This window comes from Carica papaya, chromosome 7, assembly GCF_054855325.1.
Source record: "Carica papaya isolate Zhongbai chromosome 7, ASM5485532v1, whole genome shotgun sequence".
In the NCBI taxonomy this organism is placed as follows: domain Eukaryota; kingdom Viridiplantae; phylum Streptophyta; class Magnoliopsida; order Brassicales; family Caricaceae; genus Carica; species Carica papaya.
The window spans coordinates 21,345,234-21,417,322 of NC_142315.1; the positions used below are offsets into that span (position 1 = coordinate 21,345,234).

At 36.5% G+C, this 72,089-nt stretch overlaps 4 protein-coding genes across 11 annotated transcripts; 3 read left to right on the top strand and 1 right to left on the bottom strand.

The window, feature by feature from the left end:
- The first annotated feature begins 489 nt into the window (after positions 1-489).
- Positions 490-2,461, top strand: LOC110824809 (peroxiredoxin-2). Its single transcript, XM_088208030.1, has 3 exons — positions 490-734; positions 941-1,020; positions 1,920-2,461. Exons 1-3 carry the CDS (start codon positions 580-582, stop codon positions 2,171-2,173), a joined length of 489 nt encoding a protein of 162 aa, XP_088064156.1. The 5' UTR covers positions 490-579; the 3' UTR covers positions 2,174-2,461.
- A 12,836-nt stretch (positions 2,462-15,297) lies between these two features.
- On the top strand, positions 15,298-18,552 carry ROP9 (RHO-related protein from plants 9). Its single transcript, XM_022047587.2, has 8 exons — positions 15,298-15,779; positions 16,092-16,179; positions 16,296-16,405; positions 16,725-16,788; positions 16,893-16,951; positions 17,052-17,117; positions 17,231-17,334; positions 18,222-18,552. Exons 1-8 carry the CDS (start codon positions 15,681-15,683, stop codon positions 18,250-18,252), a joined length of 621 nt encoding a protein of 206 aa, XP_021903279.2. The 5' UTR covers positions 15,298-15,680; the 3' UTR covers positions 18,253-18,552.
- Positions 18,553-26,828: 8,276 nt separating this feature from the next.
- On the top strand, positions 26,829-42,907 carry CAK1AT (CDK-activating kinase 1AT). Of its 5 annotated transcripts, none has more exons than XM_022047571.2 (4): positions 26,829-28,287; positions 28,482-28,624; positions 38,975-39,637; positions 41,873-42,907. In XM_022047571.2, exons 3-4 carry the CDS (start codon positions 39,155-39,157, stop codon positions 42,803-42,805), a joined length of 1,416 nt encoding a protein of 471 aa, XP_021903263.1. In that variant the 5' UTR covers positions 26,829-28,287; positions 28,482-28,624; positions 38,975-39,154; the 3' UTR covers positions 42,806-42,907. The 5 variants fall into 5 exon arrangements, with proteins under 5 accessions (XP_021903263.1, XP_021903264.1, XP_021903265.1 ...); XM_022047572.2 differs by having other exon boundaries at positions 28,485-28,624; XM_022047573.2 differs by having other exon boundaries at positions 26,829-28,219.
- A 170-nt stretch (positions 42,908-43,077) lies between these two features.
- LOC110818632 (Major facilitator superfamily protein) lies at positions 43,078-48,813 on the bottom strand. Of its 4 annotated transcripts, XM_022047568.2 has the most exons (15): positions 48,562-48,811; positions 47,758-47,890; positions 47,274-47,385; positions 47,097-47,164; positions 46,872-47,004; positions 46,133-46,232; positions 45,919-46,031; positions 45,679-45,772; positions 45,089-45,242; positions 44,783-44,926; positions 44,629-44,702; positions 44,344-44,432; positions 43,913-44,027; positions 43,518-43,702; positions 43,113-43,404 (listed from the first exon to the last, which is right to left on the bottom strand). In XM_022047568.2, the coding sequence occupies exons 2-14, from the start codon at positions 47,846-47,848 to the stop codon at positions 43,520-43,522; spliced, it is 1,470 nt and encodes a 489-aa protein (XP_021903260.1). In that variant the 5' UTR covers positions 47,849-47,890; positions 48,562-48,811; the 3' UTR covers positions 43,113-43,404; positions 43,518-43,519. The 4 variants fall into 4 exon arrangements, 3 of the variants coding, with proteins under 3 accessions (XP_021903259.1, XP_021903261.1, XP_021903260.1); XM_022047567.2 differs by having other exon boundaries at positions 43,078-43,702; XR_015813430.1 differs by having other exon boundaries at positions 43,113-43,702; positions 44,344-44,428; positions 48,562-48,813.
- Positions 48,814-72,089: the final 23,276 nt, after the last annotated feature.

The window sequence follows — 72,089 nt, forward strand, 5'->3', positions numbered from 1 at the left end:
GACTCATCCAAATTAAGATAATTGGCACGTCATATGCAAATAATATTTAATGTAGCATTTTAACTTATATTCAAAATAATTAAAGTGTATCTTATATCAATAAATTAAATAAATAGCAATTAAGTTAATATTATTAATTTTTATTGATTAAATGAATTTTTTTAAAAAAAATATATAAAAATTAATTTAACTAACAATAAAATAAAAGATTAACTTGAAAAATAAATAATACGTGAGTTAATTCATTATTTTAGCCAATTATTATCCCCCATTGTCGGAAGAGTTAAGTCGAACAAACACCAGTTTCGCCCAATAGCAAGACCAAAACCCTTCAGATACTTTCATGGCAAGATTCTATTGGTTGAATTATAAAAAAAAAAATAATAAAAGTAAATTGGAAGTTTTATTTGTTGTCTTCTCCTCCCGAATTTCAGCCGGACCCCGAGTGACTATTAAATCCAGCTAATAAATAAGCGAAAACCCCTTTAAAAAACCGCAGTGTCGAACTTACACTCACATTTCAACCCAGTCCTCAAAGTCTGATCAAATCCGGTCTCCTCATAACAGTCTTTTATTTCCATGGCTCCCATTGCAGTTGGCGACTTATTACCGGAGGGCACACTCGCCCTCTTCGACGAACAAGATCAGCTTCAGCAGGTGTCCATTCATTCCCTCGCCACCGGTAAAAAGATCATCCTCTTTGGAGTGCCCGGTGCTTTTACCCCCACTTGCAGGTGCGTAACTGAACTGTATTTCACCCTAATCTTTCGCCCGATGCATCCAGTCATGGGGCTTGGTCATCGTTATGTTGTTCCATAAATTAAAAAAGGTTTTGATCACCACTATCCGGTGTTTTGTTCCCTGAAACCTATGCTTGCGGTACTTCTGATTGGATTTCGGGGTAGATTTTGGTTTTTATGTTTCGTTCATTGTGATGTAGCTTGAAGCACGTCCCTGGTTTCATCGAGAAGGCGGAGGAGTTCAAATTGAAGGGAGTGGATGAGATTATATGCATCAGCGGTAAAATTCAGCTTTATTCCTCGATTCTAACTATTTAGAGCAAGCATGATTATTTCCTGCATCGTGCATTCTAGATCCGTTGATCTCCTTAGATTTGTTGATTGAGACTCTCATTTTTTCACCTGGAAAGAACAATTCATATTAATAACATGGACTTCAATGCGTAATAGTTGAGCCCCAATTGTGAATCTGTGATTCCTTGTCATAAAATAAGTGAGGTAGGTTTGGTTCGAGTGCTAGAATTTTAAAAAGAATACTGTGTAAAATATTTTTGAAATAAAAAGTATATTATGTACCAAGAATATTGCGTAAAATATGACTAAGAACATACTAGATATGTGATAATGCTAAAACAAGCGAAGTGTTTTATTTGGCGTAATGATAACTGTGAATGGAGATGGGTGTCTTAGTAGTATTTTCCCCTTTTTTAAGTTTCAAGTCAATATTGGTTTTCAATCTTGTCCCTTCTTGTACAAAAGGTTTCTCGTGGATGGAATTGGGAGATTTTTCATTTATTAAAATTTGAGTTCATGCCCTCAGTAAGTTACTTAACTAGATAATGCCCATCCGAGTTACATAAACTCTAGCGACATTATTGCCATTCTGTAACTTGGTTGTTGATAGCTTGCCACAGTCTAGAAATTTCCTTTTTTCTGTCTAATATTGTTTCATCTGCAAGGCTTCAACGTAAAGGATATTTTTTTGTTGTGTAACTTGGCTGGTGTAAGAACGAAAAAGGCGTAAACTACAACTATTCTCCAGCCAGGAATTTGAATAGGATGCAAACTGTTTTTCTTGTTCTTTTCTTTTCCTTATGGACAGCATTGTTTTGCCTACAAAGTTTTTGATGCGAATGATATGTTTTGATGTCTAACTTGGTTGTTGAATTGTCATCATAGTCAACGACCCATTTGTGATGAAGGCATGGGCAAAAACATACCCTGAGAACAAGCATGTCAAGTTCCTAGCTGATGGCTCTGCAACCTACACGCATGCTCTTGGCCTGGAGCTTGACCTCAAAGAGAGAGGCCTTGGCACTCGTTCAAGGAGGTTTGCTCTTCTGATTGACGACCTCAAGGTGGTAGCTGCAAATGTTGAATCTGGGGGAGAATTCACCGTGTCCAGTGCTGATGATATGCTTGCGGTTCTCTAGAAAAGAAAATTAGCAGCAGCAGCTATCCTTTTATTTTATCACTGTGGACAGAACACATCCTATCTTATCTCAATCTAGTGAGTTAAAAAATGTTAGATCATTTTGTTGATCTAAATGTGAACTCATATTTGAAAGAGTGTGAATAAGTTGTAGAATAATTTAAGTCATCTCATATTCATCTGTCGTTGAGTTGTCTTAAGTTGCAGTTATTGGTTAGGGAATGACCGTGATACAATCCATTTCATTCCAAGAATGGACTCCTATATTAAACCGTCTTTTAGTTTTTAATTTCATGGTCGGTTTGCTTATTTTTCCACCAAATTCTTAAGACGATCAGCTTCCTGGGATGATTTAGTGTCGTTGAATAATTTTCTGTTTTTTGTGATTTCAAAATCACAAAATGAGATCTAGAAATGTTGAGTGAATTGTGGTTTGATTCTTGCCTTCCAGAATTAGTGGAGAGAAATGCACCAGATGGGTGCTAATAATAGTGATAGAACTAGTAGCCACACATGAATAATCTCAAATATTTAGGCATTTGTTAACAAAAATCAGATCGTGTCAACTCATTCCACTATTTCTAATTCTAAATTGAATGTAACAAGGCAGGGATTCATATGTATTCACTTCAATGATGTTCCGTCCAAGACATGGCCAAGAAGATACTTGTAACACCCAAAATTTATATTTTTATTTTTTAATTTATTTTAAATTTTATTAGAATTTTTTTGTTTAATTTTATTCTATTTTAATATTTAATTTGTAAGATTTTAATTTAATTTAATTTAATTTAATAGAAATAAAAATAAAAATAATAATAAAATATAGTAAAATTATTTTTGGGATTTAATTGAAATTGATTTTAAGAAAAATGGGTGAAAATTTAGATTCTAGGGGTGTTTTTGAAAAGAAAATCGAAAATCGAGAGTCAAAACGCAATTTAAAAAAGTTGTGTCACGTCAGAAACCACGTCAACAACCCAGTCAGCAGCCCCGGCCAACCAGAACACGCCGCGTGGCAAAGACGTTGATGCGGGAGGCCACGCGGGACGGAACCACGTGGGCGATCCGCGTGCACGCGATCGAACGGTCCAGATCTTACGCGTACGGACGACCCAGATCTCACGCACACGAACAGCTCAGATCTCAAGCGTGCGGACGGCCCAGATTGAATCACGCACGGACGGCCTAGATCGCATCGCGATGGAAGACCCAGATTTATTCTTATTTTAATCGCGATCGGACAGCCCAGATTAAATCGTGATGGATGGCTGAGATTAAAAAGAGAAGGTTATAAATAACCTCACCCACATCCAACCCCAAACCCTACCCGCTAGTACCCTCACCGGAGAAGAAGAACCAGTCATCGGAGGAGCCGGCCGCCATCACCCGCCGCCGCATCGGAGGATTTTTCGACCACCAAACGATGTAAATTTTCTCCCATTGGCTCGTTTTTCGATGCTGAATCCGCCTATAGCTAAATTGAAGCTAAACCACCAGCCAATCGGCCAGAAAACACCGCTGAAGTCTAGTGGCGCCGCCGCGGCTTCCCTCGATTTTTGCCTCCGATGAAGCCCTTCCCGGTTCCCGTTCGATGCAATTTTTACACCACTGTGATCACCGTCCTTTTTTCTACAGGTTGACCGGAGCAAAACATCAAATCGCGACTCGTGCTGGAGAAGCCGCCGCACCCGAGAGCTCTGCCGCCGGTAAGTCTCGGTTTTTCGTAATTTTTTGGCCCACCGATGGCCCTAGGGTTGTTTTATCGCAAGAACCAATGTAAGTTTGGCCGAAAACGGCCAACCCGAGGCGGATCGCCGCCGCGGGCGGTGGTGCCATTGCCGGAGCATGGCGGAGCCGCCGTGCCAGAATTCTGATATTGGCTTAAAAGGGCCCTGGGTCTGATTTGGGGTTTTTTGGGATATGTGCAAGTACCGGAAGTGTGTTTCAGTTTCTCAGAAAAAATTCAGGGAATTTAGGGACAGCCCATAGGCGCAGTGAGAACCCAATTTCAGACCCCAAAACAAGTAAGGATTTCTCACCCTATTTTTCTATCACAGTATTAAAGCTCAATAAATGATAAAACGGTATTTCATGAATTGTGTATAATTATTAATTAAGGTTGCTAATGGAGCCCGAATCTGATGTATTTTTCTGTCAGTTGTTGTTTGATCTATTTTACAGTTTTATATGCAGTATGGCATCTGATGTGTTTATTTTATGGTTTCGTGTGCATGAATCACGGTTTCGTTTATTATGGTTTGAATTATTGTGAATCTGTTGTTGTCTTGTTTAGTGTTCATTACTGGTGGTTTACGTGTTTATGTTCGATTAGATAATTGAGACCAAGAAAAATGAAAAAAAGTATGTGAATTGATAAATGGATGATGTTGACAGCCTAACTAGATATCTTGGGAGATGGTGGACGGACCGGGTCCGTAGAAAACCCTACCGGGAACGGGGTCTCTCATATCGGATGGGGTATGGAGACCTTATGTGTTTTGGCGCCCATACCGGACGGGGTATGGGGACGGTCCGTTTCACCCTCATACTGGACGGAGTATTGAGGTTTATGGTTTTGGCGCCCCTACCGGACAGGGTATGGGGACGACCCTGAATCAAGTTATTAATGTAAATGGTTCACGTGTAGCGGGGACCCCTATGGATCCCCATGGATACTAGTAGGGTGATAAAAGAGAAAAATCTGTTGTCTGATGATTGAAATGCAAATGTATGATATGTGTTATGTTATAAAGTGTGTATGATCTCATGATATTATAACGTTATTGTTTTCTTATGTTGTTTTCATGAAGTTCACTGAGGTAAGTGGACAGTAAAAGGTTTTATTATTGAAAAATGAATTTATCATGAATTATGCTCCATTAGTCGTTTTTTTTGTTTTCTACCAACCTTTACTTCTGTGACAGTGAGATATTGTGATGTCCTTACTGGGCTAGTGTAGCTCATTCCTTATTTAACCATTTCAGATCAGGAGGATTTGGTTCCTGAGCCCGTCCCGCAGGAAGACGGCGAGTAGATGTCTAAAGATTTCATAGTTTTATTTATAGCATTAATTACTAGTATTTACCTTAGTTAATTTATTCTTTCATACGTTGAATACGTTATTGGTTATTGTGTAAGGGATGTTAATCAAAATTTTTATTTCGCTTCCGCACTTAGAATTTTTAATACATATATTTTCTTTTAAATTTCCGGGGCCGTTACAGTTGGTATCAGAGCCGCGTTCCTCGGACTCATCCCTTACACAATAATGCTTAGAGAAATACCCACCGATAAATCGTTACTCAACTCTTCCTTGTGAAATGCAGGTGCAGAGAAATAAGGAGAGAAAGACCCCCACTAAACCGAGCAGCCCGGGATGATTCGCTTCGGGAAGATGTGGACAGAATATTTGAGATACTAGAAAGGATCATGGCTGCCCAGCAATGTCGAGAGGAGAGAAGGGAGTTACCCGAACCTCCCCCACTACCACAGGTTGAGCCACCGCTACAGCAAGTGGATCCCGAGCCACCCCGACACAAGCCTGCTCCACCACAGTACCACCCGGCACCACCGCCGCAGTGTGAACCGGTCCCCCAGCCACCGTACCTGGCACCGCCACAGTACAATCCGGTGCCCCCACTATATCATCAGGTGCCACCACAGGGCCCCCCAGTCTATCCCCAGCCGGGCTCAGTCCCTCTTCCACAGGACCCAGCTCATTCCTTGATTGACCCAGGCTACATAGAGAGGTACAAGAGACTGAACCCTTCCACTTTTGCAGGGGGATCCTCTTTCGAAGATGCCCAGTACTGGTTAGCGGAGACTGAGAGAGCTTTCAAGACTTTGGGAGTGGTTCCCGAGCAGAGAGCTACCCTTGCTTCCTACATGCTGGTAGGGGAAGCAGGTATTTGGTGGGAGCTCAAGCAGACCACCCTGCCTACACCAGCCACTTGGGAACAGTTCTTAGCGACCTTCCATGCGGAGTATCTCCCTGAGCACATCCGACACCCGAAGGAGATAGAGTTTGTTCAGCTAGTCCAGGGAAACATGACGATATCGGAATATGCTAGTAAGTTGCTAGAGCTGGGTCGATACTCCTCGGAGACATTGATGGATAAGGGCAGGAAGGCCAGGAGATTCCAGTGGGGCCTCCGCCCAGAGATCAAGCAACACTTATTAGTACTGGAGCTTAAGACATACTCAGCCGTTCTAGCAAAAGCACAGATTGTGAAAAGGAGTTTCAACACCCGTCCTCAGTTAGCAGGGAGTCACCGACCCTCAGCTCCACCCCTCAGACCAGCGCATATTGCGCCGGTCCAACCAAATAAGAGGCCCAAACCAGTGATCCAGGCCCCTCCTTAGGCTCCAGGGGCAGTACGTGGAAAGATCTTCCAGCACTATGGCAGAGATCACAGGGACCGACCATGCTACCGCCTCAACAACACCTGCCGCATATGTGGTAGTGCCCAGCACTATGCGAGAGAGTGCCCGAGGAACCAGAACCAAGGAAGACCTCATTTTTAGGGCAGGGTTTACAACCTCACCCAACAGGATGCCGATGCCGACCCGGACGTGGTACAGGGTATGTACACTTTCTGTGACCATATTGCTTATGTTTTATTTGACACTGGTGCATCGCATTCATTTATTTCACATGTTTTTGCATCTAAACTTAATGTATTATCTGATAAACTTGATTCAATGTTGTTTGTGTCTACTGCTGGGAGTGAAACATTATTAGGAAAAGTTGTTTATAGGGCTTGTGCCGTAGAGATAGCAAATAGAAAACTGAGTGTAGACCTGATAGGGTTAGACACGGGATTTTGATGTAATCTTAGGAATGGATTGGCTAGCGGCGCAACACGCCACCATAGATTGCTTTAACAAGAAGGTTGTATTTAATCCTCCTAATAAGGAGCCATTTACAAATTAATAAAATCATTTAGTACTTATTCCTTGATGGCAAGTTTCCTTAATTTTTTAGTACCTTAATCTTGCTATTTTCTCTAACTAGGTAAGCCCAAAAAGGAAATTTGTATCTAAGAGATTCCGGTAGTCCGAGACTTTCCAGATGTATTTCCGGACAAACTACCCGGACTGCTAGTGGACAAGAAAATCGAATTCACTATAGACCTACAGCCAGGCACCCAGCCCATTTCGGTTGCTCCTTACCGCATGAGCCGCATTGAGATGGAAGAGCTGAGGAAATAGATCACTGAATTGCAAGACAGTGTGTCCCCTTGAGGTGCCGAAGTCACTTTTGCCAGGAAGGGAGATGGAACATTGAGACTGTGTATTGATTACAGAGGATTGAATAAGGTTACAATTAAGAACAAATATCCCCTTCCCAGGATTGATGACCTCTTCGATCAGCTGCAAGGTGCACAGGTCTTCTCTAAAATAGACCTACGATCAGGTTACCATCAGGTAAAGATAAGAACAGAAGAACATGCTCACCATCTTGCCCAAGCTTTGCAGGTCCTCAGAAAAAAAAAGTTACATGCAAAGCAGACCGCCTTCCTAGAACACATCATATCGAAGGAAGGAATATCAGTGAATCCCGAAAAGGTTGAAGTGGTACTTAGCTAGGAGAAGTTGACATCAGTTAAGAAAATTCGGAGCTTCCTAGGGATGGTAGGTTATTACCGCAAGTTCGTTGAAGGATTCTCCAGCCTAGTAGCTCCTCTAACCCGACTCACAAAGAAGAATACCAAGTTTGAGTGGAATGAGGAATGCGAAAGAAGTTTTTTAGAAAGAAGTGGTTGACTACTGCACCTGTACTGGCTTTACCGAGTGGATCGGGGGGATATACAGTTTATAGTGATGCATCCTTCTAGGCCTGGGTTGTGTCCTGATGCAGTATAGGAATGTCATAGCATATGGGTTCAGACAGTTAAAGAATCATGAGAAGAATTATCTCACCCATGACTTGGAGCTTGTCGCAATCATACACGCCTTGAAAATCTGGCACCACTACTTATACGGAGAGACCTTTCAGATCTATACCGATCATAAGAGTTTGAAACACATATTTACTCAGAAGGATCTCAACATGCATTAGAGAAGGTGGATGGAACTCTTTAAAGACTATGATTGTAATATCTTATACCATCTGGGTAAGGGCAACGTGGTAGCAGACGCTCTCAGCAGAAAAAGTGCAGGTATCTTAGCCTATTTGATGGTTTCAGAATGCAGGCAAATTGGGGCCACACAACAGGTTCGACTTCAGGACCTAAGGAGAGTCACATGTTTGGGCTATCTGACAGTCCAGCCCCAGTTAATCCAGAGAATAAGGGAAGTCTAGTCAGTCGACCCCGCCCTGGTAGCCCGCAAGAAGGATATAGAACAGGAAGTGAGCTCAGAATTCCGAATCTATGCCGATGGGTTACTCCATTTTCAAGACAGGGTGTGTGTCCCAGACGACAGTGAGTTAAAAAGAGACATCATGACAGAGTTCCATAGCTCGAAGTTTGCCATGCATCTCGGAAGCACCAAAATGTACCAAAGCATGCGACCCAGGTTTTGGTGGAATAGGATGAAGAGAGACATAGCTGACTTTGTATCTAAATACTTGGTATGTTAGCAGGTCAAGGCAGAGCATCAGCGACCAGGTGGACTACTTCAGTCTTTACCGATTACAGAGTGAAAGTGGGAACACATCACCATGGACTTCGTAACGGGATTGCCCAAGGCACATTCAGGACTTGACGCCATCTGGATAATCGTTGACCAGCTTATCAAATCTTCCCACTTCTTGGCCATCAGGATGACCGACCCCTTGGACAAGTTGGCAAGAATGTATATCCAGGAAATAGTCAGATTGAACGGAGTTCCAGTGACAGTGGTATCCGACAGGGACCCCAGGTTCACTTCTCGGTTTTGGAGTAGTTTTCAGCAAGACATGGGAACAAAGCTGTCTCTCAGTACTGCCTTCCATCCTCAGACTGATGGACAATCAGAAAGGACAATTCGTACACTTAAGGATATGCTCCGAGCATGTGTCATTGACTCCGGGGGCCATTGGGACGACCATCTACCCCTGATAGAGTTTGCCTACAATAACAGCTACCAAGCAAGCATCGGCATGGCTCCATATGAGGCGTTATATGGGCGCCCATGCAGATCACCAATTTGTTGGGAAGAAGTGGGCGATAGAAGATTGTTCAGTCCGGAGTTGGTAGAGGAGACCACGTCTAAAATAGTTAAAATCAGAAAGAACATTCAGACAGCTCAGAGCAGGCATAAGAGTTATGCGGACACCCGAAGGAGATATCTAGCGTTTAAGAAAGGCGACCGGGTGTTCCTTAAGGTCACTCATTTCAAGGGAATTAGTAGGTTTGACAGGAGGAGAAAACTGAACCCCCGATTTATTGGACCTTTTGAAATCTTAGACAGGATTGGTACTGCTGCCTACAGACTAGCACTGCCTCCAGAGCTCTCCAAGGTCCACAATGTGTTCCATGTATCCATGCTACGTAAGTACAACCCGAACCCTTCTCATGTCTTGGCTAATAAACTGCTCCCACTCCAAGGGGACTTATCTTATGAGGAAGTCCCAGTCGGTATCATGGACCGAAAGAGCAGAATACTTCGCAACCGAAAAATATCATTTGTAAAGGTAGTGTGGCAGAACCACTCGCCAATGGAGGCTACCTGGGAGCTAGAATCAGATTTTAGAGCCCAGTATCCCCATTTGTTCGATCAAGAGTAAGAGACAAATTTGGGGGACCAAATTTCTTTAAGGGGGAGAGTTGTAACACCCAAAATTTGTATTTTTATTTTTTAATTTATTTTAAATTTTATTAGAATTTTTTTGTTTTATTTTATTCTATTTTAATATTTAATTTATAAATTTTTAATTTAATTTAATTTAATAGAAATAAAAATAATAATAATAATAAAATAGGGTAAAATTATTTTTGGAATTTAATTGAAATTGATTTTGGGAAAAAGGGATGAAAATTTGGATTCTATGAGTATTTTTGAAAAAAAAAATCGAAATTTGGGGGTCAAAACGTAATTTAAAAAAATTGTGCCACGTCAGCAACCCAGTAAGCAGCCCCGCCCAACCAGAACACACCGCGTGGCAAGGACGCTGACGCAGGAGGCCACGCGGGACAGAGCCACGTGGGCGATCTGCCTGCACGCGATCGAACGGTCCAAATCTCATGTGTACGGACGTGCCAGATCTCACGCGCACAGACGGCTCAGATATCCCGCGTGAGGACGGTCCAGATTGAATCACGCACGGACAGACCAGATCGCATCGCGATGGATGACCCAGATTTATTCCCATTTTAATCGCGATAGGACGGCCCAGATTAAATCGTGCTGGACGGCTGAGATTAAAAGGGGAATGTTATAAATAACCTCACCCACACCCAACCCCAAACCCTACCCGCCAGTACCTTCGCCGGAGAAGAAGAACCAGTCACCGGAGGAGCCGGCCACCGCCATTCGCCGCCGCACCAGAGGATTTTCTTACCGCCAAACGATGTAAATTTTCTCACCTTGGCTCGTTTTTCGATGCTGAATCCGTCTATGGCCAAATCGGAGCCAAACCATCAGCCAATCGGCCGAAAAACACCGCCGAAGTCCAACGGTGCTACCGCGGCTTCCCTCGGTTTTTGCCTCCGATGAGGCCCTTCCCGTTTCTCGCTTGATGAAATTTTTACACCACTGTGATCACCGTCCTTTTCTCTACAAGTTGACCGGAGTAAAACATCAAATCGCGACTCGCGCCGGAGAAGCCGCCGCACCCGAGAGCTCCGCCGCCGGTAAATCTCGGTTTTTCGTGATTTTTTGGCCCACCGAGGGCCCTAGGGTTGTTTTATCGTAAGAACCAATGCAAGTTTGGCCGAATTCAGCCGAAAACGGCCAACCCGAGGCGGATTACCGCCGCGGGCGGTGGTGCCGTCGCAGAGCACGGTGGAGCCGCCGTGCCAGAATTTTGATATTTGCCGAAAAGGGCCCTGGGTCTTATTTGAGGTTTTTTGGGATACGTGCAAGTAGCGGAAGTGTGTTTCAGTTTTTCAAAAAAAAATTAGGAAATTTAGGGACAACCCGTTGGCGCAGTGAGAACCTAATTTCAGATCCCGAAACAAGTAAGGATTTCTCACCCTATTTTTCTATCACGGTATTAAAGCTCAATAAATGATAAAACGGTATTTTATGAATTGTGTATAATTAATTAAAGTTGCTAATGGAGCCCGAATCTGATGTATTTTTCGGTCATTTGTTATTTGATCTATTTTACAGTTTTATATGCAATATGACATCTGATGTGTTTATTTTATGGTTTCGTGTGCATGAATCACGGTTTCATTTATTATGGTTTGAATTATTATGAACCCGTTGTTGTCTTGTTTGGTGTTCATTACTGGTTTATGTGTTTATGTTCGATTGCATAATTGAGACCAAGAAAAATGGAAGAATGTATGAGAATTGATAAATGGATGATGTTGACAGCCTAACTAGATATCCTGAGAGATGGTGGACGGACCGGATCCGTAGAGAATTCTACCGGGAACGTGGTCTCTCATATCGGACGGGGTATGGAGACCTTATGTGTTTTGACGCCCATACTGGACGAGGTATGGGGACGACTCGTTTCACCCTCATACCGGACGGGGTATTAAGGTTTATGGTTTTGGCGCCCATATCGGACAGGGTATGAGAACGGCCCTAAATCAAGTTATCAATGTGAATGGTTCACATGTAGCGGGGACCCCTATGGATCCCCATGAATACTAGTAGGTTGATAAAAGAGGAAAATATGTTGTCTGATGATTGAAATACAAAGGTGTGATGTGTTATGTTATAAAGTATCTCATGATATTATAATGTTATTGTTTTCTTATGTTGTTTTCATGAAGTTCACTGAAGTAAGTGGATAGTAAAAGGTTTTATTATTGAAAAATGAATTTATCATGAATTATGCTCCATTGGTCGTTTTTTTTTATATTTTCTACCAACCTTTACTTCTGTGATAGTGAGATAGTGTGATGTCTTTGCTGGGCTAGTGTAGCTCATTCCTTATTTAACCATTTCAGATCAGGAGGATTTGGTTCCCGAACCCGTCTCGCAGGAAGGCGGCGAGTAGATATCTAAAGATTTTATAGTTTTATTTATAGCATTAATTACTAGTATTTACCTTAGTTTGTTTATTCTTTCATACATTGAATACGTTATTGGTTATTGTGTTAGAGATGTTAATCAAAATTTTTATTTCGCTTCCGCACTTAGAAGTTTTAATAGATATATTTTTTAAAAAATTTTCGGGGCCGTTACAATACCTACCTTCCTCTTCAGGAACATTTGCCCTGGCAGATGATTTTGCCAATTGAGCTACAAAATTGCTCTTTATGTCTTCAATAAATAGTTCTGGTTAATGGGCCAGTCCTGCTCAGACTTTGAGTCACCTTTCTGTTTCATCTTCTTCAATAAGCTCTTTCTTTGATTTCCTTTTTTAAAAAAAAGAAAACCTGTTTGCCATAATTACTATTTTTATTTGATTTTGCCAGAGCATTAATTTTCAGCTACACTATTAAGTTTCTTAAAAAAAAAGAAAAAAGAAATTGCTAATGTACTTTTTTTCTTTCTTTTTTTAATTATAAAAATATTAATTAATTTTTTTTAAAAAAATATATAATAAATTTATTGAGATTTAACTCAGTTTAACATTACAATTTACCATTGCAATAATAAGTTAAATTTCTGATTCTCCCAAATCAAACATTATAATTAGAGTATCATGAACTCATAATATTCCTACAAAATAAATAGTTTATATTCTTAATAAAATTTAAACTCATAATTTTTAAAAATAATAATAAAATTTTAACTATTAAATTATTATATTATTTATAATATATTCTTTTCTTATACATAGCGAAATAATTTTTATATTTTAAAATCATGATCATATCAAAATAAAAAATTATATTATATCTTTCCACAAGATTCTAAATGGCACGAAATTAAAACTTACCTACCCAATAAATTTCATGTCTTTTTATAAGGTATTCGTCTTTTTTGTTTTTTAACCCAAATCACAAATTATGAGTAAGGAAAAAAAAAAACACCTTATTACTAGTAGAGACTAACCAAATTCATTTGTATATGAAAATATGGTTTAGTTTAGTTATAAAAAATTTTCTACAGTCATACTCAAAGTTGCAAAATTACTGGAATGTCCATGTATTTTCGCATAATTATGGCCAAATTCATTAGTTTAAATATTTGTGTTTGGAACAAACATAAAGTTCAGTCTAATAAACTATTAAATTAAAATATAATTTTTTTTTTAAATAACATACAAAAATTTCTTATAGAAAAGCAAACACATGAGAAAAAAATTATATTTTGTTCATATATTATTTTGAGAAAACAAAATATTAACAGAGATTTTAGTATTCCATTAAATTGAATTGTTGTAAGTATTTAAAAGATAAAAATTTAATTATACTCTATTAAATTCCAAAGAATCCCCGTAATTTACTCTAATTAATTATAACATAAAAATATTAATTTTTCTAAGGATTTGGTGTTTTCTGTAAACATAAAATTAATGGTAATAATAATTAAGAAAACAAAAATATAACAAGACTCGGTGGTTTTTTTATGTTAATTATAATTTACAGATGGTGGAAAAGAGAAGGCCTTCAAAGTCACAAAAAGCATAGTCCCATGTAACCAGGCTATGACCCAACTTATTTTTCCTTTTCAATAATACATTTAAAAATCATTGATTCATTAATTTATAATTAATTAAAATTATTTTTTTTTTGGAATTTTCTTTAAATCACTCAAGTAAATTTTTGGAATTAATAAAAAAATATTGATTAAATTATAGAAAATATTATATAATAAATGCCAAATTTAAGAATTAATATGATAATTTGCGGAAAAAAATTATATATCCTCATATGGCTGTATTTTGGGCAAAACCCATGAAATAAGGGGACCAAAATTTTTAAATGTGAGAGTGAGAATGCAGCTCTAGCATTTATGGCCCAGATGACATTGAGCTTCTTCTTCTTCTTCTTCCATGTCCGTCATATGTTGCTTCACACAATGTCAGAACATTTAATTACAGTAGGTATAAACATAAATGATATCATTCAATGCACACATGAGAAGAGAAAACCCATTTATGGTGTCTGCAAACTTCCCATCTTCTTCACATTCATTTCATGTCTTCTTCCACTGGGGAACCTGTACCTTCACTGCATTCACAAAATCATTTTTCTAAACACAGTTTTTCTTTCATATTTTCACTTAATTTCAAATATCTGTCTCTTTATATCACTCTCTCTTTCAATTTGATCTGAATTGGACTACCAAAATATAAATAAACATATAGCCGTTTATGAATCTAAATTTTGGAAAGACGTAAAAAATTTGGAGATATGTGAGAATTAGATTTGAGGGGTGACAGGTGTAAGAATATGCACAATGGGTTGTTCGTTACTGATGATAGCTTACAATCTAACGGTTACATTTAATTTCAAATTATTCCACACTCTTTAATGTTTTTGGGTTCTCGAGCTTTGTTTTTATTTCGTTTTTTCTTCTTTCATAAGTACTCTTTATTATTCAATTAATCCTTTTTATGTTAATCTCATTAAACACCGAAAGTAACTTAATTATCTTTATTTTAATAATATAGAAATATATAGCATAGTTCATCAGCTTAGAATTAGTTCCCAGTAACTAGTTTATGATTATGAATGCATAGTTGATAATTAGGTTTTTTAATGAACATATTTGTACAATTATTTTTTTACTGCAAAAATTGCCAGTTAAATATGAAAAATGATTTTCACAAAAAAAAAAAAAAACCAATACATTATTACAAAATAACAACGAGTTATAATTTAAAATAAAAACTCTTAGTTAAAGTAAAATTATATTATTACAAGATTATGTGATCTTGTTGATCAAGCCAGCCAAAAATAGTGTCTTTCACTGTAGCTTAAGCCTAGAAGCCTGCAACAAGCTGGAAGCCAACAAAATCAAGGGTGCCATACACATATAGTCCATGTATAGGTAGCTGCCCGTTCGAGAGAGGGACCCATTTCTTTCTTTCAAAATATGTTTGTGTTGGGTTTTTTCAAATTCATTGAGAGGGACGATAAAGTGCAGAGAGAGAGAGAGAGAGAGAGAGAGAGACGCTCTTTGAGGCTTTGACTTCAAACAACCATCTTCTCTCTCTATTTGGTCTATTTTTAATTGATTTATTTCTTGTTTATTATGAGATAATTCATTTATTTCTTGAAACTATAACAGCGGTCTCTATATTATATACTTACCTTTGAGCATATCCAGACACTGTTCTGTCTTCTTCTTCTTTATTCTTCTTCGTCTTCTCTGCTTCTTCTCCCTTTTTTGTTTTGCCCGCTTCTGTTTGAGGCAACTCGTTATAGCTATAGTTGTGAACTTTTAAGTAAGTTTTAAATAGATACCTAGCGCTGCAGCTAACAGCTTGTTGGGGTTTAAGAGAAATGAGTGCTTCAAAGTTCATTAAATGTGTTACAGTTGGAGATGGAGCTGTGGGCAAGACCTGTATGCTTATTTGTTATACAAGCAACAAGTTCCCCACTGTAAGTTTCTTAATCCAAGACCCACCATACACGAGGCAGAGGAAATACATTTCTTTCTTTCTTTCTTTTTCTCTTTTCTTTTAATGCAGTGTCCTTGTTTTTGCAACATTTATTATTATGGCCTCTTTTTTGGTATTTCTATTTGGGTTTTTCATCAATCGAAATTGGTTCTCCAAAATAATTTGTTTTCTTGTTTGTTTTTTATTCTTTGGTTTCTAATTTTGAACCATATTGGGATAATGCATTTTGAAGATTCGTTATCTTCTGCCGTGCTTTACTGTCAATGATGTTATGTGCCTCTTTGTTTTGCAGGATTACATACCAACGGTGTTCGATAATTTCAGTGCAAATGTGGCTGTTGATGGAAGCATTGTGAATTTGGGATTATGGGACACTGCTGGTATTTTGGGTTTTGATGTGTTCTTTGTTTCCTGTTGGTGATACATCTATTTGTTGATAATTGTTAGAGCTTCCTTTGTAATTTGGTATCCCTTTTTGTACCTTTAAATTCAAAAGGTCAGGAGGATTATAGCAGGTTGAGGCCACTAAGTTACAGAGGTGCTGACATCTTTGTCTTGGCTTTTTCACTAATTAGTAGGGCAAGCTATGAAAATGTCCTCAAGAAGGTATCCTTTAATAATCTTAGTGCTGATATCTTTTTGTTTTTAATTTTTTTATCCTGCATTTTTTTAATACTTTTTCTTATTTTCTCTTTGCCTATACTGTTCATATTTTTAGATCATGTCTGAAAAAAGTGGGTCATTATCTTTTCAATTCAAAGGAATATATGGTTAACTGCTTCGCATTTGTTCAGGCATAGTAGTAATTTTATCTGGTCCTGAAGTTGGAAAATTGGGTCTTTCATCAACCAAAGAGCACTTGGTATTAGAGTTCAAATTCTGCAACATCAATACCTATAAATTTTTTGTTTCATTCTGTTCTCAGTGGATGCCTGAACTTCGTCGATTTGCACCCAATGTTCCAATTGTTCTTGTTGGAACAAAGTTAGGTAAGTTTCGAGAATCCACACTGTGATGATGCATACTGTCTGCATCCATGCGGTGGACAAAAGTTTTATGACTTAAATGGGGTATGTTCCTATTATCTAATCAGATCTTCGCGAAGAAAGAGGATTTCTAGTAGATGATGCTAACATCATAACATCCGCTCAGGTATGTCATGAGTTTGTTACATGGTTAATGTTTAGATGGTGCTTGGTTTTTGGTCAAATTACATTGTGGCCAGCTGATTAATTGGCTTTATAATGAACAGGGAGAGGAATTGAGGAAGCAAATTGGTGCAGCAGCTTATATTGAGTGCAGTTCTAAAACTCAGCAGGTAGCTAGTTTTGATACTTTAAGAATGACCAGAGTTAGCTTTGTGATACTGCACTTAAACATTATTCATTTCTTCTTTTATTTGATGAATGAACTTTCTGTTTAATTGCTTAGAATGTCAAAGCTGTTTTTGATACTGCAATCAAAGTTGTTCTTCAACCTCCAAGAAGAAAGGACGTGACAAGGAAGAAAAGACGCAGGTCTGCCTGCTCTGTGGTGTAAGTGCTTCATTGTTTTGCTGCTAGTGTTCTTTGGCTTGGACTTTACGTCTGGATATGCTTTCCAGGAGCTAAATTATATGCATTAGGCTTATTAAAAATGGGGATATTTTTTCATATCGGTAAAGATAAACTAATGGGGGAAGTATGAAAGAAGTTCCAACTCTTTCCACGGGGCAGTTTTATTGGGTCTTGCTTGAAAGAGTTAGTCCGTGATAAATGGAATAGCCTTTGACAAATTCATGTAAAGGACCGTAAAAGCAGTGTATGCAAGACCTTATGGAAAAAGCAATTGTGTCAGCAAGAAAAGCATTTGGATTATTACAAAAATGAGTCAGAAGCATTTAGGTGGGAAAAGTAAGCTGAATTTAGAAAAGGTGGACATAGCAGTGTGCTGCTGGTGATTGAAGTGAAAAAAAAAATATAATGAAAAATTTGTCTTATAGAGGATAATTATAAGATCATGTCAGTTAAACAAAAATTTGCCTCCTGGTATTAGAAATAATCTCCAAAAGAACAAGGTCCACTAATAAAAATATGAAAGCAAATCTCTCTTGTAGTTCATTGTTTTACAGTAGCAGTGTATTCTCATACCGAACGAACACTGGTACGTTTAATGTGAACCAAAATCAGTAAAGAGCTCATGGATTGATATATATTCAGTAATGGTGAGTCTATGGGTCCAATTCCATGATTGAATCATTTGAAAACTATTAGAGTGTCATTTATCATGATATGCTCATGTCTAGTTATGACGTCGGCATATCTTTTCTCTTTTTCTTTTTGAGAAAAGGAACAGGCAGATTCCAGAACTGATAATTTGCACCTACATGTAATGACATATGGTTTTCATCGTAGTAATAGACATGTAATTTTGTCCAATGCAGGGGTATCATATGTGGAGGTTGTGTTGCATAGGGTGTGTGTGCGATGACAGATGGCTTGTAGCTCCTTACTTTGATAAGGAGTAGCTTCTTGTAATATGGTTTTGAAGTAGACCGCTCTCGTTACTTTTTTCCTGGTGATATCCTTCGATGTGCATTTGTAGCTACATTGACATAATCTGGACCAGAAATAGTTATCTTCATCTTACCAACTTGGTGGAAGAATATGATTGGAGGGAATTCTTCATTCTCTCAATTATGGTTCTACTTAAATTGTGTTTGAATTTGTCAGATTTTTGTTGAATTACACTTGCTTGCTGGAGCCTTTACGGTCCTTTGCTTGCTGCATTTTTTTTTGTATCCATATAGTAGTTTTAATGTCGATTGGAAATTTGCAGAATGACCCATCTACCTAACAAGAGATGAACACAAATTATCAAGAAAAGTTTGATTGCCATGCAACATGAACTTGTTGAATAACAACATGAAATTATTTATATTCATATAAATGGTATGATGGAGCTTTGACTTAGAGTTGCATGTTTGCTTGTATCAAGATATTCGGTTTTAAGTCAAGGTTGGAAATTTGCAGACCGACCCATCTACCCAACAAGATCCGGATACAAAATTGTCAAGAAAAACTAATGTTGGAAAAAATTAATTTCTAAAACATGTACAATCACACCAAAATAAAAGCAAAAAAAAAAAAAAATACAAGTATTTTACATAGTTTGGTAATGTGCCTATATTCACGGCAAGATTGGTAAGAAAGAATTTCATTATGTAATGTGAGAGTACATCATTAATAGATTAATAAACTTATTTATAGAGAAATTAGCAGAATTTTTCATAAATAAAAACTCTATAGGATATATATTAAATATTTTTTAAAATAAATATGAAGAAAATTTAAATAAATTATCTCCAAAATATAGATAAATATTGTCAAAATTCAAGATACATCAATAAATCTTCCTATTGGCTTGAATTTCCTCTATCATCAAAGCAGCTAACCATTTTGTCGCACTGTCTTGCCAACATGCCCTCATTAGGGCGCTATTGAGTATCATATACTCCAATCAAGTTTAAGCCGCACCTAAACTTGCTATTTAATCCCTGAACATAATGACATCTGCCATCAAGTTCTTCACACACAACACCGATCATTTGATCAACATTTGAACTACCTGGTTCCTACAAATCAATTGGTCCTGCAACTGACAAGTTATATGCAACCAGATTCTGATACTTCTGTGGTCGTCTGATCTGTCTTCTCTCCCTGCCTGTTGCAATACTATATGGTTATTGTTGATCAGGTCACAATCACTTTCTTGATTAAGATCATGCGCTTCATTCTCAAGACTATTGGACTGAACTTCTAATTCTGCTTGTTCTTTGACATCGTGATATGATTCTACTATTGTTTTCTCCTTCTGAATGTCTAATGAAGTAGACTCATTAAATGTCACATCTTTGCTGATAATTAACCCTCGAGATTTGGGATCATTACATTACAACCTATAACCTTTCACTCAAGATGCATATCCCAGAAATATGTATTTTTTTGCCATCGGCTCAAGCTTACTATCCCTAATATGAGCATAAGTAGGACAACCAAACATTCTCAACTAAGAGTAATCAGCATGTGACCCAGACCGTATCTCAAAATGAGTCTTACTCTCAATAGTTGTGGATGGAGATCTATTAACCAAGAAATTAGCAGTATTCACAGCTTCAGCCCAAAATTCTTGTCTCATACCTAAATGAGACAACATACTTCGTGTCCTATCACAAAACATCTTATTTATGCATTCGGTAATACAGTTATGTTGTGGTATCCCAACACAAGTGCGGTATCTCACTATACTTTCCGTATTGCAAAAGTCATCAAACTCATGATTGTAAAATTTTAACACATTGTCAGTCCTAAGACATTTGATCTTCCTTTCTGTATGCTTCTCAATTATGGTCTTCTATATAAAAAATGTTGAAAATGTCTCTTTCTTAGATTTCATAAAATACACTAATACCTTCCTAAAATAATCATCAATCAATGTCATAAAGTGTCTAACACCACTCTTGGAGGAAACTCTGTATTGACCCCATAAGTCTGAATGAACATAATCCAACTTACCTCTGGTTTTGTACACTGCCTTTTTGTTGAACTTCACTCTGGTCTATTTGCCAAACACACAGTATTCACATAAACCCAAAGCTACTTCTTTATACTCATTCAATAAACTTTGCCTGCTCAAAACAGATAACTTCTTATCACTCATATGACCCAAATATAAATGTCACAATTGATTCTGATTACTGTTCCCTGATGCTACAACAGCTTCCCCTAAAATTACATTTTCCTAAAAAACATACAATTTAGATTCTAAACTGCTTTTCATGAGTACCTCGAGTCTTTACACATTTTAAGAGTACCATTTCTCTGCATGATATTTGTAGTCTGAGTCACCAATGTAGAAAGAGAAATTAGATTCTTCTTCATCTGAGGAACATGGCAACACTTAATAGTTCTTATGATACCATCAAACATTCTTAATATGATATTACCAATCCCAGCTACATATAACGAACTGTCATTTCTCATATACACAGTACCATTTATCTGCTTGTAAGTAGCAAACTAATGCATATGTGGATACATGTGGAATGTAGCACCATAATCAAGAATCTAAGTGTTCTTTTTATGATTTGAATTCACAGATAGAACTACTCTAACATTGTTGTTATCATTATCATTAGAATTATCCCTGTTGACTATATTAACAGAACTCTCCTGCTTTTTTTCTCTCTTCAACATGAGACAATCTCTCCTAAAGTGATCATTCTCCCCCCACTCAAAACAATTTTCCTTTTTACCTCTAGATTTTGATTTGCTCATTTTCTGTGTCCTTCCCCTGCTTATTAAACCTTCTCCTTCTGTTCTATACTCAATAAAGTTCTTTTGTAACTATTTTGATTTTAGTGCATTGCTAACATCCTCTAGTGAAATACTAGATTTCTCATACAGTAGAGTATCAACAAAAGTCTCATAAGAATATGGTAATGAATAAAAAATAATTAATATCTAATTTTTATTTTCAATCTTAATATCTATGTTATTCAGATCTATAATTAAAGAATTAAACTCATCAAAGTGTTGTTTAATATGCGTACCTTCACTCATTCTGAAATTATACATCATTTTCTTCAGATAAAGGCAGTTCGTAAGCAATTTAACAGAGTACAAATCTTCTAGTTTCTTCCACGCAGTTGAAGCTAAAATTTCTTTAGCAATCTTTCGCAGAACATTGTCATTGACACTCATAAAAATTGCACATAAGGCTCTATCCTACATACTTGCATTTTCTGACTTTCTCATATCCTCAGGGTATCTTTTTTTAATTGTCCCCCACAAACCTTATAGTACTAGGGACGATCTCATTCTAATTTTTTACAGACTAAAATTCGTACTACCATCAAACTTTTCTATCTTATACTTTGTAGATGTCATCTTGAATCTATAAATTATGCACCAAAAAATCAAACAGAGAGAAAAATCATTGTCAAAAAGCAAACAGGGAGTTATCATTGCACAAAAAACAGCCAAACACAACACGTGCCTCCACGCCCCTTCACGCGCTGTCACAGGCGCGACCGCCGAAGATGTCACACGCGCGACCGCCGAAGATGTCACACGCGGTTTTCGGCCGCCTCTTACCACCGCCGAAAACACTAAAAAATCACATAAATGTGCGGCTCAATGAATCCAGCACAGATCTAGTGAAAATGTGCTGAAAACATGCCAGAAACCCTGCAATCAGGCCTTGCGTGAACTGGGTGCCACCACGCTGGTTTATTTTCTCCGGTGCACATTCTCCTTCTCTGGCTCTAGTTTCACACACAGACGGGGCCGGACGTTGTGGATCCACCTTTGGTTTCTCTTCTCTAGCCCTCCTCTTCGAGCAAGTTGGTTTCCTTCATGTGAGTCGCCACACGTCCGAGCTTCTCCGTTTCAGGTCTGATTTTGCCGGTCGCCGCTCGCACAATCTAGCTTTCTCCCTGGTTGATCTAGTCGAACGGATATGAGAACGAACCGTTTAGTCCATTCAAGTCGTGTCGTTCGCCGTTTTGGCCTCTTTGCATGGTTCACCTTCTTCAAGTAACCAGAAAAAAACCATATTTAATTTAATTTTTTTTTTCATTGACTGATATGTTTTTTCTCTCTAACCCAGCTGAAACTAGAGCTCTGATACCACTTATTGGGAAAAATTAATCTTTAAAGCATGCACAATCATATTAAAGTAAAAGTAGAAAGAAAAGAACACAAGTATTTTATGTGGTTCGGTAGTATATCTACATTCACGGGCAAGACCAGCAAAAACAAATTCCACTATGTAATATGAGAGTACATCACAAATAGGTCGGCAAACCTATTTATAGAGAAACTAACAGAGTTCTTCACAAATAAAAACTCTATAGAATATATATTAAATATTTTTCAGGATAAATACAAAGAAAATTCAAATAAATTATTCTCAAAATATAGATAAATATCACCAAAATTTAAGACAAATCAGTAATTTAGTTACCATACAACATGAACTTGTTGAATGAAAAAACAAAATTATTTATTTCAAAAACAAGTTACTTTAATATTTTAAAATAAACCAGAGTATGGACTCTTTACAAAAAGAAAACGTATTTTAAACAGAATTAATCTTTTCAAAGATGTTGACTTGTTAGAGTTTGAATTTTATTTGAAACAAAATTATAATACAAATTATTTTAAAAACAAAAAATTCTAATATTGGTTTAAATTTTTTAAAATTTTATTTTTAGTATCTTTTGTAATATCCACCTAAGAGAAATAAATAAATAAATAAAATTAGAGTTTGGATGTAAATGAAAAGAATTTTTAAAATTTGGAGCTTTTAATTAATTTCAAGGATCTAAATAAAAGTGGTTATAAAAGAGGAAGAGATTAGGTTTTTTTTTTTCATTTTGAGAGAAAAAGCTGAATATAGGAAGGGAGAAAGAGAGAGAGAGGCGAACATGAAGAAGCTGAGAGAGAGAAAAGAGAGAGGAAAGAAGAGAGAGGCCGGAAAGAGGAAGGGAAAGGAGAGAAAAAGAAGGAAGGAGAAAAAAAGAGAGGAGTAGCCGAACAAAAAATATAAGGGGAGCCAAAGAGTGGCCGCCGCGAGAGAGAAAGAAAAGAAAAGAGGGGCGGAGGCAGGAGAGGGTGGAAGCTGAACCGAGACATCGTGGGAAAGTGGAGATCGATGTAAGCAAAGGTAAGTTGCGTCCTTTTTTTTTTCGTTCTTCTCTTCCTACTTCATTAGATTCTTTTATTTTGCTTAATAATTGGTCTGTACGTTTGACAAATCACCATCCAAATCTCAAACCAGCTAAAGAGTTGTGGGGTGACTGAAAGGAGACCACCAAGAGCCAAGCCGAGGCCGAACTACTCGTACTGAAGGTAAAATCGTTTATTTCAATGTTTTGGGTGATGGTTTAGACGGTGGTGGAATGGGGCTGGTGTCGGGCTGGCCGCACGAGCTCGGTCAGGCCACCCACCTGCGCAGGAACCGAGGAAGTTTCCTCAGGAATGGGAAAAGCTGACCCATGCAGGAAGCCTGAAGGGTCTTTCTTGAGCATGGAAACCCGATCCACCATTTTGGGGTTTCGATTCATCGTTCGAAAAGCTGAAAAGTCTTACTCAAAAAACAAGAATCTGGTTTGTTGTCCAGAAAGCTGAAAAGTTTTTCTCGAAAAATAGAAATCTGATTCCCCGAATGGGGAGCCGAAAGATTTTTTGGATACAGATCCTGATAATTTCAGGGATTTCGTTAGGTGGTCATTGGAACCCCGTAATTTGATTCAATTAATTTTTAGATTTTGAAGTATTTTAATTAATTATGTCGTGTGTACAGAAAAATTTGGACATTCAAGCGGATTTGGAAGACGCGTAGGAGAGTAAGTATTTCTAAATCTCAACCGAGTTGGAATTTCGAAAAGTGCATTCATTTTATAAAAATTATGAATTTTAAAATTTGAACAGACATTGGCCCAATTTCGATGGAAAAACAGAACCCAAATTATGATAAATAAACCTAACCAATTGGAACCCTATGAGGAGACGAAACCAGAAAACAGACTCAATGGACTGAGAGTTATTTGGACTAATGAAATATAAAATTGAAAAGAAAAATTCTCAGTTAAAGAAAAATTGAAAAAAAAGAAATAAAATAAAAATGTAAAAATAAAAAGGAAAATAAATAATTGAGGTTAAGAAATAATCATTTAAACAAATAAAGAATTTTGGAATGAGAGAGTAGGAGTGAATAGGATAGGGCCCTGAATACCTTCTCGTTTAGTTTGAATCGAGGATGAGAGTGTGTGCGTATGATTGAAGTTCAGCAGGTATGGTGAACCTGCACATGGATAGAGTCTGAAACCTAATCCAAACGTGGATAGGCTTTATATGAGTGTGGGTCACCTAGCAAACGTACCTGATGTGGCCATTGTATGATTTGTGTGTATGTTATCCATGCGATGGGAGGATCCATTTTGCATTTTTTCGATGATGACATAAACGACATCGCGTGATAAAACCTTATAAATAACCTTTCGAGTGTATCTATGATATTTTATGTGTGTGTTTATGTTTTGAAATGACAATTGATATTCAAGTGCATTTATTACTTTCAAGAGTATGAGAATATATATTTGAGGTTTGTATATGATATTTGAGAGAATTCATCATATCGATTAAAAACATGTGAAAGAATGAAAATAAGAATATGAATTTTGCACTGAAATATTTTTAATTGCTTTTATTTTTTATTATGTTTTTTGCATGAAATTTTATCTGTGTTGAGAGAACGAAAATACTTATTGAGTTGGTGAAGCTCATTAAATTTTACCCTGATATTTTTCAAAAGAGAATGAAGAGTCAACACCGCTGCTAGACGAATAGAACTTGTAAAAAGGTTCTTGTTTTTGAATATTTTGTGCATATTCAAAAAGTTATATTTTATTATGTTAGACTCTAAATTTCGATATCATGTTTTGTATATATAGTTACTGTATATGTCACATGGGATGCTAGGTTGTATTATATTTTTTTTACCTACGTATGTATATATTTTATGGGTCCACTGCATGAAATAGCATAAGCAGGAATTGCACCTCACATCGAGTATCGGGGTGTGACATCTTTTTCTTAAAATGAATATTTTTTATTTTACTATTTCAAGTTGAGTATTTTAATGAAAATAAAAATTCTTATTTTTTTAATTCAACAACTATATATATCTAATGGTGAACCTAAATAGGAAAGAGATTGGCCCCACTACGCCCCATTAATGATTATGGCGTCCATTCATTATCTCTTTATTTTTTCATTCGGTGTGTAGAGGGTTTATCCTCTTTATTTAAAAAGGTGGAAGCAACTGATGTAATTCATGGGGTGAATATTTGTAGGTGGACTCCTACTATTTACCACATCTTGTTTGTTAGGATCCGAAGATCTTAACGGGTATCCACAAGGAACTCAAAGTATTTGGATTGAAGCACGTGCAGCCGTCAGTTCCTTTATCCCTACAGAACCGATCAACAATATCCCCTACTTAGCTGAAGAACCGCGCCACCAACAGCCACTCTGTAGCAACAGCTCTCCACAACTAGAGTATCCCTTATCCTTTATTTGAATTTCATGTTCGTAAAAGTATGAATTTATCCTTATCTTGTAGTTCATTTTTATGTATTTAAATACATTCGAAGATTGAAAAAGGCAATAAATAAAAATTTTAACTTTTTAGTTTTCTTTTTTCACCTCAAATAGAAAAACTATCTCTTAATTCTTGTTTTGATTGAGACCTAACAATGGTATCAGAGCAGGTTTCTATGTGGACCAACAAGGAGCGAATCGAAAATTTGGAGATGAGCCTCGGCGGAGTACAAGACCATCTTAGCCGTATGGAAATTAGAATGGCCAACCGATTTCGAATGGTTGAAGAGTCCCTTCAATGACTCACCGACGCCATCGCCTTGGGCAAAGAAGGCTTCAATAGCCATCATCCTCCTCGACCCAGCCTACCACCCACAATCCGCCACGAAACCCTGTAACCCGAAGACAACGATCGAGCCCCATTCTATTCCAAACTCGCCAAGCTAGAGTTTTTGGTTTTTACCAGAGGAGACCCTACCGAGTGATTGTGTTGAGTTGGTCACTTCTTCTCTTACCAAGGGATCGCCAAGCCATACAAGGTATCCCTTGCATCCTACCATATGGAATGGGAGGCCAACCAGTGGTGCAGTGGTTGAGCCAGAACTACAGAGAAGAAGAAAAAGAACTCACCTGAAACAGGTTTGAAGCTGAGTTGTGGGCTCGTTTCAGGCCAAAGATTTTAAAGATTTTGACGAGGCCCTAGCCCACATCAAACAAATCGGCCCACTTCGCGAGTACTAGAGAGAATTTGAATGACTAGGCAATTAGGTCCAGAGGTGGCCCCAACAGGCCCTGGTGGGGGCCTTCATCGGTGGGCTTAAGCTTGAAATCATCGATGGTATACATATGTTCAAGCCTAGAACACTGAGAGATGCCATAGGCTTAGCCTGCATAAGGGAAGAGCAGGTGGATCGACAAAACAGGTTGAGTTGGCCTGTGAGGATCCAACTCGTCCAACAATCTTCATCCTTACCCAGTCCACTTCCTCGAACCCTAGTCAATCCACAACCGCACCAAATAGGCTAAACTGGGAAGAAATATTTTGAAGAAAAGCTCAAGGACTATGCTTTAACTGCGACGAACGCTTCACGGCCAGCCACTGATATCGCAAACCTCAGCTCTTGTTACTTGAAGGGGGTGGTGAAGAAGATGAAGAAACAGAGGGTCCCAAACCAAAAATATCCTTACATTCCCTTACAGGTTGGACCCTAGCTCGCCCCATGCAAGTCACTGTCACCATTGGACACTAGGAGGTCGTCGCCCTCATCAACAACGACTCCACACACAACTTAGTCAATGAAAAAGTGGTAAGCTGATTGTAACTCACAGTCGTGCTAACAACCCCTTCTCTATGAAAGTGGCGGACGACAAAGCTATGAAATGCTAAGGTTAATTCGACAAAATGCCTCTGCAAATCCAAGGTACCTTTTTCTCACTCACACTTTTTTCATTACTACTGATGGGGTTGGATGTTGTTTTGGGTGTCTAGTGGCTAGAAGGCCTCGACACCATAACGTCGACTGAAAGAATCTCACCATGACCTTCAAGTGGCACAATCAAACTCAGCACCTGCGCGGCCTCGACACCCCACCGATTCAAGCTGCATCACTGGAGGAAATCAGTAGGAAAACTTACCGTCGGTCGTCCCTATATGTCGTCTGCTTATTCACTATCAAACCAACTGGCACCACAACCTCCAAACCAGAATTACAGAAGCTGCTGGATGAGTTTTCGGGTCTCTTTGAGGAGCCCGATCGGCTACCCCCAGTAAGAAAAATTGAACACCGCATCAAACTTAATAAGTGAAAAAGTGGCAAGCCGATTGCAACTCACAATCGTGCCAACATCCCCTTTCTCTGTGAAAGTGGCGGACGACAAAGCTATTAAATGCCAAGGTTGATTCGACAAAGTGCCTCTACAAATTCAAGGTACCTCTTTCTCACTCACACTCTTTTCATTACCACTAATGGGGTTGGATGTTGTTTTAGGCGTCCAGTGCTTAGAAGGCCACAACACCGTAACATGCGACTGAAAGAATCTCACCATGACCTTCCAGTGGCACAACCAAGCGTAACACCTACGCGGCCTCGATGCCCCACAGATTCAGGTCACATTACTAGAGGAAATCAGTAGGGAAACCTACCATCGGTCATCCCTATATGTCGTCTGCTTGTTCACTATCAAACCAGCCGGCACCACAGCCCCCAACCTAGAATTACAGAAGCTGCCAGATGAGTTTTCGAGTCTCTTTGAGGAGCCTGATCGGCTATCCCCTGTAAGAAAAATTAAACACCGCATCAAACTCAATGAGGGGAGTGAACTGGTCAATGTTTAGCCTTATAGGTATGCATAATTCTAAAAAGCAGAATTTAAAAAGCAGGTTGATGCATGATCACTTCAGGGCTCATCCGCCCAAATACTAGTCCTTTTTCTTCCCCTGTTCTATTAGTCAAAAAGAAAGACAACCCTTAGTACTTTTGCACAGACTTTCGAGCACTCAATACAGTCACCATCAATGACTTTTTCCATTTCGACAGTAGACGAAATGCTCGATGAATTGTACGGTGCCACGTACTTTACCAAGTTTGATCTCACCTTCGAGTACCATCAGATAAGAGTCCATCCGGAGGATGTCCATAAGACAACATTTTGAACTCACAACGGCTGCTATGAATATCTGGTAATGCCCTTTGGACTATGTAATGCTCCTTCTACATTCCAAGCTATAATGAATATCATATTCTGGCCATACCTGCACAAATATGTGTTAGTCTTTTTTGATGATATTCTAGTGTACAGCCCCGATTAGCTATCCCATTTGATGAATGTCCAGTAAATGTTTGAAGTTCTAAAATAGCACAAATTCTTTGTCAAACTCAAGAAGTGTGTATTTGGGCAACAAGAACTAGAATATTTGGACCGCATAATCACACCACAAGGGGTCCAAATTGATCAAAATAAGATTCAGACAATGTTAGACTAGCCAAGACCTACCACTGTTACAGAACTCCGGCCATTGACACACATCCTCAAGAAAGGTTAATTCGAATGGAATGAAGATGTGGAAAAGGCTTTTAAGAGTTTGAAGTAAGTCATGACTTCCACCCCAACCTTAGCTCTAACTAACTTCAGTGAGCCATTTACCATTGAGATTGATGCATCTAGGGGTGAAATAGGAGTAGTTTTCACCCAACAAGGAAAATTAGTGGCCTACTTAAGTTGGGCTTTGGGGGTCTCGAAGCATTCCTGTTCCAGCTATGCCAAAGAGATGTTGGCAGTTGTCATTGCAGTATAGACTTGGAGACTGTATCTAATCAGACAAAAGTTTTTTATCCAGACATATCAACGCAGCCTCAAACACTTATTATAACAAAGAATTACCACCCCAGAACAACAGAAATAGATATCCTAATTGTTCGGATACGACTATGAGATCACTCACAAACCAGGAAAAAAAAATGTAGTAGCAGATGCTTTCTCCAGGCAAGCTACAAGTCCCTCTTTGGAAGCTTTATTCATCCAACAACATCAGATATGGGAAGAGATCTGGCAAAAAACAGAACAACATCCCTACATTAAGAAACTCAACATTGTGGCAAAGGAAAAAAATGGTGGGCCATATGCATAGAAAAATAGATTGATTTATTACAAGAACTTAGTGGTCATACCCTTGGATCTCACTTGATCCCACAACTCCTACAAGCCTACTATGATTCACCATTAGGAGGGTATTTAGGAATCCTGCAAACTTACAAGTGACTGATACAACAATTCTATTGGCTGAGCATGAAAAAAATTAATACAGAAATGTGTCCGCTTGTGAAGTATGCCAAAAAGCCAAGACAGAAATCCTAGCACCAACAGGCCTTCTATAACCCTTGTCTATTCCCTGTCAAGTTTGGGATGACATCAAAGGGTTACCCCCCTCCGGTGACAAGAACACCATTCTGGTAGTAGTTGATCAGCTCAACAAGTCTGCACACTTCCTAGCTCTGAGCCACCCTTACACAGCAAAACTTGTAGCAAAATAATTTGTAGAAGGAGTAGTAAAACTACATGGAATGCCTCGCACCATAGTTAGCGACCGAGACCCAATCTTTGTAAGTCATTTCTGGAGTGAATTTTTTAAAATATTAGGTACTCAACTTAAGATGAATTCAGCTTACTACCCACAAACAGATGGTCAGTTTGAGGTAGTCAACCGATGTCTCGAACAATATCTAAGGTATTTAGGACATCAACGGTAAAATAAATGGAGTTCTATGCTTTCGTTGGCTGAATTCTGGTACAACATTACCTATCACTCCTCCATCAAAATGACTCCATTATAGGCTTTATACATGAGACCTCCACCCACCATTCTATACTATCATTCAGGTATGACTCTTGTCAATGAAGTGGATCAACAATTGATTAGGCACAATGAATTAAAACAGCAATGTAAAGCCAACCTCCAGGCCACCAATAATAGTATGCAGTAATATGCCAACACCAAGAGATGCCACGTGGATTTCCAAGGAGGTGACTGGGTTTTTCTCAAGTTAGAACGCTACCGTCGGCAGACTCTCTTCCAACGAACCCTTCAAAAATTAGCTTATCGATTCTATGGTCCCTACCAGATTGAGCAACGCATTAGCCCAGTCGCCTATAAACTCAAGCTACTTGCAGAAGCTCATATTCATCCAGTCTTCCATGTTTTCTTGCTCAAAAAAAAAATGGGCAACTCCGTCTTCACCACCAAAGACCTTCCCACTACCATCAATGAGGGAAATGTTCTACTCCAACCACATCAGATTCTGGACACATATTGGCTTAGAAAAGGAGGTAAACTTGTGGAACAAAGCCTAGTGCAATGGAAGAATATGCCAGCCGAAGACGCCACTTGGGAAAATATGGCCGACCTCATTACTCAATTTCCCAACCTTGAGGACAAGATTGCTCAAAAAAGGGGGGAGTGATGTTAGGATCCGAAGATCCTAACGGGTACCCACAAGGAATCCAAAGTATCTGAATTGAAGCACGTACAGCCTTCAGTTCATTCATCCCTACAGAACCAGTCAACAATATCCCCTACTTAATTGAAAAATCACGCCAACAATAGCCACTCTACAATAGCAGCTCTCCACAACCGAAGTATCCCTTATCCTTTATTTGAATTTCATGTTCGTAGAAATATAAATGTATCCTTATCTTATAGTTCATTTTCAGTTATTTAAAGACCTTCGAAGATTGAAGAAGGTAGTGAATAAAAAACTCAATTTTCTAATTTTCTTTTCTCACCTCTAGTAGAAAAGCTAATTCTTAATCTTTGCTTTGATTGGGACCTAATATTGTTTGCTGATGATTCTTTCTTCTTCTTTCGTGCAAACGCTGATAAGTGTGTCTAAGTGAAACAGATCCTTCAAAGCTACAAAGTGTCATCGAGATAAGCAATTAACTTCTAAAAGTATAGGACTTTTTTAGTGCAAATATGCCTACAAACCTAAAGAATTATATGAATAATTTAATGCGGATACGCAACGTGATTGACCACGGTTGTTACTTAAGGTTATCGTCTCTAGTAGGTCGATCCAAGCAGGAAATATTTACATTCTTACGATAATCTCTCTTCAAAAAACTGAACGGATGGAACCAAAAATTCCTTTCACAGGTGGTAAGGGAAGTGCTTTAAAAATCAGTCGCCCAAGCATTACTTGCATTTTATATGAGTGTTTTCCAACTTCCCTTATCTTTATGTGATGAGCTACAGAAAATGATGAATAGATTTTGGTGGGGTTCAAAAAGAGATAACACGAGTGTGCACTGGATATCTTGGGAGAGCTTATGTAAAAGGAAGGAGAAGAGTGAAATGGGCTTTCGGAACCTCCATGATTTTAATCTAGCTATGTTGGGTAAGTAATTATGGCGAATGCTAAACTCATTGAATGCACTAGTAAAGAGAGTATTCAAAGAAAAATATTTCCCTCAAGAGGATATCTCTACATCAAGTTTAGGTTCATCTCAATTTTTATTGATGAAGTATTTTTGCAGCAAAAGACTTTGGTTTTACTGTCTTGATTAAGATGGGTCATAGGCACGGGGAGAAAGGTTCGTGTCTGGAGTGACCTGTGGCTGCCGAAAGAGAGGAATTTTATGGTACGCAGTTTTTGAACACTGGATTGTGAAAATATGGAGGTTGACAATCTCATGAAAAAGATAAGCTAACTTGGAATACAGACATTATGAGGGGCTTATTTGCAGAAAGAAAAAGCGGAAGTTATTCTCAACATTCCATTAAGCTTGAGACACAGAGAAGACAAGCTCATTTAGATCCCCTTAAAACAGGGACAGTATGTCGTAAAATTTACTTATGGGTTTATAAGAGGAGAGAATGGTGATCATATGGGGGATGAGTCGACTGTATGAAAGCAAATGTGGAAAGTGGAGGTCCCCTAAAAGTCAAGCAATTTATGTGGCGTTTATTGAATAATACTTTGTCTGTTCGTGTCAAACTACAAGAAGGAGGTATGGATATTCGGACCCAATGTCCCAAATGTGATAAAAAAGAGACTTTGTATCATGTTTTCTTCTAATGTGAAAAGGTCATAGGATGTTGGGGGATTCTGAAAGGTAATTATTTGCGGATGGTGGGTCAAGGTGTTATCAGTTAGGTTAAATAACTTGACAATAGTTCAAACAAGAAAGAGATGGTTGAGGTCCTCTATTGTCTGTGACGAATTTGGTATGAAAGGAATGAACTTTTGTGGAATGGTCGAGTGTTTGCACACCAAACATCAATATATCTTATGCAAAAATTCCTCTGTGATTGGAGGAGGGCCAAAGAAGTTCAACAAAAGGGAATGGTGCAGAAACTGCATCGCACTACAACCCTGCACAGAAGCCAGAGCTCGGATAAGGAACTCTAGAAATGTAACTTAGATCATACTGTGTCCATCTTAGATAAGGAGACCGGGTATGGGGCAATAATCATAAACTCTGATGGAACCGTCATGAGCATTTTTTCAGGGAGGATTCCTGGGTACACCTCACCTTACCTCGTAGAACTTTTAGGCTGCTGGAGTGCTTTGCAATACAAGTTGAAAGGGTTCAAGGACCGGGAGTGGTGGTAACAGATATGCTACTAGTTTACAAAGTGCTGACTTCTACTAACAACAACAGTTCAATGTTCAGATACATCGTGGATGACTCTAGAGCTTTGTTAAGAACGAGATAAAATATATCTACTTAGTGTGTTAAAAGATAGGAAAACAAAATGGCTCATCTAATTGCTCGAGCCTCCTGTTTTCATCCTCATTTTTATGTATGGGAGTCTATGCCTACTGATGTTTTTATATTGTTTTAAACTGGAATGACAAATGGCTATTTTTATTAAACTTACTGCACAAATTAAATTGATAATCAAAGAAAAGGTTTTGTAGATTATCAATATTTGTAAGAAAGATAAAAGGAAATCAGAAGTCTTTAGGAAAGAAGAGAGCACGAAGAAAAAAATGAAAAAAATGACTACTTCAGTTATGATAAATAGTACATGTACATAAAGATTAACTTATGCTCAATTATAAATATAACCCTATAATTACACAAAATTACACAAAATAAATATAACAATTATTCTAACAGCCCTCCTCAAGCTGGAGTATATAAATTTTTAATACCCAGCTTGACAATAGTATCTTGAAACTGGGTTGCAGCGAGGGGTTTTGTAAAGCAGTCGGCAAGCTGATGGGAAGAAGAAACTGACATTAACCAAATTAATCCTTTAGAAATCCGTTGTCATACTACATGATAGTCTATTTTAATATGTTTCGTGCGCTCGTGAAATACTAGATTTTCAGCAACCTTGATAGATGAAAGATTGTCACAGTACAACACAAGTGACGAAACCTGCAAGTCATTAAGTAAATAAGAAATCCATTGCAATTCACAAGTTGTCATAGCAAGAGCCCTGCATTCAGCTTCAGAGGAAGACTGAGAAACTATTTGTCGTTTCTTGGTCTTCCAAGATATTAAAGTATCTCCAAGAAAAATGCAAAATCTAGTAAAAAATTTACGGGATTCACTATAAACTGCCCAATCTGAGTCACTAAAAGCTTTGAGATGAAGAGTATTCTAAACCGGGTAAAAAAAGCCTTGCCCTGGTGTTCCTTTTAGATACTGTAAAACCTGATGTGCAGCTTGCAAATGTTCTTGAGTAGGAGTATCCAAAAATTGAGACAAATTTTGAACATAATAAGAAATATCTAGTCGTGTGTTTGTCAAAGTAAAGCAGTCTACCAATAAGCTATTTATACACAGTAGGATCTTAAGAGAAACACTAGTATGTTTTGTTAACTTTATAGAAGGAACCATAGGTGTGAAACTCAGTTTATAGCCCAGAAAACTAGAGTCTCGAAGTAAATCCAGAGTATATTTACGTTGACATAAATTAATACCAACAGATGACCTTAATATTTCCAACCCCAAAAAATATTTAGCCTTACCAAGGACTTTAATCTTGAAAGCATCATGAAGAAAATTCTTAACAGTTTGAATTTGATTCAAGTCATTGCTAGCAATAAGAACATCATCAACATACACTAGAACAACTAAAAAAAAAAGAATTAGAATGCTTGAAGAAAAGTGAAGAATTCGAATAAGCCTGCACAAACCCATGATTTTTTAAGGCTTCAGTCAGCTTGAAATTCCATTACCGGTTAGCTTGTTTAAGACCATATAAGCTCTTTTTTAGTTTATAAACTTGATTAGACTGTGTGCTTTGAATTCCTGGTGGAAGACTCATATACACCTCCTCATTTAAATCACCATGTAAAAAAAACATTATTGATATCTAGTTGATGAAGATACCAAACTTTGGTAGTAACTACGGCTAAAGGAGTTCGAATAGTAGTGAGCTTAACAACCGAGGAGAATGTATCTAGGAAATCAATTCCGGACTATTGGGTATATCCTTTAGCAACCAACCTGACTTTGTATCTTTCAATAGAGCCATTTGCTCATCTCTTGATCTTATATACCCATTTACAACCAATGCGATGCTTACTAGAGGGGAGAGTAACAAAATCCCAAGTTTGTTTGCTTCTAGTGCCTTAATTTCAGTGTCCATTGCCTCTTTACAACATGGAATTTTAACAGCCTGGCTATAGGTGTATGGTTCAATATCTTGTGAAAGAGTAAGAACAAAAGGTTTGTGTACTAGCAATATTATCATAAGAAAGAACAGTAGATATGCAGTGCCGAGTGGATACATAATTAACATAAGGCTTCAAACCATATAAGTAGTAATCTTGTAAATGAGATGGACACTTTGTGGATCTAGTAGATTTTTTAAGGGGAAGTAGAATAAATGAAGAATCAAGTTCTATATGAGAATTATTAGAATTATTTTCAGTATCACTTCTGGGTAGAGAATGAGAAGAATTATCTTATGATAAAGAAATAGATGTATTACCATAATAATTTGAATCAGCAGAGATGAGAGAATCTACATTACCTTGATGCTGTAGAGATTGTTGCACAATGTTGTAATATGTGATTAAATCATTAATGTAAGGAAGAACAAATTTATTTAATATTGTATGGGACAAAGAAGGAATAACAGAAAAAGGAAAAATATGTTCAACAAATTGAACATCCTGAGAGACAAAAATTTTGTGAGATTGGATGTTGTACCGTCTATACCCCTTAACATGAGAGTGAAATCCAAGAAAAAAACATTTAATGACCCTAAAATCAAACTTAGATTGACCAGAAATAAAATTGGAGGCATAACATAAGCAGCCAAAGACTTTTAAATGCTAATATTGAGGAATTTTATTGAATAACAACTCAAAATGAGCATTATTGTTGATGACTGGAGAAGGCAAAATACTTATCAAATAGGTTGCATGCAGCACACAATCGACCCAGAATTTTATTGGGAGATTGGCCTGGAATTTCAACGATCTTACCACATTCATTATGTGTTGATATTTCCTTTCAACCACACCATTTTGTTGCAGTGTGTATAGGCAAGCATATAGATGAATTGCCCCTTTCTTTGCATAAAATTCTGACATTTTGAACTCCTATCCATTATCAGACCGAACACATTTAATTTTTGTCTTAAACTGAGTTTTTACAAAAGCAAAGAAAGTGACTACAATTCTTCTTGCCTTTGTTTTAGTTTTCATGGGTTAGAACCAAGTGTATCTTCTTTTGTCATCAACAATAGTAAGAAAATAATGATGACCATAAAGAGAAGCAACATTTATAGGACCCCAAATATCAACATGAATAAGATCAAAATAGTTATTGCTAATTAAATGACTGATAGGAAATGTAGACTTTTTTTGTTTAGCAAGATGACATATATCACAAGAAGAATAACTAGGAATAATAGATTTATTTATTTGATGAAGAGTTTGAAGTCTCGGGGTTGAAGGATGACCCAAACGAAAATGCCAAAGATTTTCATTAGTAACAGTATGAGTACGAGTATAATCAGAGTAATTTTTGTTTACAAAAGAACAACTAACATAATATGATTTAACAACAGAATTTCCAGCACTTGGATTCTTCAAATCTACTGCTTCAAGATAATACAATCCTTGTCATTCTCTAGCTAAATCAATCTTTTTCTAGTTTTCCTGAATGATACAACAATCATTATGAAATGTTAGGGAATAACAAGAATGTTTTAATAAATAATTGATAGATATCAAATTGAGTGAAAGCTAAGTGCATATAAGACATGATGTAAAACAAGTGAAGGTGTCACATGTACAAGTCCTATATGAGTAACTGGAGAAGTAGTCCTTTGGGTTTAGATTCTCTGGCCTTCCTTCCCCTAATCCCAAGAAAATCAGTGAGTTGCCCCCACTCTTACTATTGAGTTTCCTTCACTATGGTATTTGAGTTCCACTACACTAAGACGAGATAAGTCCAGATTTTTGGCATCCTTCCTTTTTCGTGAGTTCGTATGAAACTGGTGACTAAGCCTTTTCCTTCTGCCTTTGCAGAACTACCGACAAGTTATTTCCTTCTAAAGAATTTCATCCTTAAGTTAGATAGTCTTTAAGCTTTCTTAGTTAAGAGTAATCCCCTTTTGCCTTTGAGAGCTGTCCAATACCAGTTGATTTATTAGCAATGGTAGTAGGAATAAATCCATTATGCTTTTAGCCAATTATGAATTCTTTCTTTAAGGCTTTTTGTTGGGTAAGATGCTAAGAGAGGAATCACTGCTTATCCACCGGAGTGTGACTAAACTATATAGTTTACGAGTTTGGCAATCGTATGAATAAATTATCCACAAGTCTAGACATAATAAACATTTCAATGGAACTAACTATGTGGTCTGTAGCTCCGGAATCTATGATCCACTCATTATTAGTAGTGTGAAATGGTAGAGTTAAAGTAGTACTTCGCAAGGATGCAAATTGAAGGTTACCAGGGTTACTAGACAATGTATTAATGAGGCAATGTGTTTGTATGGGCTGCAGGACCTGAAGGTTATAGTATGACTAAGAGTTTCTGATATTGATATCTAGTGAGTGAAAAAGGCAATTCCTCTAAAATATTGCATTGAGAATTAAGCCTCACCTGGGTTTCTATTATATCTGAATATGCCTCTGTAGCCTGAATACTTGTTTGATTAATACTTGAGACATTTCTTTGCCTTGGCATATCACCTAGAAAATAACCATATTTTTTGTAGCATTTGTCAATAGTATGGCCAACAAACCCACAATCTGTACAGGTTGGCCTTTTACTATTTCCTCCAAAATTCCTTATATTATGTCCAGGAGTATACATATTTGTAGTTTTCTGCTGTTGCCCAGTAGTCTTATTTGCATATAAGACATTGGTTTCATACTGTGTTCCCAGAGCTCCAACACTAATGCTCTTTTCATGTTGCAAAATCAATGCAAACACATTGTTTAAAGGAGGTAGAAGATCTAATATAAGAATCTGATATTTCACAACATTAAAAGAGTCATTCAATTTTTTCAAAAATTTGATAATATGGTCCTCTTCCTGATATTTTCTATGTATAATACCAACATGACATGTGCACTTAACTGGACATTAACAACTAGGTGCTGGTCTTAGGTTCGCGAATTCATCCCATAAGATCTTTATTTGAGTGAAATATTCTGTAACTGATAAAGTTTCTTGCTTCAAAGAAGAAATCTCATCATATAAGTTTAAAACTCTAACCAAACCACACTGTGCAAACCTATCATGGAGATCCTTCTAGAAATCCTTTGCATAATCAATCCATATTGCACTCTGAGCAATGGATGGTGATAACGATCGCATAATCCATGAGACAACTATAGTGTTACACCTTTCTCATGACATATATAAGATCATCTTTGTTCAGAATCGGGATAGAATCGTCCACGAACTTCAATTTATTTTTGGATATTAAGGTCAATCTCATGGAATGGGACCAGAAATAAAAATTATTACCTGTAGCAACCGATGAGGTAAGCATGAGTGACGGACTCTCGTTTGGGTGAAGGTAGAAAGGATTTGTTGTGACTTTCTCATTCTTTGAAGAATTCTGAATCATTTGAGTCTCCATAACAGATTTACTGAGAAATCGTCAACATTTTGATCAGAAAGAAGACTAAAGGTTTCTGTGAAAAAATTGAGCGATTAACAAAGCAACAAAATCAATTTAGTAGTGCTCTGATACCATATTAAACTTACTGCACAAATTGAACTGATAATAAAAAAAAAGGTTTGTAGATTATCAATATTTGTAAGAAAGATGAAGGAAAATCAAAAGCCTTTAGAAAAGAAGAGAGCACGAAGAGAAGACTGAAAAAAAGAAATGCTTCAGTTATGATAAATAGTGCATGTGTAGATATTTATATACAAAGATTAACTTATGCTCAATTACAGAAATAACCCTATAATTACACAAAATTACGTAAAACAAATATAACAACTATTTTAACAATTTTTTAAAAAATAATATATTCCAAATTTTAAACTCATTATTTATTAATTTACGACATCATCAACTAACTATTAATTTAAAAAGATCGTAAGGAAACGAGCAAAGAAAGCGTGGGTATTTTGGTCAAATCAACCAGAAACTAGGGCTCTCCTGTTCCTCGCAACAAACCTCCCGGAAGTAGGAACGAGGAAACCAGTCGAACATCGTCGTACAAAATCAAGTCGAGCCTCGAAACATCAAAGATCAAGAGGAAAAAGAAAAACAATGGAGAACCCACCAGCCAAGAGCTGGAGCATCCATACCCGACCCGAGATCATTGCCAAGTACGAGATCCTGGAGCGTGTGGGATCAGGCGCCTACGCAGATGTGTACCGTGGGCGTCGGTTATCGGACAACTTGGTGGTGGCGCTGAAGGAGGTTCATGACTACCAGTCCGCGTTTCGCGAGATCGAGGCGCTGCATATCCTCCAGGGCTCACCAAACGTTGTCTTCCTTCACGAGTACTTTTGGCGGGAGGACGAGGACGCCGTGCTGGTGCTCGAGTTCTTGAGGACGGACCTCGCCGCTGTGATCAAAGAGGCCAAGAAAAATACTGGGCTCTCGGTTGGGCAGATTAAGAGATGGATGCTCCAGATTCTTTGCGGGCTCGATGCTTGCCACAGGAATATGATCGTGCATCGGGATTTGAAACCTGGGAACCTGTTGGTTTCCGATGATGGTCTGCTTAAGTTGGCTGATTTTGGCCAGGTACATGATCTCTTCTCTGTTTTGTAAGATAAATCTTTTTATTCTTGTAGGTTCATTACTTAATGTCGAGGATTTTGGTTAAGGAGTAGGAATTAAAATTTTTTCTGATGTGGATTATGACTAGAAATTTGTTTTCTATGCACCGCATGCTTGTTCTTGTGATGGTGAATAACAATTGATTTTGGATGTTGATAGCAGTTATGCTCAATTTCGTCATGGGCTAGTAGTGTCAGAACTTGATTTACCGGAACCCGCAGGTTAAACGAGTTGCTGGGACGCGAAAGGGATCTGCGAATGTTGTATATGTATGCATGTATATAACATTCTTTAGGGTTAAAAAGGGAAAGATGCTGTGTATATAATGTGTACTTGTACCATTTTTCTTAGGTATATAGACTCGCTTTCCAATTGTAAGAAGCATAGAGAAATCAAAAGAGAAAATAACTTTATTAGGGTTTCTCAAACTCGTTGTCTCTCACTTGCTTTTTATTGTGGATGATTTTAGTAGATGTACATAGGTTTATCTATTCAGATCAAAATCTGAGGCTGGTTTAAGTCTGCAAAGCTTCTGTACTATTGTAGAAACACAATTTAGCACCGAGTCAAAATTATCCACAATGATAATGAGAGAGCATTTGAAATGAGAGACTTCTACCTAAACAAAGGAATTATTCATTAAAAGAGTTGTATGGAGACGTGTGAATAGAATGGGAATGTAGAAAGGAAACATCAACAAACATTCAACATTGTTAGAGCTCTCAAATTTCAAAGTGGTCTTGAGTTGAAGTACTAGAGTGATTTTGTTCTTACAGCTGTATATCTAATTAACAGGACACCCTTGTCTGCCATTGATCACAAAGCTTCTTTTGAACATTCTAGACCAGACCAACTTACACGCATTTAGAGTCTTTGGATGCTTGCCCTTTGCCTCAACCCCAATTGATTATATACATAAATTTGATCTCAGAGCTAGAAAATGGGTTTTTCTGTGGTACCCTTTTGGCATTAAAGGATACAAGCTTCTTGATGTGGAAACAAGCAAAATCATTATCTCAAGAAATGTGGTGTTTTATGAGAATATATTTCCTTATAGGATTGGTAGTAATAATCTCTGCAGTGCTAATGCCCCAAGTCTAGAACACCTTCAACCAAAAAACATTCAGAACAAACTCTACAGAGAATGTGGGTATAAGACTTGATCTTGAAGACACAGATGCAGACACTTGGTGTCACCGCCTAAGTGAAATAGAATTTTTGAGTTCCTCATCTCCAGTACCTCAATCTGAGGAAGAGGAAGTTGTTGAAGCTTCCGTGGAAGAGAGATGTGGCATTGATAATCCTTGCCTGTGAGAAGATCAACCAGAACTAGAAAACCACCTTCCTATCTAAAGGACTTTGTGCTCTTACATGCGCCGCAACTGCCTGAAGAAGACAATTCAGTGGTAGATAAGCCCATTCCCGTAGCTTCTACTGTTTCATATAATGCAATAAGTGAGAAATATAGAGGAGAGGATATGTTTGCTGTAAATTCACAAAGTGAACCTAGCTCATTTCAGGAGGCTTGTTAGAATATTTTTTTTGAGATAAAAAGTGTGAAGTATATTATTTCCAAGGTACCAAGGGAGTACTACCTATTTACAAGGAGGCTTGTCAGAATATTGACTGGGTGAAGGCAATGGAAGATGAAATTGATGCACTGGAATAGAACAAGACAGAGATGATTACACATAGATCACTATATCATTTATCTTTTAATGGGCTCCTTGACACATAGATCTCCTGTGCTAAGAATGAACTATATTAGACCTAATATATCTTGTATTAGTTTTACTTTTCAATAAAAACCGGACTGCAAGACTTGAACTTGTATCCCCCTATTTTGATACATGTGAAATAATGAAGTTGAATTAATTATTATCCTAAAGTTCAGTCATCTGTAAGGACCCAACTTTATTATTTATTTTCTAATAATCATGATAAGCTACGCAACTAACTAGGACATCAGGTGTGTATAATCTGTGGCACAAATCTACAAAACTAAGAAATGGCGTAGGGCTCTAGAGAATACTTATTAGAGTAAGCTTACCAGGTAAATTATTCTGTGTTAGTGCTTAACTAAATCTCTTAGTCACAACATCTCTACATGTTCTTGCTTCAGTTTGATGTTGCATTCTGTAGGAACTCTTTTACTCATGTTCTTCAGGGAGTAATTTATTTGTTTATTGCTTGCTTTAGGCAAGGATACTCATGGAGCCGGGATTTGTTGCTGCGGATGACAACTCACAGCCATTTATGCTGAATTTGCTTGATAAGGAAAATAACATTCTGCCATCTGAGAGTTTTCCTGACACAGACAAGCCAGGATATGCTTATCAAAAGCAAGAAGCTATGGAGAAAGAAGAGTATCTTAGACAGTTGGATGAGCTTAAGGCTAAACACTCCTCCAAGGATGATATTGACGGGGAATCAAATATGCATGATGGTGGTACATCTTGTCTTGCAACATGCACAACAAGTGATATTGAAGATGATCTCCTTAAGAGTTCCTTTTCATATGAGGGTGAGGATGGCGGAGACAATAGACCTGGTTTCTTAACATCTTGTGTAGGAACTCGCTGGTTTCGGGCCCCAGAGCTACTCTATGGTTCGGTAAATTATGGCCTGGAGGTTGATCTATGGTCATTAGGCTGCATTTTTGCTGAGCTTCTTACCCTTGACCCACTATTTCCAGGAACTTCTGATATTGATCAGCTTAGCAGAATATTTAGTGTACTGGGCAACCTAACAGAAGAAGTCTGGGCAGGTTGCACCAACCTTCCTGATTACAGAACAATATCATTTGCAAAGGTAGAAAATCCAACCGGTTTAGAGGCCTGCCTGCGTGATTGTTCCCCAGATGAAGTATCGTTGGTCAAGAAACTTGTTTGTTATCATCCAGCTGCTAGAGCTACTGCAATGGAATTGATAAATGAAAAGTATTTTAATCAAGAGCCTTTTCCAGTTCCCATATCTGAGCTGTGGGTACCTGAGAGCAGAAGTGGACAAGATGAGGATTTCCCGGGTGAGTGGGATGATTATAATGGCATGGGTTCAGATTCAGATTTTGATGATTTTGGTCCTGTAAACTTCAGAAGAACAAGTGCTGGCTTTTCCATGCAATTCCTCTGACCTTGAGAAGCATTTACGTAGTATATGAATTGTTTAAAAGGTATATTTATGTTGCTGTGGTTCCCGGTGAATTTTCAAAGGAATGCATTAACGGTTGTGGTAGAGTTCTCTTTTTCAATGTTTTAGCCATTTTTGGAGGGTCTCCTTCCACTCTCCCTGTTGGTGATGACATCTTAGGTGAATTGCAACCATCCCTCTCGAAGGTTAGCAGTTCACTGATTAACCAGATTGAACTGGATCCTTCAACATTCTTGATTGAATTCATTAGGGACTAAAGTGGAAACTGTGAGTATATGATCATTAGATCTGAAACAATGAAATGGAAATACAATTTAAAATATATTTCTGGTCTATTCTGCCATTGCAAATGTAAATGCCTCAATTCAAACTCTGAAACGAACTTAATAAAGTTTTCAGGCTATTTCTTTCATTGGGTGGAGCCTAGTTTATCATACATATACACACGCTGACGTTTTCCTTAGAGAGCACAAACTTGTACTCACTGCAAAATCTTGACAACTGTATGGCTCTTTTTTCTTGGACAAAAACCACGAGTTCTCTTCTCAGTCTTGTCTCTCCCTGTAAATAAACAAGCTTCCCTGGAGATAGGTGCTCGAAGCATTTCCAGGATCAGTTTCTTACATGGCAGGTCGCAAGAAAAAAACCACAAGCTTACATAGACTTCCCACCCTATATTCAAATGGGGGAATACCTCTAGTTCTGTGGAAGCAGCGCAATCTCAATTTCTTGGAGCGACTTTCCTTTGGTCTCCATTACATTTCTCTTCACAAAAACAACTGCCAATAAGCAAAAGGTCGCAAACATTGAGTACAAGAGCTGTGAGCCAAGTTGCTCCAGCAAGCGCAAGAACAGCAATCCCACAAAGAAATTTATCACCTGTCAACAGCAGTTCTGGGAATGAGATAAAATAAAACTGAGCTAAAGTCATTAGTCCCCTAAAAAACACAGTTGACATTTTAAATTAAGTAGAAAGTAAGATTCCAAGTTCTGTTCAAGTTTAAATGAAACGGGTAAAAGAAACAAAAAAAAAAAGAAAAAAGAAAAAAGAAAAAGAAACAACAACATAGTAAAGCTCAAGAAAGTTACCCAGTGCACTGACATACAGACAGCCATGGCTTTGGCCCTAATTCGACTGGGGAAGATTTCTGGAAGGAGAAGACCAGGTACTGGTCCAGCTCCTACTGCAAATGTTAGAACAAACCTACACAAAGTCTTCACAATTAGTAGCTGCATCCAGTTATCGCTATACCAGAAACTGAAAAATGCTATGCAGTTATCAGGATTTAGGTAAGAACTGGGTTGGTGATTAAATGGTAAAACTTGCCATTTTTATCTCGCAAACAACACAGAAAATTACATGCAATATTGATTAATTCCACTTTTCTATATACATCACTCTATCTGGGATTTAGATAGAAAGCAACCTACAGCCAGTTCAGCACCAGATAGGCATGCCCAACATAATTGGTATACAAGAATGAAGTAAGAGAAGCAGAATTTCTAGAGATAGGACTCACATCAGCATGCCACCAACTGATAGGCACACAGCTCCAGAGTGCGATAAGGACGGACTTGCAGCAGCAACTTGGAGGAACATCGACACTGCCTAAAGGCTTCAGATATTATAGACTGATTTTACATTTAAACAACTCAGGAGAAGTTACTATTAACTTCTATTACCATTTCAGAGGTAGTTATATTAATATCTATTTAAGAAATCTATTTAAAGTGCAAATCAAGCAACTCTATAATCATAATCACTGGAAAGGCTTCAATGAACGTTGATTTGTATTAGAATGTACCATGCCCAAGAAGCTCCATAAAAGAAGCACCTTCCTGCCTAGTTTATCCATCAAAATCATCGCAACAATAGATCCTGAGAATAAGATTTCTCACATTAAGAGTCAATCAAGAAACCCAGCAGGTGCAAGAAAGCTACTGGATGAAAAGGTATACCTGAAAAATTTGCAATTCCTACAAAGACATTTGCAAGGTCCGAAGGTACTCCAGCACTTTTAAATACAGCAGAAGAGAAATAAAATACAGCATTTATACCAGATAGCTGTTGTAAAGCAAATAGGGTTGACCCAATAAAAACAACTGCAAAAGGAACGCGTGAATAACAGAGCCAAAAAGAAAATAGCATAGAGAGAGCCAAAGATGATAGCAATTAAGCACAATAGTTTCAGCAGCAGTAAAAATAAAAAGGACAGATTTACTCATAAAGCACATGAAAATGTACCAAAAACAAACCATATCTACCTCTAAAATGCCGACCATAAAATAATTCTGAGAGCTTAACAGCATCTGCGTCATCCCCCCTATCTAATTTGTACAGTTCCACCATTGCAGTTTTGACATGTGACCCTCCTAAAAGCCTCTCGTATTCAGCTTCAGCTTCAGCACTTCTTCCTCTCTTTATGAAACAAAGACACTGTTAGTGATAGTCTTATACCAAACCACCGCAAGAAAGGCTGAGTCACTTAATGGGATTAAACTCATCCAATAATAAATGGGCCACTTTAGCATAACTTTCTCTTAAGGGAAAAATGGAACTTTTAAGACAGAAAGAACACGTGAACTATGTGACAGGCAAAAATTCAAATAATAAAAAATCAGATAGAGCCACATGAAGCAGAAAACAATGTGTCAGACAGAAGATGCACAATTGTCACACCGACACAAAATCACTCATGTAGACTACACAAATACTGATAAGAACAAATAATAACATCATGCAAGCATCGAAAACACCTGATACATTTTTTACCAATCATCAACTGATCAGTATATGAAACTTAAGATTTCAGTCATGCAGCCCAAAGCAAAGAATTATTTGAAGTTGAAAGAACCTTGTACAGCCAATGAGGAGACTCTGCACAAAACATCATTCCAAGGGCAAGTATCACAGCAGGAATTGTAGATACCAAGAAACAAATGCGCCACCTGAACATTTTTAAATTAGAAAAGCATTGTTGATACACTCTTAAAGATGCAGATAAAATGATAATGAGTGCTCCTTAAGTTGGGAAAAGTGTGTTTGAAAGATTCATATTAACATACGATCAAGCTATTACAAATGCACATCTTACCAGCCAGAGATTTCTTGGACAGGGATACCAATTAACAAAGCCCCCATTAGTCCAAGACATGTTGCAATTTGGATGAAACTTCCATAAGTTCCCCTCACGAAAGCAGGAGAAACCTACTCAAATAAAAAATAAAATTTCAGTTACAGAAAGAAACTTCCTACATTGATGAACAAAACAATACCCGAAAAGCAATTCAGAAATATGTGTTACGCACCTCTGTCACATAAAGGGCTGCAACAGGGGGCCCAAGACCCATTCCACTCCCAACTAATAGCCTTCCTAAAAGCATTCCCTCAAGATTTTTAGCTGTTGCACTGAAAAATGATGAATGTTTTCTTGATCAGGATTTCAAGAGAGACCAGAAAGGCAGTAACTTACAGTTAAGAGTGTTAAACACTCTCTAGACATGAACAGGGAAAAATAAACTGTCTTCAGATAGAAAGAGGTTATAAGATAGTAGCTATTCACTTTTTTTTGTTCTCAAGAAGAGCTATTCATGACTTTTGACTATGGCATGACTTAACACACAACTAATAATCACTGACAATGTAAAACTATAAAACTGTCATGAGCCAAACCAAAGGTAATATAACTTCCTAATATCAGATTATTATCTCAACTTTGTATTACTTTAAAATCAAGAGATAGTAAATGTTTTCTTTCGGGATGTAATAAGATAAAGTTGTCATGCATTGAGTCTGACTTTCCAATTGCTTTTTACATTACCCAGGTATGGAAATAAGTTATGCTTCAAGCTATGTAATATACAACCAGAAACCTGAGTTAGAATTATCAACTAATGTCGAAAAACTCAGTGGGACGTCAATGACATCAAAATTGCAGATCAAAGCTGGAGGCATTCATTAATAAAAACAAAGGAAAACAGGGTGACGTGTATGTCTTAATGTTGCATGCTATAGCTATGTTCATTGCCATGATAACAAAAAGGTCACCTGATCAAGGCCCCAATGATCATAGGCAAAGCACATAACTGAAAAGCCATACGGCGTCCAACTCCATCAGCTATCCAGCCACTAAAGAGAGATCCAACAAAAGCACCGCCCAAACATGTACTCACCACCAGACCTTCATTAACATAAAGCCATATAATGAATCAAATTAGAGACAGTAATGGAAGTCATAGTGTAGCAGAAAAAGGAATATCAACTGTACAATACCTTCTGCCAGGGTATTCCCGTTGAAGCCAAGATCCAGAGAGATGCTTTCGAGTGGTTCATTGACTACTCTGGTAGAAGATTCAATAGGCTTACGTAAAATGCCTGATATTGAGTTCTAATAGGAATAGGACAATGAAGATGAAAGGCCAAATGCTAAGTTGAAGACAATGCACAAACCCTAAATGGTAGCCAAATAAGAACGAAGATATGGTTGCCACCAGAACATGTATGAATGAACGTTGCCAAGGAGGATTTGTAGTTTCCACACCCATATCATTCTGTAAAGGAGCTAAAACAAAAAAAGAGAATTAAACCAAAGTGTTATTGCAGATGGCTAAATTTCGGTTGTCAAGATTTTAAAAAAACCAACAATTCATCTTGTCTAGTGATTATACTCCACAAAGAATCTATATTTTATTATATGAATTTCCCACTTAAATTTTTGTATTTGTTCCCTTATCTATTCTTCCTCAATCCAATATCACAGAAGTATAGCAAATTCCCTAGAGACTGCCAAAGTGCCAATGCTCTAGAGCATATCGACGCACTAAACGCCTCATATTCAAACTGGAAAAATGCGCTGAATCTATCAAATTCAACAAAAGGCCAATGTTAAGAGTAGGATTAAGCAAAATAACTCAGTAGGCAATGGATACATTACCCGAGTTATCTTCTACATCAGTTACTGGTGAATAATCTCTTGATGACATTCTTTTGTACATTGATGTTGCCTCGCGCTGATGTCCCCACATGCCAAACTCCAAATCACCTGATTCAGAGAGTTTTTGAATACTCTGCAATACCAGATCATGACATCAACTTCCCATTTCAGGTCAACACGGATTCCATATATCAGTAATAGTATCAGCAAAAACATTGCATTTCCACTTCAACTGAAATGCATTTGTCAATTTTTCTCAAGTAAAACAACATGGGATATCGGAAGCCTGTCCGTTCCTTTATTTTCCCGTCGTGCTTAACAACGAAACAGAAGCCAGCCTGATATAAAAGATCCGTCTGATCTGACATTCTCATCTATTTACTTAAACCTTTGTAAAACCTAAGGCGAAGAAAAGACAAACAAGAAAAGAAGGCCTATAGAAGAAGCTAAATCAATATTCTGCATGACCAATGAAGCCAGGATTACCGAATGCGGAAGTAATCATGTAATATTCAGTGCTTATAACATTCTTTTTCCCTCGATTTATCACCAGACAAATGGAAGCGAGAAAAAAAAAAAAGCAGAGAACATCCAAAATAAACATGACATCTTGAATTAACAAAAAAAGAATCATTACGATAAATACATCCAGCAAGCAAAATCAAACCAATTCCGAAATGATTAGAGAAGTGGTAGAATTAATCAAATGAAGCATCAATCAACTTAAAAAATCAACAAAACTTAACGAAAAACTAACTCCGATTCCCAAAACTTGTTAACACAAGAAAATACACAGCTGATTACCGGATTCTTCCCCGATCATTAAACGATGAAGACGAGATCTAAACAGAAATGAGCTGAGAACTTTCAGGTGAAACTCGCATGACAATCAAACAAAAGAAGTTATAAGACAATTCGAGAGAGACTTTATATAGAAGGAGAAGCAAAGCAGGGTCAGGGCTATCGTGCGCCGGACGCGGAGGCTTAAGGAGTGAGAAAGGTAGGTTTCTTAAATACGGAGAACGAAACAGAGCAACTACCATAATTTTTTGGGGTGTACAGAGAAAAGTTGTAAAGGAAGCAGGGAAAGCGACAAAGAACACTGTTGAAAATTAATTAAGTTAATCAAAAACAACTTTAAATCCCAATTAATCTAATTATTATTGCGATCTTTTCGGTGGTTAGCGTACGAGGAGATTCGGCGCTCGGACAGGTGTCTGCTATATGACGGTGACAGTTGGACTTGCTTAACTTAATTATTAAAATATTAGTGGAGGGATTTTAGTAAGGGCATTTTAGACATTTTAACTGTTTTGCTGAACTTAATTATTAAAATATTATTGGTAGCCTTTCGTAAGGTCATTTAGGACATTTTATGCATTAATTTGCGGTTCCAGTTACGACAATTGGCAAATGCCGACAGTGTACAGAAAGCAATATTTTCTTTTCATTTTAATATTTTCAGATAACCCTCTGAAGCTCCCCTCTATAGGCAATTACCATATGGGTCTACAACATGGTCACGGGAAAATGTCAACTTCTATGACAAATTACCCTTTTTTTTTTAAGACAATTTTTAAGATATCACAAATTATACAATTTTTTTTTTAACTTTTACAATTTCGACAGTCATGCTATTCTTAAATTATTGTACAGAGATCTTCTAATTGTAATTTAAAATGTTGAAGTAATAATTCATGCCAAAACCAACCAACCCAAATTTAGGTCGGATTCAGCTCGATTCAATCCAAAAAAAATAGGTCATATAGAACAACATTGACCAAAAGTAATAAGGACAAGTGACTTGACAAACTCAAAAAATAAAAATAAAAACATGAAGAAAATAGAGAAAGGAAGGTTCGTGCGCGATGCGAAAATCTTTACACGATCTACTTCCACTTTTAAATTTCACGTAGTTGCCGATTTCTTGCTAATTTATCTTCATTGTGCTCATAGAATTAGGAAAAACCATTATCTTTTTTTTGTATTTAAGCAATTCATAACATCAATAAAAAATATATTAAAATTTTTCAGAAAAACACAATCTTGTTTCTCACTATAAGCATAAACGAAACTCATCAGGTTTGGTTCTTCTCCAATTGGAACCTATCAGTTGGTATAAGAACATGTTTAGCATGGCATCTAGCAAATAAAGGATTGAAAACTTGGAGGTCAGTGTCGATAGTCTGCAGGATAGTATGTCTAGAATGGGGGTCGGCATGGTTGACAAATTTTGCCAGATTGAGGAAACGCTGAAGCAACTCACAAAAACTTTGGTGATGAATCGATAATGCTCCAGCAATAATACTACGAGCTAAGCTGGCCAAATGCGACTTAACAGAGATGACGACACCGAGAGAACATACAAAGGCCGATATATGTTCTGCTCCAAACTAGCGAAGCTTGAGTTTATCACTTATTCTAGCGATAACCCAACTAAATGATTCAAGCAGGTCGAGCAATTCTTCAAGCACCAGAATACCACCAAAGCTCACAAAGTTTCCCTGGCTTCCTTCCACCTCAAAAGAGAAGCCAACCTGTTGTGGCAATGGATGCGGCAAACATACAGGAAAGAAGGAAGAGAGGTCACCTAAGTTGCATTCATGGACGAGCTCTGAGTCTATTTTGGGCCGACGAAATGTGAAGATTTTGATGGACCTAGAAGGCTTTGGTGAAAACTTTTACTGGTGGGCTTAAGCTTGAAATAGCATATGAAGTCAAGATGTTTCGGCCCAAGTTCTTGAAGGAAGTGATTAATCTAGCCCCCATGAGAGAAGATCAATTGAATCGGCTACGCTGATCTCACCAGTTCGAGCAAGTTGGGACCACTCAATCGTCCCAAGTGCTAGCAGCTCCATTATCACAAACCATAACTATTTCACCCCCCGCCACCAACAAATCTCTTAAGATCAATGCAGAGGCAACAAACAAAAGGGTTGTACTTCAACTGTGATGAGCGACTAATGACCTAATTGTGCACTCAAACTAGTCAACAAAAATGATATTTGTGCACTTTATTAAATCCCCCACACTTATCTTATGTTTTCCCCCAAGCACCACACAATACAAATCAGCAACTCTAAACTCTTCACTTTCAACCCATCTCTTCCTAAAAATTATATCATAACTCGATCTGTTACGTATAACTTTAAATTGAAAAAAAAACAACCATCAACTAATAGTTTATATGATAGAGTTTCATAAAACCACACAAATGAATAGTCACTTTAACTAATATCCAAACATGAAATGGAAGAGTCTTGCAATTTTAGCATATATTTATTTTCATTGAGAAAAGCAGTCAATACATAGTGGAACAACCACCAACCTGACCAGATATGAATATTTCATGCATTTAGTTCATGCTAAAACTATAAAATTTATTTGTAGCTAACTTGAGCATTTTTCTTGATTGTTTAAAATGTTACTAACCTTTTAATGCAAGTACAAACATTTGTGATTAGTACTCAGTTACTCAGCTGGACATAATTTTAAGTGGTTACACTACTCATAGTTATTTGACTAGTAGAGTATATTATTATTTGTGCTCTTTTTTTTCAATCACAATTCTAAATATGAACCATAAAATTCCAAACACACAAATCATATTAAGTTGCAGTAAAGTTCTTTCGAAGAATTGGCAGTCACTCAATGATAAGAGAAAATCAATTTTAATAGACAAACCTCAAACAAGTCATGTTTAAGGCAACAAAAAATAACTATTCATTGTGTGAAAAGATGAAAAACAAGCTATAATTCTTAGAATATAGTTGTAATTACAATTCAATAATCGAATATGACGTCTAAGTCATTTTAAGAATGACTGGAATAGTTGTGAAAATTTGAACTGAAAATTGTTGAATGTATATTTGTGGTTGACAAAAAATACAAAGTCAAAATGTTCAGCGATAAATATCATAGAAAAATGAGAATGCAACAGAAATAATAAAGTAAAATACTAAATGAACCACTCAAAATGCAGAATACCTCTCCCCCACACTTAAACCACACATTGCCTTCAATGTGTTATAAATGATGATTAAGTAAATAGAAAAGGAGCGAAGGAACAAGTCAACTCCCCTTATGACGTGTCTTAGAAGTGGGGCAAAACTGAAAGTTGTCAGTTTTGGTTTGGTCAAAATTGGAACCCCATAGCTCTCGTCACTACTTGGGTCACTTTCTTTATCTTGTCCACTTTCTCTATCATGTATAAGTCCCAATGTCTCTTAGTTAGTCGCTCCTCCATCTTCTAAATTTGTTGCAATGTGATTACCAAAGGTAGGGTGGATGGTTATAGGGCAACAACCAATGTGGATTTTGTGATTATTAAGGGACCCGTGGCATTAAACTTGGGCAAGGTTTATGTAAATGTCCCAAATTAAAACCCAATAAAAATTTACACGTACCACTCTATTAATGAACTACAAATGATAAAAAAAAAATCAGAAAAATAAAAAAAGAAAAAGATGATAAAAATAAGAAAAATATGAAAATATAAACATCCCAAAAATAAAATAACATGCTTAAGATAAGAGGAAAAAAAATAAATGGGTCACTTCTCACGTAGCACCATTATTTATTTTTTCCTATGTTAGACATTATTAGTTCTTAAGCACTCTAATTAATTTGTCTTTTTCTAGCCTGCTTAATTTGTTAGAAATTATCACTGGGAGGGTTTCCTCTTCTCCCAAGAACACATATTTCAAATGTCTAGGCAACAATTTAAGCTCCAACTTTGGTGCTTGTATAATAGAAGGTAGAAATTTTATATGAGAAATAGGAAGGTCAACACATGGTGCAATGCTCTTTTGAGGTTTAAGTGCCTCCAATTCGAACACCATATCTTGTAGATGCTCTTCAACAATAAAATCCTCTTCTAGATCTTTAAGTTGTCTATATTAAAGTCATTATAAAGTACAATATTCAACTTATCATTATGGCTTACATCAAAATAGTTTTTACTTAAATGATCTATATTATCCATACCATACATATAAAACACATAATTAGGACATTTCATAACATCATAAACATTAAATTTTATAATTTCTCTATCAAACTCCACAGTAAGTGTACCGTCTTACACATCTATTTTTGTCTTGGCTGTACTAAGAAAAGATCTTCCTAGTATAATATCATATGAATTAGATAATTTATCATCTTTCATGTCTAACACATAAAAACCAGTAAGAAAAATGAGATTATCAACTTGGACTAACACATCTTGTGGGACTTTTTCAAGATAAACGACCGACCTATCAGCTAGTTAAATTATGATACCTATTTTTTTAATGGACCAGCATCCAAATTTAAATACATGGACAATGACAAGACGTTTATTAATGCTTTTAAATCACACATGATTTTCTTTATGCATAAATTATCTATTTTATAAGAAATAATGAACATACTTTGGTCCTTGCATTTAGGAGGTAGTTTCCTCTAAATTATGATCAAAACATTTTCCCCCACACTTACTTTTTCATTGTAGCTTAGTTTTTTCTTGTTGGTATATAGCTCCTTTAGAAACTTAACAATCAAGGACCTACTTAATTGAATCGAGTAAATTAATGTTTACCTCGACCTTGCGAAAACTTTTTAGGATCTCTTTACCTTCTTTTCATTCTTTGATTTTACGAATCTTTCTCTATATGGTGGACTGGTTGTCAACGATGTTGGCTTGTTAGAATTAGCCTTGGCTCTATTGGTATGGGCATTATCATTAACAAAAACCTTTGGTTCTATGTCTTTCCGTAAGCCTTACCCATGGGTTATCTTATAGGGATTTCTAGCAGTTCCTTACCATTTTTCAACTTGACAGCACTTACATTTTGCTTTAGATTCATATCACTTTGAGATAGCAGTTTGCCTTGAGATTCTAGCTTACTCAAAGATATTTCTAAATGGCTCATCTGGGTCTCTAAATTTTCGATGTTTGCTTTTATTTCCTGGATACTTATTCTTATCTCTTGGATGTTTGCTCTTGTCTCTTATTAAAATTGTTGGGTATTAGGAGTAAGTAATTTAACAATTTTCTCAAGAGACATACTTTGTGTTGGAGGTGGTGGTTATTGTTGTAGAGTAGTCTTGGTTGAAATTGTTGGAAATTTGGTTGTCTTATTTCATAACTAAAAGTAGAATGATCCCTCCATCCCAAGTTATAAGTGTTAGAGAATGGGTCATATCTCTTTTATGGTTGATAGGAAAATTCTCCTATTATATTGACCTGTTGTTGGTCATCTTCTTAAAATATATAAAACATGTATAGGATGTCCCAAGTGCGTACAAATTCTATAAACTCCAATTTATTGAGTGTTACATGCAACTATGCTTCGCACCAAAATAGTTAGTTGTAAAGTTTAGAATTAAATTGAAGATATATTTACCTCATTCACCCTTTTTGGGGTGCCTTGCGTGTTTCCAAATTGTTGCGAAGTGGTAGCCATGATTGTTATCAAATCTCTAACTTGTTGAGGTATTTTATTCACTATGGCACTGCCACTAACAACATCCAACATCATTCTATTTGTGGGCAATAGTCTTTCATAAAAATAATGAATGATGGACTATTCCAGGATGTGATGTTGTGAGCAGCTTACACACAACCGCTTAAACATCTCCCAATAGTCGTGGAGATACTCTGATTCTTTTTTCTTTATCCCATATATTTTTTCCCCATTTCAGTAGCTCTAAAGGTGGGAAAAAAATCCATTTAAAAATATTTTTACCATATCCACCCAATTGGTAATCAAACCCGGAGGTAGATAGAGTAAAAAATCCTTAGCTGCATCATCTAAAGAAAAAGAGAATGTCCTTAATTTTATTTTTTCTTCAGAAACTCCTTATGGTTTTATACTACAACACACGACATAGAATTCCTTGAGATGTTTATGGGGGTTTTCATTCTCCAATCACCAAAATTTAGGTAGCAGATGAATTAGTCCGGACTTCAGTTTAGATGCCACTTCTAATACTAGACAAGTGATGCAAAGGGGTTGTTGGTTGGTAGGCAGGATTGCCAACTCTCTCAATGTACATTCCTCGGTCATCTATTCTTCTTCTACTTTGGATTTGATAGCTGTGTCTTGATTACACTCTTAAGTTATGACTTCTAACTCTTTTCTCCTCAACTTAGTTTATTTCCTCAAGTGTTGAGCAGTCTGTTCAATTTTTAAATTATAAAGAAGTGGTTCCTCACAATCAAGTCTGGTCATAAAAAGAATTAAATTAGTTTAACTTCAATTCTCCAGCAACAAAGCCAAAATTTGATGGTTGTCGAATAAACCAAAAATAAATTCTTATTCTAATAATAAATTAAATTATAGTAGTAGTGAATAAAGTCGAATCCATAAAGAATTGAGATATAATATTCTCTTATGGCCAACAATTGAATAAAATGAAAAGAGTGAAATTTTTATTTTGAACTGAAAATGAATACTTAAGCTATTAAGATAAGTCAGCAGAAAATAAATCAATAGATTATATAAAATAAAACTCAATATGAATAAATTCTAGTCAGAAAAACAATTTCAACTTTAATGGTTCAGATTCATTTCCTCTTTAAATGCGATCAGACAGTCGAAATTAAACACGATGAACGGCTCAGATTAAAGGGAGATGAGTATAAATATTTCGCTTCACAACGAACCCTAACCCTAGCCGTCAGCCCCCTTGCCGGAGAAGAAGAACCAGTCGCCGGAGAAGGGAGCCGATTGCCGCCCCCCGCCGCGCTGGAGCCACCCCGGACAGCCAAAAAAAGGTTTAAAAAATTTTGTTTGCTCGAAATTTGATTTTGAACACCCCATGATCAAATCGGAGTAAACAGACCGGCGAATGAGCCGAAAATTACGGATAAAGCCCGACAGTGCCACTGCATAAAAAACTAAAAATCACCTCCGGTGAGCCCCTTCCCGATTCTCGTCTCGTGCGATTTTTTCACTATTATATTCATCATTCTATTTTCTACAGTTTGACTGAAGAAAAATGTCCAACTGCGAAGGTGAGCTGGCAGAGCCGCCGCACTGAAAAATTCCACCACCAGTGAGTTTTTATTTTTTGACTTTTTTTGGCCAACCGAGGCCCCTTAACGTGTTTTCTCGTAGGATGAGTATAAAATTGGTCAAAATCAGCCAAAACTGGCCGAAAATGGCCAATCCGAGGCAAACCAACGGCAGTGTCGACGTCGGAGCACGGCGATGCCGCTGTGCTGGAATCTTGAAATTGGCTGGAAAAGGTTTTTAACATCGAATTTTGGATTTTTTAGGATATTTTTAGATACTTGAAGTGTGTTTTAATCTCCAAAGAAAAATTCAGGAAATCCAGGGACTGCCAGTAGGCGCAGCTGAAAGTTTAGTATTTTAGACACCGATTCGTGTAAGAATCACTCACCTTATTTCCTATTATGAAATTGAAGTTTAATTAAAAATAATATGGTATTTTTTGTAATTTAAAAAACTTTGATAATTAATTACAGGTTACTAATGGAATCAAAACCGGTTATTTATTACGGTTGTCCTGTTTTAACTGATTGTTTGATTTTATAGTTTTAAATGCATGATAATATACTAAAATTAGTAAGATAATTCAGTTGTGTTTCTTTGATGCATATATTGCTTGTCTTGTGTGATTTATAGTTAAATTGTGAAACTGAAATTAAATGTAAATGAAAAATTGATTGGTTAAATGGATGAATTAATAATAGCCTTACTGGATATCCTGCGATATGGTGGACGGATCGGATATATAAAGAACCCTACTATGAACGTCGTCTCATATCGAACGGGGTATCGAGGATTGGTATTTTTTATGTTCATACTGGACGGGATATTGAGGGAAGGTATTCTTTGCGCTCATACCAGATGAGGTATGGGAACAGCCCGTTTTACCCTCATACCAAACGGGGGTATTGATGGATGGTACTTTTGGCGCTCATACCAGACGGGGTATGGGGACGGCCGGTTAGTTGACAATGTTAAATAATGGTTCACGCGTAGTGGAAACATCCTTATGGATCCCATGGATACCAATAGGCAGGTAAAAAGAAGAAATTGTTATTCTGCCTAATTGAATATGAGAGTATGATATTGGTTGTGTTATTGCCTCTATAGATCAGTTTTGAAAATCTTGTTACGGTAAGTATGCAGTAAATAATTTTATTTATAATAAATAAATTTACTTAAATTAAGAGCTACATTAGTTATTTTTATGATTTTTACCCACCTTCATTTCTGTATTGATGAGTAGTGTGACATTCTTACTGGACTAGTATAGCTCACTCTTTCATTAAACATTCATATCAAGAGTACCAATATCCAAATTCCGATCCACAAAAGGGTTACGAATAGGATGCCCAGTTGTTTACTTTCTATTTATTTCTTTAATTTTTTATTTGTTCTTTTAGAAGAGCCATTTCCGTAACCATATTGGGTATTTTAAATTATTGTGTAAAGAATGTGACCCCTAACTTTGTTATTTTGCTTCCGTATTCAATTTATAATTTTATTTCCTTTCAATTTTGTGGGACGTTACAGTTGGTATCAGAGCCACATTTCTCGGAACTATTCCTTGCACAAAGACTTAAAAATACAAAATACAAACTACTGCACAACCCTTCCTTATGAAAAATAAGTAGAAAGACACGAGGAGATGAGGTCCATTACTGAACATGGCAACCCAAAACAGGTCGCTTCGAGAGGATGTCAATCGGCTCTTCGAGATTTTAAAGAGACTCATCTTTGTTAGTGAGCCAAGGAAGTGAGGAGGGAACTATCTGATCCTCCACCACTTCAACACTATGAGTCACCCCTACAATAAGAGGATTTAACACCATCTCGTGCAACCTTGCTCCTCCATCGTATCATCCGACACCATCACAATACAATTTGGAGCCCCTACTATATCATCTGGCATCGTTACAGAGCCACCCGGTCCCTCCCCAGCAACATTTGGCCCCTATTCCACGGGACTCAGTTTCACCCATGATGGATTTGATAGAGATTAACACAAGGGATCCTGATTTGTTTCAAAGAATGAACTGGTTAGCGACATATCACGCCAGCATAGATTTTTTCCACGAGAAAAATTATATTTAAGCCTTCTAACAAAGAGTCATTTACAAGTTAATAAAAGTTTCAAATATTATTTTTCCCTAACAAATTCTTTAGTACATAGCGCTTTAACTCGATTGTTTTCCTTACAAAATAATAATTTAAGAAAGAAATTTGTATTCAAGAGATCTTGATAGTCCGAGACTTTCTGGATGTGTTTCCTGATGAACCTCTCAGACCATCAGTGGATAGGGAAGTTAAGTTCACCATAAACCTTTAGTCTGGTACGCAGCTCATCTCAGTTTTTCCTTACTGAAGGAGTCATGTAGACATGGAAGAGTTAAGGAAATAGATCAAGAAATTGCAAGATAATGGGTTCATCCGACACCGTGTTTCTCCTTGGAGTGTTGGAGTCTCATTTGCAAGGAAGGAGAGATAGAACGTTAAGGTTATGTATTGACTATAAGGGACTGAACAGAGTCACGATCAAGAGCAAGTAACCCCTCCAAGATCGATGACCTTTTTGATTAGTTGCAGGGGCCTAGGTCTTCTCCAAAATAGACCTGCGTTCAGGTTATCATCAAGTAAAGATCAAGGTAGAAAACATTTCTAAAAATAAATTTTTGAACTAGGTATGGACACTATGAGTTCCTAGTTATGTCATTTGGATTAACCAACACACCAACCATCTTCATGGATTCAATGAACAAGATTTTCAGACAATTTCTGGATCAGTTCATCATTGTATTTGTCAATGATATCATAATCTATTTCAAAAATAGAAAGGAACACGCTCATTATCTGACTCAGGTTTTGCAGGTTCTCAGAGAAAAGAAGTTGTATGCAAAGTTGAGTAAGTGTGGGTTCTACCTCGAGCATACTACCTTCCTAGGGTATATCATATTAAGGGATAAAGTGTCAATAAACCCCCAAAAAGTTGAGGCAGTGCTCGACTGAAAAATATTGACATCGGTCAAGGAGATTCTTAAAGTGTCAATGAACCCCCAAAAAGTTGAGGCAGTGCTCGACTGAAAAATATTGACATCGGTCAAGGAGATTCTTAGCTTTTTGGGGATGGTAGGTTATTACCGCAAGTTTGTGGAAGGATTTTCTAGCCTATCTGCTCCTTTGACTCGGCTCACAAAAAAGAACGTCAAGTTTGAGTGAAACGAGTACTGTGAAAGGATTTTTTCAAAACTAAAGAAATGGTTGACTACTGCACCTGTGTTAGCCTTGCTGAGCCGGACAGGTGGATATACAGTTTATAGTGATGCCTTCTACCTGGGTTTGGGTTGGGTTGTGTTCTGATGTAGCATTAGAAAGTCATAGTCTATGGGTCCAGACAATTGAAGAGTCATGAGAAAAACTACCACACCCATGACTTAGAACTTACCACGATTATCTACGACTTAAAGATTTAGCACCATTACTTGTATGGGAAAACTTTTCAAATCTATACCGACTATAAGAACTTGAAACACATATTCACTCAAAAGGATCTCAATATGCGTCAGATAAGATGGATAGAACTCCTCAAGGACTACGATTGCAACATCTTGTATCAACCGGGTAAGAGCAATGTGGTAACCGACGCACTCAATAGAAAAAGTACAAGTATATTAGCTCACCTAATGGTTTCAGAATGCAGGGTAATAGGGGCCGCACAACAAGTACAACTTTAGGATCTGAAGAGAGTTACATGTTTGACCCATCTGACTATTCAACTTGAGTTGATCCAAGAAATAAAGGAAGCTTAATTCGTCGATTCCACCCTAACAGCTCTTTAGAAAGATGCAGAACAGGGAGTAAATTCAGAATTTTGAGTCTCTGCCGATGAGTTATTCAGATTTTAGGACAGGCTGTGTGTTTCATGTGACAGTGAGCTGAAAAGGATATCATGACAGAGACTCATTGCTTAAAGTTTTTCATGCATCACGGTAGCACTAAGATGTATCAAAGTATGTAGTCTTGATTTTAGTGGAACGGGATGAAAAGAAAGGTGGCCTACTTTATTTCCAAGTGTCTCGTATGTCAACAAATCAAGGCAAAACATCAATGTCCAGACGAGCTATTTCAGCCATTACCAATTCTGGAGTGGAAGTGAGAACACATCACAATAGATTTCGTGACATGATTGCCTAAGGCACGCTCAGGACATGATGTCATTTGAAAAATTATTGACTAGCTCACCAAGTCTACCCACTTCTTAACCATCAAGATTACTAACCCCTTTTTACAAGTTAGTAAGAATGTATATCCGGGAGGCAGTCATATTACATGGAGTGCCAGTGATAGTAGTATCTGATAGGGACCCCAGGTTCACTTCTCAGTTCTGGTTTAGTTTTTAATAAGTCATGGGAATAAACTGTCTCTTAGTACCCCATTCCACTCTCAGACCGATGGACAATTATAAAGGATGATCCGCACACTAGAGGATATGCTCCAAGCTTGTGTTCTTGACTTTAGGGCCATTGGGATGATCATTTACCCTTAATAGAGTTCGCCTACAATAACAGCTACCAAACAAGTATTGACATGGCTTCGTACGATGCATTATATGGCCACCCATGCAGATCACCGATCTGTTGGAAAGAAGTGGGTGATAGAAAATTGTTCAGCCCAGATTTTATGGAGAAGACTACAGCCAAAATAGTTAAGATAAGGAAGAACATCCAGACGACTCAAAGTAGGTAGAAGAGTTACGGATACTCAGATAAGGGATTTGGAATTTGAGAAAGGTGGTCGGGTGTTCCTAAAGGTCACTTTTTTCAAGGGAATCAGTAGGTTTGGAAAAAGAGAAAAACTAAATCTCCGGTTTATTGGGTTATTTGAAATCTTAGATAGAATTGGTACCGCTGCCTACAGACTGGCACTATCTCCAGAACTATCCAGAGTCCATAATGTGTTTTATGTGTTCATGCTACTCAAGAACAACCTGAACCCCTCTCACATTTTGGCCCACGAGCCCCTTTCACTCCAAGAGAATCTGTCATACGATTTGGTACCGGTGGATATTATAGACCGAAAGAGGCCACATGGGAGCTAAAGTTAGACTTCAAAGCCCAATATCTCCAACTATTTGATTAAGTGAGAGATAGAGAAATTTAAGGGACCAAATTTCTTTTAAGGAGGGAGAATCGTAATATTCGAGCCCAAAATTTAGCACAAGATTAATTTTAAAAAATAAAATAAAAATATATAAATATAATTTTTAAATTTTTATTTAATGTAAAAATTAGAAAAAAAAATAAGTAGATGATGAAATTGAAAATAATTTTGGGAAAAAAGGTAAAAATTTGGGTTCTGAGGTATTTTTGAAAGAAAAATAAGAAACTAGAGGTCAAAATGTAATTTAAGAAAAATATACCATGTAGAACAACCCAGTCACCAGCCCCGATGAACCGGAGTTCACCACGTAGCAAGGCACACCAACTCAGTACCACACGTGAGACCATGCTGGCAATCTGCGTGCCCGTGATCGAACAGTCCGGATTTGTTCTCTCCTCAGGCACGATCGGACAGTCGCGATTAAAAGCAATGAACGGTCCAGATTAGTTCTTTCTTTAAACGCAATCATACGATCCAAATCAAATTGCGATGAACGGTCCAGATTTATTTTTTCTTTAAACTTGATGAACAACCCAAATTAAAGAAAGACGGGTATAAATGTCTCACTTTACACCGAACCCTAACCCTAGCCGCCAGCCCCCCGCTGGAGAAGAAGAACCAGTCGCTAGAGAATGGAGTCGACTGCCACCCACCACTGTGTCGAAGCCACCTCCGACCGCTAAAAAAAAGTAAAAAATTTCTCATTCGCTCAAAATTTGATTTTGAACACTCCCATGAAAAAATCAGAGCAAAAGGATCGGCGGATGAGATAGAAATCGCGGGTAATGCCCGAGGGGCTACCGTAGAAAAAATAAAAAATCGTCTCTGATAAGCTCCTTCTCGATTCCTATTTCGTGCAATTTTTCCACCATTGTATTCACCATTCTATTTTCTACAAGTTGATCGAAGAAAAACGCCCAACCGCGAAGGTAAGCCGGCGGAGCCGCCACACCGAAAAATTCTGCCGCCGTTGAGTTTTTAGTTTTTAACTTTTTCGGCTAACCAAGACCCCTTAACGTGTTTTTTCGTAGGAATGAGTATAAAACCAGTCGAAATCAGCAAAAATTGGCCAAAAACAACCAATCTAAGGGAAACCGCCGCCACGGGCGTCGGTGTCGCCGTGCCGGAATTTTGAAATTGGTCGTAAAAAATTTTTAACACCGATTTTGGATTTTTGGGGGTATTTCTAAGTACTTAAAGCTTGTTTTAATCTCTGAAGAAAAATTCAAGAAATCTGATGACCGCAAGTAAACGCAGCTAAAAGTTTATTGTTTCAGACATCGATTTGGGTAAGAATCCCTCACCTTATTCTCTGTTATAGAATTGAAGTTTAGTTATAAATAATATAGTATTTTGTGTAATTTAAAAAACTTTGATAATTAATTAAAGGTTACTAATGGGGCTAGAATTGGTTATTTATTACAATTGTCCTGTTTTAATTGATTGTTTGATTTTACAGTTTTAAATGTATGATAATATACTGAAATTAGTAAGATGATTCAGTTGTGTTTTCTTTATGCATGAATTGCTTGTCTTGCGTGATTTACAGTTAAATTGTGAAACTGAAAATTAAATGTAAATAAAAAATTGATTAGTTAAGTGAATGAATGAATAATAGTCTTACTGGATATCTTGAAAGATGGTGAACGGACTGGGTACATAGGGAACCCTACCATGAACATCGCTTCATACCGGACGGGGTATCGAGTATTGGTATTTTTGGCGTTCATACCGAACGGGATATGGGAACAGCCTGTTTCACCCTCATACCGAACGAGGTATTAAGGGATTGTATTTTTGGTGCTCAGACCGGATGAGGTATGGGGACGGTCCGTTTTACCCTCATACCAGACGGGGTATTGAAGGATGGTACTTTTGGCTCTCATACCGGACGGGGTATGGAGACAATTGGTTGGTTGACAATGTTGAATAATGGTTCATGCGTAGTGGGGACATCCCTATGGACTCCCATAGATACCAGTAGGCAAGTAAAAAGAGAAAGTTGTTGTTCTGCCTAATTAAATATGAGATTATGATATTGGTTGTGTTATTGCCTCTATAGGTCGGTTTTGGAAATCTCGTTATGGTAAGTATGCAGTAAATAATTTTATTTATGATAAATGAATTTACTTAAATTAAGAGCTCCATTAGTCGTTTTTATTATTTTTACCAACCTTTATTTTTGTATCGGTGAGTAGTGTGACTTTTTTACTGGGCTAGTATAATTCACTTTTTCATTAAACATTTCAGATCAAGAGAACCAAGATCTAGATCCCGATCCATAAGAGGGTTGCGAATAAGGATGCCCAGTTGTTTACTTTCCATTTATTTCTTTGATTTTTTGTTTGTTCTTTTAGAATGGTCATTCCCATAACCCTATTGAGTATTCTAAATTATTGTGTAAGGAATGTAAACCCTAACTTTGTTATTTCGCTTTCACATTCAATTTATGATTTCATTTCCTTTTAAGTTCGCGGGACGTTACATAATTAACATAAAATATAGTTGGTTACCTATTGATATTTGACAGCCCGGAATAATAATAACAGAAGAAAATATCACATCAATCTTTAACAGGTTCTTAAGAGTAATTGTACACTTCATGTTATCCAGTCGTTAAGAAATATTGTTAAACACCAACCTTGATTAGAAAATTGGTTTAACCAATTTGGTACCGATTTAATCTAATTAAATAAATAAAATTTTTAGTATAAATAAAATATTATTATATTCTTTATTAGTACAAAGGATATAATTAATATTGGAGACAAATTGAATTTTTTATTTTTTAAAAAAATTAATATTTATATTTTTTGTTATTATATTATTAGTGTAATAATATAGTATGTGTGTCTATTATAATAATAAAGATTATTATAAAATTTAATTTAAAATTAAATTTATTTATAATTATTTTATTAAATAATAATAAAAAAAGGCAACATATATATGAGATATATAGAATTAGGTGTTCAAAAGACAAAAAAAGAAGTCCAAATTGGTTTGGAGAGGAAGTTGGACTTGAATTTTATATATAGGATATATATATATATATATGTAATTGGATGCTGAAAAAAAGAAAGGAAAATCTAAATTAGTTTGGACTTATATAAGAAGAAGTTCAAATAGGAATTAATAACTACCCATGCCACCTATATATATATATGAGTGGGGATTACAAACATTAAAAAAGATAAGAGAAAAACCTAGCCACACGCACACCAAAAGAAAAAAAAAATCGAGTGAATTTTTTTTTTCTATTAAAATTTTGTAAAAAAATTTTGACACAAATATTATTTAATCTGTTTGTGTATTCTGTTGATCAAAGAGTTGATTAACAAATATCGATTTCAGTGTAGATACAGATAGAGTGTTCGTATTTCAAATAATTTTAATTTGAGAACATGTTATCAAGTATATTTTAGATTTGATATTTAATATGCAATATAATTTTTAAATCACAAATAAATCATATTGAATTATTTTATATTTTTCACTGCATGTTATGAATATATTACAATTCTTCAAAAACAACTAGTATCTACTAACGCCACTAGGGTGCAAGCCTTGCCCAAGGCTTAATCATGGACTGACGAATGTCTTTGTGCAAAAATTAGCTCAGATATGCTATTTTTTTAAAGTTGAATCATATATTTATCTTGCATTAAAAGCCAACTAAATCTCTTGAGTTTAACAGTAAATGACCTAATTGTGCACTCAAACTAAGCAACAAAATTGATATTTGTACACACTATTAAGATATTTTAGATATCGAGGACTTTATAAGTATCTAAGGAAAAACAAATTTAGAAAAAATATTCTTTTAGAAGTAAAAAAAAGTTCTACTAAATCCCTTAAGTTTAAACAGTTGCCTTCACCAAATAAATTACTAAGTGAGACAAGTTTCCTTATGGTTAAGAGGTGAAATAAGATATACCATTAATATTATGAAAGTCAAGCATTGTTATGTTCGAAAGAATAAACCATAAGACCATGTGAACCATTCATATCCTTTAGATGATATAAATTATCTTGTTGATTAAAGAGAGTTTTAATTAGCTATTAAGAAAGAATTTGGTTGCAACCATGTTAACTTTTACTGAGGACTAGTTCAAGTACGAGAATGTACAACACCTTTGTAAAAATAGACCTCTCAGAGAATAAGTTAAAGACCTAAAGAGTAGAGTTGTTATATGCAATTGAAGATTAAAAACAAACCATATCCCTATAATAGTATCTTGAACAAAGTGTAGCGATGCTCTTGAACCTTCGAGATCGAATAAACCAAATTAGAAAAATAATATCTAACCTTGTAGAGATATGCAAACAATTATAGTATAACTAATGTTAATAAGACCGTTGATAGACCCCATTACCAAAGAATCCTAATAAGTTATGAAAATTAAGAATCCCATATTTTAAAGACCCTAGGAGGATCCAATCAATTATTGATATTTTTGGGAATCAACTAAACAATGATAAGTTGAGGTTAATAGTATACTTTTGGTGAAAAGTTATGTAAGGAGAAATAAAGAATATTGGGTCATGTTTTAAAGCCTATGAGATTGAAAAGGGAATTCTTAGTGGATAAAATTTTTTTGGGAGTACTTAGAAGAGAAACAATCAACTTGGGAGTACTTAGTAAAGAAGTAACCAATTTGGGAGTACTTATGAACCTCGAGAAAATATAAACATGAAATTAAAGTTCTAAAAAAAGATTGAGGAATCACGATTCTATTTTTTAGGAGATAAATAATTATTATTTTTAAGGTAATACCATAGAATAAGCTCCATATATTGCTTTCGACTAGTGTCCGAAAGGAATATCGATATTACAAGTTATTTTGGAAGACAAAGAATTTTCAACCTTAGTAAAAATAATTTACAATGTATAAACTAAGAATAGATAATGAATTTAAGTGGGGAAGTATTTTGGACATGTTGTCATGAATTTTTATAATCTAATAAGTTATGTCAAACTACTTCATGGTATCCCTTTCACGATCACATTAAGGATTTAGACTAGCTTACAGTATGTTATGAGAACTAAATTATCCATCAGTAGAGTCTTCTACCCTCAAATGAACAGTCAATTAAGAAAGACAATACAGACCTTAGAAGATATGCTTAGAGTATGAGTTATTGAATTTTGATATTATGAAAAGACCAATTGCCTTTGATAGAGTTTGCATATAATAATAGTTATCATTCCAAATATAGAAACAGAGTAATTGGATAGAACATTTATCTTTTCTAGGGTTCACATATAATAATAACTATTTAATATAGTGAAAAATGGTACCATATGAAGTTTCATGGGAGATTATATAAGTCACCTATCTATTGAGAAGAAATCAAGAAACAAAAAATAAATTGGATAAAGATTGGTGTAAAAAATCATTGAAGAGATTAAGTTAGCCAGTAAATATATGTCTAAAGTAGGCCAAAAAAAGTTAAACTTAGAATTTGAAGTAGATGACCTCGTATTTCGAAAGACCACATCAATCAAAGGCACTATGAGATTTGGGAAGAACGAAATGTTAAATCTAAAATACATAAGACACTTTGAGATATTAAGAGTCGAAATCCCTATAAAGATTCTTGATTACAAAGAAACAATATCAGTTCCAGGGTGATTCTATTAGCCAAGGTACTTTGGCAACACTAAATCATTGAGGAATTAACAGGGAAACCAGAAGAGGAAATGAAACCTAAGTACCCCTATTTATTTGTAATCCTGGGTAAGTTCAATTTAGAGGGCCAAATTATTTTTTTTAAGAGATGGAGGATATAATAGCCCGAACTTTCCCTTATCTGATTTTTCGTGTTTAATATGGTTAATTAATCATGTATATGGGTGTAAAGGTGGATAAGGAAGAGATAATGGGTCTCATGGGCTTAGTTAGGCCTAAGGGAGTCCAATTAGCTCTATTTGAGCCCAAATTTAGTTAATAAGTAGCTAAAAGATGGATAAGGATGGGGAAACAACTAGAAGAGCATAGACGAATCTAGAACATACATGAAAAGACATGAATAAATGGTAGTAACTTTTATATGAAGTGGTATGATAAAAAATGATAATATTTTAGATTAAGTGGTATGATGAAAGTGTGGCAACCTTTCTCTCATGGTTTTTCATTCCTATAAATAAAGGATGGGGGAATGGACAAAAAATCATGAAAGAGAAAGAGTGACAAACAAAGAGGTGGGGGAAGAAAAAAGAGTGCGAAGTAAATTTATGAGAAAGAAAAAAAGTTGTTAGAGTAATCTTGGAACAATGCCAAGGAAGTTCATGGAGCGATAGTTAAGAAGGAAATGTTTGAAATATGACGACTTAGAACTTAAGGTAAGTGGGTATTATGGATTAATTAGCCTATGTATCTTTAAAGTATTTTACATATTTTTAGTATTAAAGTTTTGTTTTGATATAAATGTTATTTCACTTTTTGTTTTCGAAATGTGATTTTGATATATGTTGATCACTCGCTATGGAAATGAATTATTCCGAACACATGTGTATTATGTTAGACTTCAACGTGCCTATACAAGTCGTTCTGTGTTTGAGTGTTTTGGCAAAGTGTTAAACATGAATCCATATATGTCGTTTCTTGTTTAGTTGTATGGGGATTCAATGTGATATGTTGTCTTGACATTCCATGTTCGGGGGATAGCAATGGTTTGGGATACCCATGTCTATTGTTTCGTGTTTAGGGACATAGAAAACTAATGATAAATATGTGTGCCTACACATAACGTGTAGTAACTGATCAGTCTTCTATAATAGTGATGACGTGTAACTCATTGTACAATGTAGAATTTGTGAATTCGTCTTATGATTCACATTCAGCTTTCGGAAAGTATATATAATATATAATTTGTTGTGTGTAAAAACTATATTAAATGTATTATACTGTAATTTCATAATATTGTTTATTGAGATATTGTATCTCACTCCTCTATCACCATTCAGATACCAAGAATATTGTTGCAAAGTGAGCAGTAATACTGAGAAGAGTTATTTTGAAGCTAAACTCTAATATTAATATTACTGTTTCGTACTTTTATTTTCTAATATAAGAAAAAAATTTAGACTCTCGTGTCATATTTTTCTCTTTTACATTCAATATATGTAATGCTTTTATGATTTTCTTATAGTTAATAAAGTAAGTTATTTTTAAGTAATTGTGCTCCAGTCATTACCCTATAAGACGGGATGTTGTGATAGCTCAAAAATACTCTCGAGTTAATTTCTTGTGTTGACATATTTAATTTAGTCTTCACATGTGTTTTAAAATATATAATAAGATTAAGAACATAGTTTAGAGTCAAACAGAAAAAAGATGGATAAGAATGAAGAAGTTAGACTAAGTTTGAAAAGACATGAAAAAATGTGGAAACTTTTTAAATGAAGTGACATAATTAAAAGTTGTAACTTTTAAATAAAGTAACATAAAGAAAAGTGACAACTTTTAGATAAAGTGGCATGCGAAAAGTGGTAATTTTTTAGATAAAGTGGTATATGAAAAGTGGTAACATTTTAGATGAAGTAGTATGTGAAAAGTGGTAACTTTTTAGATGAAATGATATGATGAAAAGTAGTAACTTTTAGATGAAATGGCATGGCAAAATGGTGACAACATGTCTCTCATGGCTCTCTATTTCTATAAATAGGGGATGAGAGAATGGAGCAAGAGACATCGTGGATGAGAGAAAAATAGTGAGAAACATAGAAGTGAGGGAAAAAGTATGAGTATGATGTGTGATTTTGTGAGAGTATTGTGAGGGTTTTAGATAAAAACCTTTGAAAAACTTTATTAAATTTGTGAGAGCAAAAAAAGAGGAAAAGAATAAGAAGAAGGCTCACGGTCAAAAGAAAGTTATAAACTATTAGAAAATAATCAAAATTATGCCGGATTTTTAAGAGAAGAATGTCATAAATAAAGTCAAAACTCTGCCAAAATTAAGATTGCATGCTCCACAAGGAAATTGAAATATTTGAAATATGACTGCTACGGATCTAAGGTAAGTGAATATTATGGATTCGTTAGCCTACATAGCTTTAAAATATTTTATGTATTTTCAACATTAAAGTCACATATTTTTAAAAAATATTTTATTTGTACTTTCATATGTGCTAACCAATTATTTATTAAAGTTTTACTTCGATATAAGTGTTATTTCTGTAATACACGGGTTTAGAAATTTGATCCAGGATAATTTAATATTAATAAAAAATAAATTAACATAATTTTAATTTTAATTTTTTATGAATTTTTTATGAAAATTGGATTTTGGATGCATTTAAAAATATTTTCAAAAATCAGGGCCAAAATAAAAATAAGAGAAGAGCTATTTGAAAAGAAATCTGAAAAATTGGAAATAAAATTTTCAAAAGTTTGGCCACATGGACCTCTGTGTCAATAGCGCAGTCAGTCCTCGTGTGCCGCATGGCAGACACTGGACACGCGTCCACGAGGGCGATCCGCATGCCAGCAGATCCAACGGCCCAGATCGCATCCCGCATGCACGGACGGTCCAGATTTATTTTCTTTTCAGGCATGATCAATGGCTGGATTTGATCAGATCATGCAGCCCATATTAATTTCCTAAATAAGAGAGATCCAATGGTTGAGGATGGGTCACGTTGCCTCGAATGAAGGACCTAGATTTAATGAGGAGGAGTATTTAAACTCCTCTTCATAGGGAACCCTAACCCTAGCCACTAGAGAGGTGATCAGTGAAGAAGAAGAGGGGCAGCCGGAAAGTGAACCAAACGCTGGAGAAGGATACCAGCCACCGTCACCGCCGCACCGGAGCCACTGCTGATGCCAAAATGATAAAATGCTTTTCTCCTTCCACTTGAAATCGAATTTTAAACCTCTCCACACCCATATCATAGCCGAAAGGCTGATGAGTGAGCTAAAAAAATATGAACAAAGCTCGACCGAGCTGCCGCGGCCGCAAACCAAAAACCCCTTTGATGAACCCTTTCATGTTTCCCATTTCCTTCGATTTTTTGATCAATGTGTTCTTCGTCTTTTTCTGATGCAGGTTAGCGGAAGGAAAACCCGGACCGCAAGAGAGGAACGGTGGAGCCGCCACACCAGAGAACCCCCCACCGGTATGGTTTTGGTTTTTCCCTTTTTCGACTGACAGAGGCTCACTAACCTTGTTTTTCATAGGTTTCTATGCAAAAACGGCCAAAACCAACTGAAAACAGCCAATCCAAGAGGAAACACCCTCGTGGGCAATTCAGCTGGCATCAGAGCACGACGACACTGTCGTGCCAGAACCTTAAACCGACCAGAAAAGTTTAAAAATTCTTATTTTGACCTTTTTAGGGTATTTTGGGATATGTAACACGTATTTTTTATTTCTGCAAGAAAAAGCCAAGAAACCTGAGAACCGCTAGGAGGTGCAGGAAAAAGAACGATGTTTCGAACAACGATCCGGGATAAGATTTTCTCACTCTTTTCTCCGTTATGGTAAATTAAATTTTAAATAATTGATAATGGCATATTTTGTAAAAATTAAAAAATCTTAAAATTAATTATAGGTCACCAGTGGAGTCGGTAACTGGTCAATACGAAATTGCCTATTTTATCGATATTGTTCAATTATTGCTAGACTATTATTGTTTGTTTACTGCATGCACTTTAAATTCATAGGTTTAATTGCCTTCTCGTTTATTAATTTATTTAATTGTTTATCTCTATCATTTGATTGGATTTGAAATAAATGTATTGATTATGCTTTTGTCTAAATGTTCAATTTTAAATTATATAGTCTACTAAATCATCGTTCTATTTCTCCTGTAATCATGAACTAAGAGGAAGCTGGTGAATGATGTGAACATGCCTGTAAAAGGGCTTATCGGGTATCTTGGGGAAGGGTATACAGACCCAGTACTTAGGAAAAACCCTACCGTGGATAATTTTTCAGTCAAACAGAACTAAAAAGTCCCGTACCGAAAGGGGTTGGGAGGTATAGATCACCTTTATATGGGACGGAGTATCAAGGTGGTGGTATGTTTGACGCCTATTATCAGACGAGGGTATGAAGATAGTCTGTTGATTGATAATTTGGATATTGGGTTCACGCGTAGGAAAATATTTCTATGGACCCCCAAAGGTGCTGGTAAATAGGTAAGAAAGTAAGTTTATTGTTATTGTCCATTTGAATCTGTAATTAAAATGTTATTCGAGTCATTGTTTTTATAGGTTGGTTTTAGAAACTCATAAGGTTAGGTGTGAAATAATAGTTTTTAAGTTAAACGAATTGATCTAAAAAGAAATAATGGCTTCATTGGTTGTTTGACGATTTTTACCAACATTTGATTTTTCTTATCAATGTTAAGTGTGATATTCTTACTGGGCTAGTGTAACTCATCCCCCTTATTTAACCATTTCATATCAAGAAAACCAAGATGCAGATCCTAAACCGCAAGAAAGTTGCGAATAAAAGTTAGCTCTCTCATCCAATCAGAGTTGTCCAGTGGAGGTTAGTTGTGTTTTCTTGTAATTATTTATTTCATTGCTGAAACTCCCTACAATGGAGATTTCCGTAGCTTTATTGGGCACCCTAATTTATTGTGTAAGGAATGTAAACTTTAAACTCTAAATAGCTTTCGCTTATAGTTACTTAATTCAATATTTCTATTTCCTTAAGTTTTGGGCCTTTACAATTTCTCTTTTTATTTTTAAAATGTGATTTTGATATATGTGCACCACTCATTATGAAAATGAGTTTTTCTGAAAGCACCTATGTTATACTAGGCTTCAATGTGGCCATATATACCATTCCGTCTTCGAGAATATTGATAAAGTAATAAGTGTGTACCCATACAAAATAGAATAGTGTTTGGGTATATAGGAAAACAATGTGATCTACGTGCCCTAACCGTTCCATGTTCAGGGGGTAGCAATATTTCAGGGTACTCATGTATATCGTTCCGTGTTTGGTACATAGAGAACTAGTGATAAGTTTGTGTGCCTACGCATAATATATTATAACTGATTGATTCTCCATAAGAGTGATGAAGTATATAATGAGGCAATTGTGAATCCGTTTTATGATTTGTGTATTTGTTTTCTGATTCACGTATTTGTTTTTATTAAAAGAGTATATGATATATGTTTTTATTATGTGTAAAGAAAAATATATATTGCATGTACTATG

What these genes read in the sequence shown, in the direction of transcription:
- ROP9 (XM_022047587.2), top strand. Translation starts at nt 15,681, where the DNA reads ATGAGTGCTTCAAAGTTCATTAAATGTGTTACAGTTGGAGATGGAGCT. An exon ending in GCAGTTCTAAAACTCAGCAG is followed by an intron (nt 17,118 to 17,230) that starts GTAGCTAGTTTT and finishes TTAATTGCTTAG; the next exon opens with AATGTCAAAGCTGTTTTTGA. An exon ending in AGGTCTGCCTGCTCTGTGGT is followed by an intron (nt 17,335 to 18,221) that starts GTAAGTGCTTCA and finishes TGTCCAATGCAG; the next exon opens with GGGTATCATATGTGGAGGTT.
- CAK1AT (XM_022047571.2), top strand. Translation starts at nt 39,155, where the DNA reads ATGGAGAACCCACCAGCCAAGAGCTGGAGCATCCATACCCGACCCGAG. An exon ending in AGTTGGCTGATTTTGGCCAG is followed by an intron (nt 39,638 to 41,872) that starts GTACATGATCTC and finishes TGCTTGCTTTAG; the next exon opens with GCAAGGATACTCATGGAGCC.
- LOC110824809 (XM_088208030.1), top strand. Translation starts at nt 580, where the DNA reads ATGGCTCCCATTGCAGTTGGCGACTTATTACCGGAGGGCACACTCGCC. An exon ending in GCTTTTACCCCCACTTGCAG is followed by an intron (nt 735 to 940) that starts GTGCGTAACTGA and finishes ATTGTGATGTAG; the next exon opens with CTTGAAGCACGTCCCTGGTT. An exon ending in TGAGATTATATGCATCAGCG is followed by an intron (nt 1,021 to 1,919) that starts GTAAAATTCAGC and finishes TTGTCATCATAG; the next exon opens with TCAACGACCCATTTGTGATG.
- LOC110818632 (XM_022047567.2), bottom strand. Translation starts at nt 47,848, where the DNA reads ATGTGGGGACATCAGCGCGAGGCAACATCAATGTACAAAAGAATGTCA. An exon ending in CGGGAATACCCTGGCAGAAG is followed by an intron (nt 47,005 to 47,096) that starts GTATTGTACAGT and finishes ATGTTAATGAAG; the next exon opens with GTCTGGTGGTGAGTACATGT. An exon ending in TCTGTATGTCAGTGCACTGG is followed by an intron (nt 43,703 to 43,912) that starts GTAACTTTCTTG and finishes TGCTGTTGACAG; the next exon opens with GTGATAAATTTCTTTGTGGG.